The following is a 72,089-nucleotide window of genomic DNA, read 5'->3' as shown; positions in this document are numbered from 1 at the left end:
GAATCCCTAATCTGGGACGTTTGAAGTACGTGCTTCGAATACCGAGTCACGGTCGACGTTTCTCGAAACTCTTGTGGGGAATGATTAGTCTTGAAGATCTAGAATAGAATTTCGAAGAAACGGGGTGCTTCAAATCGAACCTTAATTCGGAATCCCTAATCTGGGACGTTTGAAGTACGTGCTTCGAAAACCGAGTCACGGTCGACGTTTCTTGAAACTCTGGTGGGGAATGATTAGTCTTGAAGATCTAGAATAGAATTTCGAAGAAACGGGGTGCTTCAAATCGAACCCTAATTCGGAATCCCTAATCTGGGACGTTTGAAGTACGTGCTACGAAAACTGAGTCACGGTCGACGTTTCTCGAAACTCTTTGGGGGAATGATTAGTCTTGAAGATCTAGAATAGAATTTCGAAGAAACGGGGTGCTTCAAATCGAACCTTAATTCGGAATCACTAATCTGGGACGTTTGAAGTACGTGCTTCGAAAACCGAGTCACGGTCGACGTTTTTCGAATTTCTTGTGGGGAATGATTAGTCTTGAAGATCTAGAATAGAATTTCGAAGAAACGGGGTGCTTCAAATCGAACCCTAATTCGGAATCCCTAATCTGGGACGTTTAAAGTACGTGCTTCGAAAACCGAGTCACGGTCGACGTTTCTCAAAACTCTTGTGGGGAATGATTAGTCTTGAAGATCTAGAATAGAATTTCGAAGAAACGGGGTGCTTTAAATCGAACCCTAATTCGGAATCCCTAATCTGGGACGTTTGAAGTACGTGCTTCGAAAACCGAGTCACGGTCGACGTTTCTCGAAACTCTTGTGGGGAATGATTAGTCTTGAAGATCTAGAATAGAATTTCGAAGAAACGGGGTGCTTCAAATCGAACCTTAATTCGGAATCCCTAATCTGGGACGTTTGAAGTACGTGCTTCGAAAACCGAGTCACGGTCGACGTTTCTTGAAACTCTGGTGGGGAATGATTAGTCTTGAAGATCTAGAATAGAATTTCGAAGAAACGGGGTGCTTCAAATCGAACCCTAATTCGGAATCCCTAATCTAGGACGTTTAAAGTACGTGCTTCGAAAACCGAGTCACGGTCGACGTTTCTCGAAACTCTTGTGGGGAATGATTAGTCTTGAAGATCTATAATAGAATTTCGAAGAAACGGGGTGCTTCAAATCGAACCCTAATTCGGAATCCCTAATCTGGGACGTTTGAAGTACGTGCTTCGAAAACCGAGTCACGGTCGACGTTTCTCGAAACTCTTGTGGGGAATGATTAGTCTTGAAGATCTAGAACAGAATTTCGAATAAACGGGGTGCTTCAAATCGAACCCTAATTCGGAATCCATAATCTGGGACGTTTGAAGTACGTGCTTCGAAAACTGAGTCACGGTCGACGTTGCTCGAAACTCTTGTGGGGAATGATTAGTCTTGAAGATCTAGAATAGAATTTCGAAGAAACGGGGTGCTTCAAATCGAACCGTAATTCGGAATCCCTAATCTGGGACGTTTGAAGTAAGTGCTTCGAAAACAGAGTCACGGTCGACGTTTCTCGAAACTCTTGTGGGGAATGATTAGTCTTGAAGATCTAGAATAGAATTTCGAAGAAACGGGGTGCTTCAAATCGAACCCTAATTCGGAATCCCTAATCTGGGACGTTTGTAGTACGTGCTTCGAAAACCGAGTCACGGTCGACGTTTCTTGAAACTCTTGTGGGGAATGATTAGTCTTGAAGATCTAGAATAGAATTTCGAAGAAACGGGGTGCTTTAAATCGAACCTTAATTCGGAATCCCTAATCTGGGACGTTTGAAGTACGTGCTTCGAAAACCGAGTCACGGTCGACGTTTCTCGAAACTCTTGTGGGGAATGATTAGTCTTGAAGATCTAGAATAGAATTTCGAAGAAACGGGGTGCTTCAAATCGAACCTTAATTCGGAATCCCTAATCTGGGACGTTTGAAGTACGTGCTTCGAAAACCGAGTCACGGTCGACGTTTCTTGAAACTCTTGTGGGGAATGATTAGTCTTGAAGATCTAGAATAGAATTTCGAAGAAACGGGGTGCTTCAAATCGAACCCTAATTCGGAATCCCTAATCTGGGACGTTTGAAGTACGTGCTTCGAAAACCAAGTCACGGTCGACGTTTCTCGAAACTCTTGTGGGGAATGATTAGTCTTGAAGATCTAGAATAGAATTTCGAAGAAACGGGGTGCTTCAAATCGAACCCTAATTCGGAATCCCTAATCTGGGACGTTTGAAGTACGTGCTTCGAAAACCGAGTCACGGTCGACGTTTCTCGAAACTCTTGTGGGGAATGATTAGTCTTGAAGATCTAGAACAGAATTTCGAATAAACGGGGTGCTTCAAATCGAACCCTAATTCGGAATCAATAATCTGGGACGTTTGAAGTACGTGCTTCGAAAACCGAGTCACGGCGACGTTTTTCGAATCTCTTGTGGGGAATGATTAGTCTTGAAGATCTAGAATAGAATTTCGAAGAAATGGGGTGCTTCAAATCGAACCCTAATTCGGAATCCCTAATCTGGGACGTTTGAAGTACGTGCTTCGAAAACCGAGTCACGGTCGACGTTTCTCGAAACTCTTGGAGGGAATGATTAGTCTTGAAGATCTAGAATAGAATTTCGAAGAAACGGGGTGCTTCAAATCGAACCCTAATTTGGAATCCCTAATCTGGGACGTTTGAAGTACGTGCTTCGAAAACCGAGTCACGGTCGACGTTTCTCGAAACTCTTGTGGGCAATGATTAGTCTTGAAGATCTAGAATAGAATTTCGAAGAAACGGGGTGCTTCAAATCGAACCCTAATTCGTAATCCCTAATCTGGGACGTTTGAAGTACGTGCTTCGAAAACCGAGTCACGGTCGATGTTTCTCGAAACTCTCGTGGGGAATGATTAGACTTGAAGATCTAGAATAGAATTTCGAAGAAACGGGGTGCTTCAAATCGAACCCTAATTTGGAATCCCTAATCTGGGACGTTTGAAGTACGTGCTTCGAAAACCGAGTCACGGTCGACGTTTCTCGAAACTCTTGTGGGGAATGATTAGTCTTGAAGATCTAGAATAGAATTTCGAAGAAACGGGGTGCTTCAAATCGAACCCTAATTTGGAATCCCTAATCTGGGACGTTTGAAGTACGTGCTTCGAAAACCGAGTCACGGTCGACGTTTCTCGAAACTCTTGTGGGGAATGATTAGTCTTGAAGATCTAGAATAGAATTTCGAAGAAACGGGGTGCTTCAAATCGAACCCTAATTTGGAATCCCTAATCTGGGACGTTTGAAGTACGTGCTTCGAAAACCCAGTCACGGTCGACGTTTCTCGAAACTCTTGTGGGGAATGATTAGTCTTGTAGATCTAGAATAGAATTTCGAAGAAACGGGGTGCTTCAAATCGAACCCTAATTTGGAATCCCTAATCTGGGACGTTTGAAGTACGTGCTTCGAAAACCGAGTCACGGTCGACGTTTCTCGAAACTCTTGTGGGGAATGATTAGTCTTGAAGATCTAGAATAGAATTTCGAAGAAACGAGGTGCTTCAAATAGAACCCTAATTCGGAATCCTTAATCTGGGACGTTTGAAGTACGTGCTTCGAAAACCGAGTCACGGCGACGTTTTTCGAATCTCTTGTGGGGAATGATTAGTCTTGAAGATCTAGAATAGAATTTCGAAGAAATGGGGTGCTTCAAATCGAACCCTAATTCGGAATCCCTAATCTGGGACGTTTGAAGTACGTGCTTCGAAAACCGAGTCACGGTCGACGTTTCTCGAAACTCTTGGGGGGAATGATTAGTCTTGAAGATCTAGAATAGAATTTCGAAGAAACGGGGTGCTTCAAATCGAACCTTAATTCGGAATCCCTAATCTGGGACGTTTGAAGTACGTGCTTCGAAAACCGAGTCACGGTCGACGTTTCTCGAAACTCTTGTGGGGAATGATTAGTCTTGAAGATCTAGAATAGAATTTCGAAGAAACGGGGTGCTTCAAATCGAACCTTAATTCGGAATCCCTAATCTGGGACGTTTGAAGTACGTGCTTCAAAAACCGAGTCACGGTCGACGTTTCTCGAAACTCTTGTGGGGAATGACTAGTCTTGAAGATCTAGAATAGAATTTCGAAGAAACGGGGTGCTTCAAATAGAACCCTAATTCGGAATCTCTAATCCGGGACGTTTGAAGTACGTGCTTCGAAAACCGAGTCACGGTCGACGTTTCTCGAAACTCTTGTGGGGAATGATTAGTCTTGAAGATCTAGAATAGAATTTCGAAGAAACGGGGTGCTTCAAATCGAACCGTAATTCGGAATCCCTAATCTGGGACGTTTGAAGTAAGTGCTTCGAAAACAGAGTCACGGTCGACGTTTCTCGAAACTCTTGTGGGGAATGATTAGTCTTGAAGATCTAGAATAGAATTTCGAAGAAACGGGGTGCTTCAAATCGAACCCTAATTCGGAATCCCTAATCTGGGACGTTTGTAGTACGCGCTTCGAAAACCGAGTCACGGTCGACGTTTCTTGAAACTCTTGTGGGGAATGATTAGTCTTGAAGATCTAGAATAGAATTTCGAAGAAACGGGGTGCTTTAAATCGAACCCTAATTCGGAATCCCTAATCTGGGACGTTTGAAGTACGTGCTTCGAAAACCGAGTCACGGTCGACGTTTCTCGAAACTCTTGTGGGGAATGATTAGTCTTGAAGATCTAGAATAGAATTTCGAAGAAACGGGGTGCTTCAAATCGAACCTTAATTCGGAATCCCTAATCTGGGACGTTTGAAGTACGTGCTTCGAAAACCGAGTCACGGTCGACGTTTCTTGAAACTCTGGTGGGGAATGATTAGTCTTGAAGATCTAGAATAGAATTTCGAAGAAACGGGGTGCTTCAAATCGAACCCTAATTCGGAATCCCTAATCTGGGACGTTTGAAGTACGTGCTTCGAAAACCGAGTCACGGTCGACGTTTCTCGAAACTCTTGTGGGGAATGATTAGTCTTGAAGATCTATAATAGAATTTCGAAGAAACGGGGTGCTTCAAATCGAACCCTAATTCGGAATCCCTAATCTGGGACGTTTGAAGTACGTGCTTCGAAAACCGAGTCACGGTCGACGTTTCTCGAAACTCTTGTGGGGAATGATTAGTCTTGAAGATCTAGAATAGAATTTCGAAGAAACGGGGTGCTTCAAATCGAACCCTAATTTGGAATCCCTAATCTGGGACGTTTGAAGTACGTGCTTCGAAAACCAAGTCACGGTCGACGTTTCTCGAAACTCTTGTGGGGAATGATTAGTCTTGTAGATCTAGAATAGAATTTCGAAGAAACGGGGTGCTTCAAATCGAACCCTAATTTGGAATCCCTAATCTGGGACGTTTGAAGTACGTGCTTCGAAAACCGAGTCACGGTCGACGTTTCTCGAAACTCTTGTGGGGAATGATTAGTCTTGAAGATCTAGAATAGAATTTCGAAGAAACGAGGTGCTTCAAATAGAACCCTAATTCGGAATCCTTAATCTGGGACGTTTGAAGTACGTGCTTCGAAAACCGAGTCACGGCGACGTTTTTCGAATCTCTTGTGGGGAATGATTAGTCTTGAAGATCTAGAATAGAATTTCGAAGAAATGGGGTGCTTCAAATCGAACCCTAATTCGGAATCCCTAATCTGGGACGTTTGAAGTACGTGCTTCGAAAACCGAGTCACGGTCGACGTTTCTCGAAACTCTTGGGGGGAATGATTAGTCTTGAAGATCTAGAATAGAATTTCGAAGAAACGGGGTGCTTCAAATCGAACCTTAATTCGGAATCCCTAATCTGGGACGTTTGAAGTACGTGCTTCGAAAACCGAGTCACGGTCGACGTTTCTCGAAACTCTTGTGGGGAATGATTAGTCTTGAAGATCTAGAATAGAATTTCGAAGAAACGGGGTGCTTCAAATCGAACCTTAATTCGGAATCCCTAATCTGGGACGTTTGAAGTACGTGCTTCGAAAACCGAGTCACAGTCGACGTTTCTCGAAACTCTTGTGGGGAATGATTAGTCTTGAAGATCTAGAATAGAATTTCGAAGAAACGGGGTGCTTCAAATAGAACCCTAATTCGGAATCTCTAATCCGGGACGTTTGAAGTACGTGCTTCGAAAACCGAGTCACGGTCGACGTTTCTCGAAACTCTTGTGGGGAATGATTAGTCTTGAAGATCTAGAATAGAATTTCGAAGAAACGGGGTGCTTCAAATCGAACCGTAATTCGGAATCCCTAATCTGGGACGTTTGAAGTAAGTGCTTCGAAAACAGAGTCACGGTCGACGTTTCTCGAAACTCTTGTGGGGAATGATTAGTCTTGAAGATCTAGAATAGAATTTCGAAGAAACGGGGTGCTTCAAATCGAACCCTAATTCGGAATCCCTAATCTGGGACGTTTGTAGTACGTGCTTCGAAAACCGAGTCACGGTCGACGTTTCTTGAAACTCTTGTGGGGAATGATTAGTCTTGAAGATCTAGAATAGAATTTCGAAGAAACGGGGTGCTTTAAATCGAACCCTAATTCGGAATCCCTAATCTGGGACGTTTGAAGTACGTGCTTCGAAAACCGAATCACGGTCGACGTTTCTCGAAACTCTTGTGGGGAATGATTAGTCTTGAAGATCTAGAATAGAATTTCGAAGAAACGGGGTGCTTCAAATCGAACCTTAATTCGGAATCCCTAATCTGGGACGTTTGAAGTACGTGCTTCGAAAACCGAGTCACGGTCGACGTTTCTTGAAACTCTGGTGGGGAATGATTAGTCTTGAAGATCTAGAATAGAATTTCGAAGAAACGGGGTGCTTCAAATCGAACCCTAATTCGGAATCCCTAATCTGGGACGTTTGAAGTACGTGCTTCGAAAACCGAGTCACGGTCGACGTTTCTCGAAACTCTTGTGGGGAATGATTAGTCTTGAAGATCTATAATAGAATTTCAAAGAAACGGGGTGCTTCAAATCGAACCCTAATTCGGAATCCCTAATCTGGGACGTTTGAAGTACGTGCTTCGAAAACCGAGTCACGGTCGACGTTTCTCGAAACTCTTGTGGGGAATGATTAGTCTTGAAGATCTAGAACAGAATTTCGAATAAACGGGGTGCTTCAAATCGAACCCTAATTCGGAATCCATAATCTGGGACGTTTGAAGTACGTGCTTCGATAACTGAGTCACGATCGACGTTGCTCGAAACTCTTGTGGGGAATGATTAGTCTTGAAGATCTAGAATAGAATTTCGAAGAAACGGGGTGCTTCAAATCGAACCGTAATTCGAAATCCCTAATCTGGGACGTTTGAAGTACGTGCTTCGAAAACCGAGTCACGGTCGATGTTTCTCGAAACTCTTGTGGGGAATGACTAGTCTTGAAGATCTAGAATAGAATTTCGAAGAAACGGGGTGCTTCAAATCGAACCCTAATTTGGAATCCCTAATCTGGGACGTTTGAAGTACGTGCTTCGAAAACCGAGTCACGGTCGACGTTTCTCGAAACTCTTGTGGGGAATGATTAGTCTTGAAGATCTAGAATAGAATTTCGAAGAAACGGGGTGCTTCAAATAGAACCCTAATTCGGAATCTCTAATCCGGGACGTTTGAAGTACGTGCTTCGAAAACCGAGTCACGGTCGACGTTTCTCGAAACTCTTGTGGGGAATGATTAGTCTTGAAGATCTAGAATAGAATTTCGAAGAAACGGGGTGCTTCAAATCGAACCTTAATTCGGAATCCCTAATCTGGGACGTTTGAAGTACGTGCTTCGAAAACCGAGTCACGGTCGACGTTTCTCGAAACTCTTGTGGGGAATGATTAGTCTTGAAGATCTAGAATAGAATTTCGAAGAAACGGGGTGCTTCAAATCGAACCTTAATTCTGAATCCCTAATCTGGGACGTTTGAAGTACGTGCTTCGAAAACCGAGTCACGGTCGACGTTTCTCGAAACTCTTGTGGGGAATGATTAGTCTTGAAGATCTAGAATAAAATTTCGAAGAAACGGGGTGCTTCAAATCGAACCCTAATTCGGAATCCCTACTCTGGGACGTTTCAAGTACGTGCTTCAAAAACCGAGTCACGGTCGACGTTTCTCGAAACTCTTGTGGGGAATGATTAGTCTTGAAGATCTAGAATAGAATTTCGAAGAATTGGGGTGCTTCAAATCGAACCCTAATTTGGAATCCCTAATCTGGGACGTTTGAAGTACGTGCTTCGAAAACCGAGTCACGGTCGACGTTTCTCGAAACTCTTGTGGGGAATGATTAGTCTTGAAGATCTAGAATAGAATTTCGAAGAAACGGGGTGCTTCAAATCGAACCTTAATTCGGAATCCCTAATCTGGGACGTTTGAAGTACGTGCTTCGAAAACCGAGTCACAGTCGACGTTTCTCGAAACTCTTGTGGGGAATGATTAGTCTTGAAGATCTAGAATAGAATTTCGAAGAAACGGGGTGCTTCAAATAGAACCCTAATTCGGAATCTCTAATCCGGGACGTTTGAAGTACGTGCTTCGAAAACCGAGTCACGGTCGACGTTTCTCGAAACTCTTGTGGGGAATGATTAGTCTTGAAGATCTAGAATAGAATTTCGAAGAAACGGGGTGCTTCAAATCGAACCGTAATTCGGAATCCCTAATCTGGGACGTTTGAAGTAAGTGCTTCGAAAACAGAGTCACGGTCGACGTTTCTCGAAACTCTTGTGGGGAATGATTAGTCTTGAAGATCTAGAATAGAATTTCGAAGAAACGGGGTGCTTCAAATCGAACCCTAATTCGGAATCCCTAATCTGGGACGTTTGTAGTACGTGCTTCGAAAACCGAGTCACGGTCGACGTTTCTTGAAACTCTTGTGGGGAATGATTAGTCTTGAAGATCTAGAATAGAATTTCGAAGAAACGGGGTGCTTTAAATCGAACCCTAATTCGGAATCCCTAATCTGGGACGTTTGAAGTACGTGCTTCGAAAACCGAATCACGGTCGACGTTTCTCGAAACTCTTGTGGGGAATGATTAGTCTTGAAGATCTAGAATAGAATTTCGAAGAAACGGGGTGCTTCAAATCGAACCTTAATTCGGAATCCCTAATCTGGGACGTTTGAAGTACGTGCTTCGAAAACCGAGTCACGGTCGACGTTTCTTGAAACTCTGGTGGGGAATGATTAGTCTTGAAGATCTAGAATAGAATTTCGAAGAAACGGGGTGCTTCAAATCGAACCCTAATTCGGAATCCCTAATCTGGGACGTTTGAAGTACGTGCTTCGAAAACCGAGTCACGGTCGACGTTTCTCGAAACTCTTGTGGGGAATGATTAGTCTTGAAGATCTATAATAGAATTTCAAAGAAACGGGGTGCTTCAAATCGAACCCTAATTCGGAATCCCTAATCTGGGACGTTTGAAGTACGTGCTTCGAAAACCGAGTCACGGTCGACGTTTCTCGAAACTCTTGTGGGGAATGATTAGTCTTGAAGATCTAGAACAGAATTTCGAATAAACGGGGTGCTTCAAATCGAACCCTAATTCGGAATCCATAATCTGGGACGTTTGAAGTACGTGCTTCGATAACTGAGTCACGATCGACGTTGCTCGAAACTCTTGTGGGGAATGATTAGTCTTGAAGATCTAGAATAGAATTTCGAAGAAACGGGGTGCTTCAAATCGAACCGTAATTCGAAATCCCTAATCTGGGACGTTTGAAGTACGTGCTTCGAAAACCGAGTCACGGTCGATGTTTCTCGAAACTCTTGTGGGGAATGACTAGTCTTGAAGATCTAGAATAGAATTTCGAAGAAACGGGGTGCTTCAAATCGAACCCTAATTTGGAATCCCTAATCTGGGACGTTTGAAGTACGTGCTTCGAAAACCGAGTCACGGTCGACGTTTCTCGAAACTCTTGTGGGGAATGATTAGTCTTGAAGATCTAGAATAGAATTTCGAAGAAACGGGGTGCTTCAAATAGAACCCTAATTCGGAATCTCTAATCCGGGACGTTTGAAGTACGTGCTTCGAAAACCGAGTCACGGTCGACGTTTCTCGAAACTCTTGTGGGGAATGATTAGTCTTGAAGATCTAGAATAGAATTTCGAAGAAACGGGGTGCTTCAAATCGAACCTTAATTCGGAATCCCTAATCTGGGACGTTTGAAGTACGTGCTTCGAAAACCGAGTCACGGTCGACGTTTCTCGAAACTCTTGTGGGGAATGATTAGTCTTGAAGATCTAGAATAGAATTTCGAAGAAACGGGGTGCTTCAAATCGAACCTTAATTCTGAATCCCTAATCTGGGACGTTTGAAGTACGTGCTTCGAAAACCGAGTCACGGTCGACGTTTCTCGAAACTCTTGTGGGGAATGATTAGTCTTGAAGATCTAGAATAAAATTTCGAAGAAACGGGGTGCTTCAAATCGAACCCTAATTCGGAATCCCTACTCTGGGACGTTTCAAGTACGTGCTTCAAAAACCGAGTCACGGTCGACGTTTCTCGAAACTCTTGTGGGGAATGATTAGTCTTGAAGATCTAGAATAGAATTTCGAAGAATTGGGGTGCTTCAAATCGAACCCTAATTTGGAATCCCTAATCTGGGACGTTTGAAGTACGTGCTTCGAAAACCGAGTCACGGTCGACGTTTCTCGAAACTCTTGTGGGGAATGATTAGTCTTGAAGATCTAGAATAGAATTTCGAAGAAACGGGGTGCTTCAAATCGAACCCTAATTCTGAATCCCTAATCTGGGACGTTTGAAGTACGTGCTTCGAAAACCGAGTCACGGTCGACGTTTCTCGAAACTCTTGTGGGGAATGATTAGTCTTGAAGATCTAGAATAGAATTTCGAAGAAACGGGGTGCTTCAAATAGAACCCTAATTCGGAATCCCTAATCCGGGACGTTTGAAGTACGTGCTTCGAAAACCGAGTCACGGTCGACGTTTCTCGAAACTCTTGTGGGGAATGATTAGTCTTGAAGATCTAGAATAGAATTTCGAAGAAACGGGGTGCTTCAAATCGAACCTTAATTCGGAATCCCTAATCTGGGACGTTTGAAGTACGTGCTTCGAAAACCGAGTCACGGTCGACGTTTCTCGAAACTCTTGTGGGGAATGACTAGTCTTGAAGATCTAGAATAGAATTTCGAAGAAACGGGGTGCTTCAAATCGAACCCTAATTTGGAATCCCTAATCTGGGACGTTTGAAGTACGTGCTTCGAAAACCGAGTCACGGTCGACGTTTCTCGAAACTCTTGTGGGGAATGATTAGTCTTGAAGATCTAGAATAGAATTTCGAAGAAACGGGGTGCTTCAAATCGAACCCTAATTCTGAATCCCTAATCTGGGACGTTTGAAGTACGTGCTTCGAAAACCGAGTCACGGTCGACGTTTCTCGAAACTCTTGTGGGGAATGATTAGTCTTGAAGATCTAGAATAGAATTTCGAAGAAACGGGGTGCTTCAAATCGAACCGTAATTCGAAATCCCTAATCTGGGACGTTTGAAGTAAGTGCTTCGAAAACAGAGTCACGGTCGACGTTTCTCGAAACTCTTGTGGGGAATGATTAGTCTTGAAGATCTAGAATAGAATTTCGAAGAAACGGGGTGCTTCAAATCGAACCCTAATTTGGAATCCCTAATCTGGGACGTTTGAAGTACGTGCTTCGAAAACCGAGTCACGGTCGACGTTTCTCGAAACTCTTGTGGGGAATGATTAGTCTTGAAGATCTAGAATAGAATTTCGAAGAAACGGGGTGCTTCAAATCGAACCCTAATTCGGAATCCCTAATCTGGGACGTTTGAAGTACGTGCTTCGAAAACCGAGTCACGGTCGACGTTTCTCGAAACTCTTGTGGGGAATGATTAGTCTTGAAGATCTATAATAGAATTTCGAAGAAACGGGGTGCTTCAAATCGAACCCTAATTCGGAATCCCTAATCTGGGACGTTTGAAGTACGTGCTTCGAAAACTGAGTCACGGTCGACGTTTCTCGAAACTCTTGTGGGGAATGATTAGTCTTGAAGATCTAGAACAGAATTTCGAATAAACGGGGTGCTTCAAATCGAACCCTAATTCGGAATCCATAATCTGGGACGTTTGAAGTACGTGCTTCGAAAACTGAGTCACGGTCGACGTTGCTCGAAACTCTTGTGGGGAATGATTAGTCTTGAAGATCTAGAATAGAATTTCGAAGAAACGGGGTGCTTCAAATCGAACCGTAATTCGAAATCCCTAATCTGGGACGTTTGAAGTAAGTGCTTCGAAAACAGAGTCACGGTCGACGTTTCTCGAAACTCTTGTGGGGAATGATTAGTCTTGAAGATCTAGAATAGAATTTCGAAGAAACGGGGTGCTTCAAATCGAACCCTAATTTGGAATCCCTAATCTGGGACGTTTGAAGTACGTGCTTCGAAAACCGAGTCACGGTCGACGTTTCTCGAAACTCTTGTGGGGAATGATTAGTCTTGAAGATCTAGAATAGAATTTCGAAGAAACGGGGTGCTTCAAATCGAACCCTAATTCGGAATCCCTAATCTGGGACGTTTGAAGTACGTGCTTCGAAAACCGAGTCACGGTCGACGTTTCTCGAAACTCTTGTGGGGAATGATTAGTCTTGAAGATCTAGAATAGAATTTTGAAGAAACGGGGTGCTTCAAATCGAACCCTAATTCGGAATCCATAATCTGGGACGTTTGAAATACGTGCTTCAAAAACCGAGTCACGGTCGACGTTTCTCGAAACTCTTGTGGGGAATGATTAGTCTTGAAGATCTAGGATAGAATTTCGAAGAAACGGGGTGCTTCAAATCGAACCTTAATTCGGAATCCCTAATCTGGGACGTTTGAAGTACGTGCTTCGAAAACCGAGTCACGGTCGACGTTTCTCGAAACTCTTGTGGGGAATGACTAGTCTTGAAGATCTAGAATAGAATTTCGAAGAAACGGGGTGCTTCAAATCGAACCCTAATTTGGAATCCCTAATCTGGGACGTTTGAAGTACGTGCTTCGAAAACCGAGTCACGGTCGACGTTTCTCGAAACTCTTGTGGGGAATGATTAGTCTTGAAGATCTAAAATAGAATTTCGAAGAAACGGGGTGCTTCAAATCGAACCCTAATTCGGAATCCCTAATCTGGGACGTTTGAAGTACGTGCTTCGAAAACCGAGTCACGGTCGACGTTTCTCGAAACTCTTGTGGGGAATGATTAGTCTTGAAGATCTAGAATAGAATTTTGAAGAAACGGGGTGCTTCAAGTCGAACCCTAATTCGGAATCCATAATCTGGGACGTTTGAAGTACGTGCTTCAAAAACCGAGTCACGGTCGACGTTTCTCGAAACTCTTGTGGGGAATGATTAGTCTTGAAGATCTAGAATAGAATTTCGAAGAAACGGGGTGCTTCAAATCGAACCTTAATTCGGAATCCCTAATCTGGGACGTTTGAAGTACGTGCTTCGAAAACCGAGTCACGGTCGACGTTTCTCGAAACTCTTGTGGGGAATGACTAGTCTTGAAGATCTAGAATAGAATTTAGAAGAAACAGGGTGCTTCAAATCGAACCCTAATTTGGAATCCCTAATCTGGGACGTTTGAAGTACGTGCTTCGAAAACCGAGTCACGGTCGACGTTTCTCGAAACTCTTGTGGGGAATGATTAGTCTTGAAGATCTAGAATAGAATTTCGAAGAAACGGGGTGCTTCAAATAGAACCCTAATTCGGAATCCCTAATCCGGGACGTTTGAAGTACGTGCTTCGAAAACCGAGTCACGGTCGACGTTTCTCGAAACTCTTGTGGGGAATGATTAGTCTTGAAGATCTAGAATAGAATTTCGAAGAAACGGGGTGCTTCAAATCGAACCCTAATTTGGAATCCTTAATCTGGGACGTTTGAAGTACGTGCTTCGAAAACCGAGTCACGGTCGACGTTTCTCGAAACTCTTGTGGGGAATGATTAGTCTTGAAGATCTAGAATAGTATTTCGAAGAAACGGGGTGCTACAAATAGAACCCTAATTCGGAATCCCTAATCTGGGACGTTTGAAGTACGTGCTTCGAAAACCGAGTCACGGTCGACGTTTCTCGAAACTCTTGTGGGGAATGATTAGTCGTGAAGATCTAGAATAGAATTTCGAAGAAACGGGGTGCTTTAAATCGAACCCTAATTCGGAATCCATAATCAGGGACGTTTGAAGTACGTGCTTTAAAAACCGAGTCACGGTCGACGTTTCTCGAAACTCTTGTGGGGAATGATTAGTCTTGAAGATCTATAATAGAATTTCGAAGAAACGGGGTGCTTCAAATCGAACCCTAATTTGGAATCCCTAATCTGGGACGTTTGAAGTACGTGCTTCGAAAACCGAGTCACGGTCGACGTTTCTCGAAACTCTTGTGGGGAATGATTAGTCTTGAAGATCTAGAATAGTATTTCGAAGAAACGGGGTGCTTCAAATAGAACCCTAATTCGGAATCCCTAATCTGGGACGTTTGAAGTACGTGCTTCGAAAACCGAGTCACGGCGACGTTTCTTGAAACTCTTGTGGGGAATGATTAGTCTTGAAGATCTAGAATAGAATTTCGAAGAAACGGGGTGCATCAAATCGAACCCTAATTCGGAATCCCTAATCTGGGACGTTTGAAGTACGTGCTTCGAAAACCGAGTCACGGTCGACGTTTCTCGAAACTCTTGTGGGGAATGATTAGTCTTGAAGATCTAGAATAGAATTTCGAAGAAACGGGGTGCTTCAAATCGAACCCTAATTCTGAATCCCTAATCTGGGACGTTTGAAGTACGTGCTTCGAAAACCGAGTTACGGTCGACGTTTCTCGAAACTCTTTTGGGGAATGATTAGTCTTGAAGATCTAGAATAGAATTTCGAAGAAACGGGGTGCTTCAAATCGAACCCTAATTCTGAATCCCTAATCTGGGACGTTTGAAGTACGTGCTTCAAAAACCGAGTCACAGTCGACGTTTCTCGAAACTCTTGTGGGGAATGATTAGTCTTGAAGATCTAGAATAGAATTTCGAAGAAACGGGGTGCTTCAAATCGAACCCTAATTCGGAATCCCTAATCTGGGACGTTTAAAGTACGTGCTTCGAAAACCGAGTCACGGTCGACGTTTCTCGAAACTCTTGTGGGGAATGATTAGTCTTGAAGATCTAGAATAGAATTTCGATGAAACGGGGTGCTTCAAATCGAACCCTAATTTGGAATCCTTAATCTGGGACGTTTGAAGTACGTGCTTCGAAAACCGAGTCACGGTCGACGTTTCTCGAAACTCTTGTGGGGAATGATTAGTCTTGAAGATCTAGAATAGTATTTCGAAGAAACGGGGTGCTTCAAATAGAACCCTAATTCGGAATCCCTAATCTGGGACGTTTGAAGTACGTGCTTCGAAAACCGAGTCACGGTCGACGTTTCTCGAAACTCTTGTGGGGAATGATTAGTCTTGAAGATCTAGAATAGAATTTTGAAGAAACGGGGTGCTTCAAATCGAACCCTAATTCGGAATCCCTAATCTGGGACGTTTGAAGTACGTGCTTCAAAAACCGAGTCACGGTCGACGTTTCTCGAAACTCTTGTGGGGAATGATTAGTCTTGAAGATCTAGAATAGAATTTCGAAGAAACGGGGTGCTTCAAATCGAACCTTAATTCGGAATCCCTAATCTGGGACGTTTAAAGTACGTGCTTCGAAAACTGAGTCACGGTCGACGTTTCTCGAAATTCTTGTGGGGAATGATTAGTCTTGTAGATCTAGAATAGAATTTCGAAGAAACGGGGTGCTTCAAATCGAACCCTAATTCTGAATCCCTAATCTGGGACGTTTGAAGTACGTGCTTCGAAAACCGAGTCACGGTCGACGTTTCTCGAAACCCTTGTGGGGAATGATTAGTTGTGAAGATCTAGAATAGAATTTCGAAGAAACGGGGTGCTTCAAATCGAACCCTAATTTGGAATCCCTAATCTGGGACGTTTGAAGTACGTGCTTCGAAAACCGAGTCACGGTCGACGTTTCTCGAAACTCTTGTGGGGAATGATTAGTTGTGAAGATCTAGAATAGAATTTCGAAGAAACGGGGTGCTTCAAATCGAACCCTAATTTGGAATCCCTAATCTGGGACGTTTGAAGTACGTGCTTCGAAAACCGAGTCACGGTCGACGTTTCTCGAAACTCTTGTGGGGAATGATTAGTCTTGAAGATCTAGAATAGTATTTCGAAGAAACGGGGTGCTTCAAATAGAACCCTAATTCGGAATCCCTAATCTGGGACGTTTGAAGTACGTGCTTCGAAAACCGAGTCACGGTCGACGTTTCTCGAAACTCATGTGGGGAATGATTAGTCGTGAAGATCTAGAATAGAATTTCGAAGAAACGGGGTGCTTCAAATCGAACCCTAATTTGGAATCCCTAATCTGGGACGTTTGAAGTACGTGCTTCGAAAACCGAGTCACGGTCGACGTTAATCGAAACTCTAGTGGGGAATGATTAGTCTTGAAGATCTAGAATAATATTTTGATGAAACGGGGTGCTTTAAATCGAACCCTAATTCGGAATCCATAATCTGGGACGTTTGAAGTACGTGCTTTAAAAACCGAGTCACGGTCGACATTTCTCGAAACTCTTGTGGGGAATGATTAGTCTTGAAGATCTAGAATAGAATTTCGAAGAAACGGGGTGCTTCAAATCGAACCCTAATTTGGAATCCCTAATCTGGGACGTTTGAAGTACGTGCTTCGAAAACCGAGTCACGGTCGACGTTTCTCGAAACTCTTGTGGGGAATGACTAGTCTTGAAGATCTAGAATAGAATTTAGAAGAAACAGGGTGCTTCAAATCGAACCCTAATTTGGAATCCCTAATCTGGGACGTTTGAAGTACGTGCTTCGAAAACGGAGTCACGGTCGACGTTTCTCGAAACTCTTGTGGGGAATGATTAGTCTTGAAGATCTAGAATAGAATTTCGAAGAAACGGGGTGCTTCAAATCGAACCCTAATTCGGAATCCCTAATCTGGGACGTTTGAAGTACGTGCTTCGAAAACCGAGTCACGGTCGACGTTTCTCGAAACTCTTGTGGGGAATGATTAGTCTTGAAGATCTAGAATAGAATTTCGAAGAAACGGGGTGCTTCAAATCGAACCCTAATTCGGAATCCGTAATCTGGGACGTTTGAAGTACGTGCTTCGAAAACCGAGTCACGGTCGACGTTTCTCGAAACTCTTGTGGGGAATGATTAGTCTTGAAGATCTAGAATAGAATTTTGAAGAAACGGGGTGCTTCAAATCGAACCCTAATTCGGAATCCCTAATAGGGGACGTTTGAAGTACGTGCTTCAAAAACCGAGTCACGGTCGACGTTTCTCGAAACTCTTGTGGGGAATGATTAGTCTTGAAGATCTAGAATAGAATTTCGAAGAAACGGGGTGCTTCAAATCGAACCCTAATTTGGAATCCCTAATCTGGGACGTTTGAAGTACGTGCTTCGAAAACCGAGTCACGGTCGACGTTTCTCGAAACTCATGAGGGGAATGATTAGTCTTGTAGATCTAGAATAGTATTTCGAAGAAACGTGGTGCTTCAAATAGAACCCTAATTCGGAATCCCTAATCTGGGACGTTTGAAGTACGTGCTTCGAAAACCGAGTCACGGTCGACGTTTCTCGAAACTCTTGTGGGGGAATGATTAGTCTTGAAGATCTAGAATAGAATTTCGAAGAAACGGGGTGCTTCAAATCGAACCCTAATTCTGAATCCCTAATCTGGGACGTTTGAAGTACGTGCTTCGAAAACCGAGTCATGGTCGACGTTTCTCGAAACTCTTGTGGGGAATGATTAGTCTTGAAGATCTAGAATAGAATTTCGAAGAAACGGGGTGCTTCAAATCGAACCCTAATTCTGAATCCCTAATCTGGGACGTTTGAAGTACGTGCTTCAAAAACCGAGTCACGGTCGACGTTTCTCGAAACTCTTGTGGGGAATGATTAGTCTTGAAGATCTAGAATAGAATTTCGAAGAAACGGGGTGCTTCAAATCGAACCCTAATTCGGAATCCCTAATCTGGGACGTTTGAAGTACGTGCTTCGAAAACCGAGTCACGGTCGACGTTTCTCGAAACCCCTGTGGGGAATGATTAGTCTTGTAGATCTAGAATAGAATTTCGAAGAAACAGGGTGCTTCAAATCGAACCCTAATTCGGAATCCCTAATCTGGGACGTTTGAAGTACGTGCTTCAAAAACCGAGTCACGGTCGACGTTTCTTGAAACTCTTGTGGGGAATGATTAGTCTTGTAGATCTAGAATGGAATTTCGAAGAAACGGGGTGCTTCAAATCGAACCCTAATTCGGAATCCCTAATCTGGGACGTTTGAAGTACGTGCTTCGAAAACCGAGTCACGGTCGACGTTTCTCGAAACTCTTGTGGGGAATGATTAGTCTTGAAGATCTAGAATAGAATTTTGAAGAAACGGGGTGCTTCAAATCGAACCCTAATTCGGAATCCCTAATCTGGGACGTTTGAAGTACGTGCTTCAAAAACCGAGTCACGGTCGACGTTTCTCGAAACTCTTGTGGGGAATGATTAGTCTTGAAGATCTAGAAAAGAATTTCGAAGAAACGGGGTGCTTCAAATCGAACCTTAATTCGGAATCCCTAATCTGGGACGTTTAAAGTACGTGCTTCGAAAACTGAGTCACGGTCGACGTTTCTCGAAACTCTTGTGGGGAATGATTAGTCTTGAAGATCTAGAATAGAATTTCGAAGAAACGGGGTGCTTCAAATCGAACCCTAATTCGGAATCCCTAATCTGGGACGTTTGAAGTACGTGCTTCGAAAACCGAGTCACGGTCGACGTTTCTCGAAACTCTTGTGGGGAATAATTAGTCTTGAAGATCTAGAATAGAATTTTGAAGAAACGGGGTGCTTTAAATCGAACCCTAATTCGGAATCCATAATCTGGGACGTTTGAAGTACGTGCTTTAAAAACCGAGTCACGGTCGACGTTTCTCGAAACTCTTGTGGGGAATGATTAGTCTTGAATATCTAGAATAGAATTTCGAAGAAACGGGGTGCTTCAAATCGAACCTTAATTCGGAATCCCTAATCTGGGACGTTTGAAGTAAGTGCTTCGAAAACCGAGTCACGGTCGACGTTTCTCGAAACTCTTGTGGGGAATGATTAGTCTTGAAGATCTAGAATAGAATTTCGAAGAAACGGGGTGCTTCAAATCGAACCCTAATTTGGAATCCCTAATCTGGGACGTTTGAAGTACGTGCTTCGAAAACCGAGTCACGGTCGACGTTTCTCGAAACTCTTGAGGGGAATGATTAGTCTTGTAGATCTAGAATAGTATTTCGAAGAAACGTGGTGCTTCAAATAGAACCCTAATTCGGAATCCCTAATCTGGGACGTTTGAAGTACGTGCTTCGAAAACCGAGTCACGGTCGACGTTTCTCGAAACTCTTGTGGGGGAATGATTAGTCTTGAAGATCTAGAATAGAATTTCGAAGAAACGGGGTGCTTCAAATCGAACCCTAATTCGGAATCCCTAATCTGGGACGTTTGAAGTACGTGCTTCGAAAACCGAGTCACGGTCGACGTTTCTCTAAACTCTTGAGGTGAATGATTAGTCTTGAAGATCTAGAATAGAATTTCGAAGAAACGGGGTGCTTCAAATCGAACCCTAATTCCGAATCCCTAATCTGGGACGTTTGAAGTACGTGCTTCGAAAACCGAGTCACGGTCGACGTTTCTCGAAACTCTTGTGGGGAATGATTAGTCTTGAAGATCTAGAATAGAATTTCGAAGAAACGGGGTGCTTCAAATCGAACCCTAATTCTGAATCCCTAATCTGGGACGTTTGAAGTATGTGCTTCAAAAACCGAGTCACGGTCGACGTTTCTCGAAACTCTTGTGGGGAATGATTAGTCTTGAAGATCTAGAATAGAATTTCGAAGAAACGGGGTGCTTCAAATCGAACCCTAATTCGGAATCCCTAATCTGGGACGTTTGAAGTACGTGCTTCGAAAACCGAGTCACGGTCGACGTTTCTCGAAACTCCTGTGAGGAATGATTAGTCTTGTAGATCTAGAATAGAATTTCGAAGAAACAGGGTGCTTCAAATCGAACCCTAATTCGGAATCCCTAATCTGGGACGTTTGAAGTACGTGCTTCAAAAACCGAGTCACGGTCGACGTTTCTTGAAACTCTTGTGGTGAATGATTAGTCTTGTAGATCTAGAATAGAATTTCGAAGAAACGGGGTGCTTCAAATCGAACCCTAATTCAGAATCCCTAATCTGGGACGTTTAAAGTACGTGCTTCGAAAACCAAGTCACGGTCGACGTTTCTCGAAACTCTTGTGGGGAATGATTAGTCTTGAAGATCTAGAATAGAATTTCCAAGAAACGGGGTGCTTCAAATCGATAATCTTGGACGTTTGAAGTACGTGCTTCGAAAACCGAGTCACGGTCGACGTTTCTCGAAACTCTTGTGGGGAATGATTAGTCTTGAAGATCTAAAACAGAATTTTGAAGAAACGGGGTGCTTCAAATCGAACCTTAATTCGGAATCCCTAATCTGGGACGTTTGAAGTACGTTCTTCGAAAACCGAGTCACGGTCGACGTTTTTTGAAACTCTTGTGGGGAATGATTAGTCTTGAAGATCTAGAATAGAATTTCGAAGAAACGGGGTGCTTCAAATAGAACCCTAATTCGGAATCCCTAATCTGGGACGTTTGAAGTACGTGCTTCGAAAACTGAGTCACGGCGACGTTTCTTGAAACTCTTGTGGGGAATGATTAGTCTTGAAGATCTAGAATAGAATTTCGAAGAAACGGGGTGCTTCAAATCGAACCCTAATTCTGAATCCCTAATCTGGGACGTTTGAAGTACGTGCTTCGAAAACCGAGTCACGGTCGACGTTTCTCGAAACTCTTGTGGGGAATGATTAGTCTTGAAGATCTAGAATAGAATTTCGAAGAAACGGGGTGCTTCAAATCGAACCCTAATTCGGAATCCCTAATCTGGGACGTTTGAAGTACGTGCTTCGAAAACCGAGTCACGGTCGACGTTTCTCGAAACTCTTGTGGGGAATGATTAGTCTTGAAGATCTAGAATAGAATTTTGAAGAAACGGGGTGCTTCAAATCGAACCCTAATTCGGAATCCCCAATCTGGGACGTTTGAAGTACGTGCTTCAAAAACCGAGTCACGGTCGACGTTTCTCGAAACTCTTGTGGGGAATGATTAGTCTTGAAGATCTAGAAAAGAATTTCGAAGAAACGGGGTGCTTCAAATCGAACCTTAATTCGGAATCCCTAATCTGGGACGTTTAAAGTACGTGCTTCGAAAACTGAGTCACGGTCGACGTTTCTCGAAACTCTTGTGGGGAATGATTAGTCTTGAAGATCTAGAATAGAATTTCGAAGAAACGGGGTGCTTCAAATCGAACCCTAATTCGGAATCCCTAATCTGGGACGTTTGAAGTACGTGCTTCGAAAACCGAGTCACGGTCGACGTTTCTCGAAACTCTTGTTGGGAATGATTAGTCTTGAAGATCTAGAATAGAATTTTGAAGAAACGGGGTGCTTTAAATCGAACCCTAATTCGGAATCCATAATCTGGGACGTTTGAAGTACGTACTTTAAAAACCGAGTCACGGTCGACGTTTCTCGAAACTCTTGTGGGGAATGATTAGTCTTGAAGATCTAGAATAGAATTTCGAAGAAACGGGGTGCTTCAAATCGAACCTTAATTCGGAATCCCTAATCTGGGACGTTTGAAGTAAGTGCTTCGAAAACCGAGTCACGGTCGACGTTTCTCGAAACTCTTGTGGGGAATGATTAGTCTTGAAGATCTAGAATAGAATTTCGAAGAAACGGGGTGCTTCAAATCGAACCCTAATTTGGAATCCCTAATCTGGGACGTTTGAAGTACGTGCTTCGAAAACCGAGTCACGGTCGACGTTTCTCGAAACTCATGAGGGGAATGATTAGTCTTGTAGATCTAGAATAGTATTTCGAAGAAACGTGGTGCTTCAAATAGAACCCTAATTCGGAATCCCTAATCTGGGACGTTTGAAGTACGTGCTTCGAAAACCGAGTCACGGTCGACGTTTCTCGAAACTCTTGTGGGGGAATGATTAGTCTTGAAGATCTAGAATAGAATTTCGAAGAAACGGGGTGCTTCAAATCGAACCCTAATTCGGAATCCCTAATCTGGGACGTTTGAAGTACGTGCTTCGAAAACCGAGTCACGGTCGACGTTTCTCGAAACTCTTGAGGGGAATGATTAGTCTTGAAGATCTAGAATAGAATTTCGAAGAAACGGGGTGCTTCAAATCGAACCCTAATTCCGAATCCCTAATCTGGGACGTTTGAAGTACGTGCTTCGAAAACCGAGTCACGGTCGACGTTTCTCGAAACTCTTGTGGGGAATGATTAGTCTTGAAGATCTAGAATAGAATTTCGAAGAAACGGGGTGCTTCAAATCGAACCCTAATTCTGAATCCCTAATCTGGGACGTTTGAAGTACGTGCTTCAAAAACCGAGTCACGGTCGACGTTTCTCGAAACTCTTGTGGGGAATGATTAGTCTTGAAGATCTAGAATAGAATTTCGAAGAAACGGGGTGCTTCAAATCGAACCCTAATTCGGAATCCCTAATCTGGGACGTTTGAAGTACGTGCTTCGAAAACCGAGTCACGGTCGACGTTTCTCGAAACTCCTGTGGGGAATGATTAGTCTTGTAGATCTAGAATAGAATTTCGAAGAAACAGGGTGCTTCAAATCGAACCCTAATTCGGAATCCCTAATCTGGGACGTTTGAAGTACGTGCTTCAAAAACCGAGTCACGGTCGACGTTTCTTGAAACTCTTGTGGGGAATGATTAGTCTTGTAGATCTAGAATAGAATTTCGAAGAAACGGGGTGCTTCAAATCGAACCCTAATTCGGAATCCCTAATCTGGGACGTTTAAAGTACGTGCTTCGAAAACCAAGTCACGGTCGACGTTTCTCGAAACTCTTGTGGGGAATGATTAGTCTTGAAGATCTAGAATAGAATTTCGAAGAAACGGGGTGCTTCAAATCGAACCTTAATTCGGAATCCCTAATCTTGGACGTTTGAAGTACGTGCTTCGAAAACCGAGTCACGGTCGACGTTTCTCGAAACTCTTGTGGGGAATGATTAGTCTTGAAGATCTAAAACAGAATTTTGAAGAAACGGGGTGCTTCAAATCGAACCTTAATTCGGAATCCCTAATCTGGAACGTTTGAAGTACGTTCTTCAAAAACCGAGTCACGGTCGACGTTTTTCGAAACTCTTGTGGGGAATGAATAGTCTTGAAGATCTAGAATAGAATTTCGAAGAAACGGGGTGCTTCAAATAGAACCCTAATTCGGAATCCCTAATCTGGGACGTTTGAAGTACGTGCTTCGAAAACCGAGTCACGGCGACGTTTCTTGAAACTCTTGTGGGGAATGATTAGTCTTGAAGATCTAGAATAGAATTTCGAAGAAACGGGGTGCTTCAAATCGAACCCTAATTCTGAATCCCTAATCTGGGACGTTTGAAGTACGTGCTTCGAAAACCGAGTCACGGTCGACGTTTCTCGAAACTCTTGTGGGGAATGATTAGTCTTGAAGATCTAGAATAGAATTTCGAAGAAACGGGGTGCTTCAAATCGAACCCTAATTTGGAATCCCTAGTCTGGGACGTTTGAAGTACGTGCTTCGAAAACCGAGTCACGGTCGACGTTTCTCGAAACTCTTGTGGGGAATGATTAGTCTTGTAGATCTAGAATAGAATTTCGAAGAAACGGGGTGCTTCAAATCGAACCCTAATTCGGAATCCCTAATCTGGGACGTTTGAAGTACGTGCTTCGAAAACCGAGTCACGGTCGACGTTTCTCGAAACTCTCGTGGGGAATGATTAGACATGAAGATCTAGAATAGAATTTCGAAGAAACGGGGTGCTTCAAATCGAACCCTAATTCGGAATCCCTAATCTGGGACGTTTAAAGTACGTGCTTCGAAAATCGAGTCACGGTCGACGTTTCTCGAAACTTTTGTGGGGAATGATTAGTCTTGAAGATCTAGAATAGAATTTCGAAGAAACGGGGTGCTTCAAATCGAACCCTAATTCGGAATCCCTAATCTGGGACGTTTGAAGTACGTGCTTCGAAAACCGAGTCACGGTCGACGTTTCTCGAAACTCTTGTGGGGAATGATTAGTCTTGAAGATCTAGAATAGAATTTTGAAGAAACGGGGTGCTTCAAATCGAACCTTAATTCGGAATCCCTAATCTGCGACGTTTGAAGTACGTGCTTTGAAAACCGAGTCACGGTCGACGTTTCTCGAAACTCTTGTGGGGAATGATTAGTCTTGAAGATCTAAAACAGAATTTCGAAGAAACGGGGTGCTTCAAATCGAACCCTAATTCGGAATCCCTAATCTGGGACGTTTGAAGTACGTGCTTCGAAAACCTAGTCACGATCGACGTTTCTCGAAACTCTTGTGGTGAATGATTAGTCTTGTAGATCTAGAATAGAATTTCGAAGAAACGGGGTGCTTCAAATCGAACCCTAATTCAGAATCCCTAATCTGGGACGTTTAAAGTACGTGCTTCGAAAACCAAGTCACGGTCGACGTTTCTCGAAACTCTTGTGGGGAATGATTAGTCTTGAAGATCTAGAATAGAATTTCCAAGAAACGGGGTGCTTCAAATCGAACCTTAATTCGGAATCCCTAATCTTGGACGTTTGAAGTACGTGCTTCGAAAACCGAGTCACGGTCGACGTTTCTCGAAACTCTTGTGGGGAATGATTAGTCTTGAAGATCTAAAACAGAATTTTGAAGAAACGGGGTGCTTCAAATCGAACCTTAATTCGGAATCCCTAATCTGGGACGTTTGAAGTACGTTCTTCGAAAACCGAGTCACGGTCGACGTTTTTTGAAACTCTTGTGGGGAATGATTAGTCTTGAAGATCTAGAATAGAATTTCGAAGAAACGGGGTGCTTCAAATAGAACCCTAATTCGGAATCCCTAATCTGGGACGTTTGAAGTACGTGCTTCGAAAACCGAGTCACGGCGACGTTTCTTGAAACTCTTGTGGGGAATGATTAGTCTTGAAGATCTAGAATAGAATTTCGAAGAAACGGGGTGCTTCAAATCGAACCCTAATTCTGAATCCCTAATCTGGGACGTTTGAAGTACGTGCTTCGAAAACCGAGTCACGGTCGACGTTTCTCGAAACTCTTGTGGGGAATGATTAGTCTTGAAGATCTAGAATAGAATTTCGAAGAAACGGGGTGCTTCAAATCGAACCCTAATTCGGAATCCCTAATCTGGGACGTTTGAAGTACGTGCTTCGAAAACCGAGTCACGGTCGACGTTTCTCGAAACTCTTGTGGGGAATGATTAGTCTTGAAGATCTAGAATAGAATTTTGAAGAAACGGGGTGCTTCAAATCGAACCCTAATTCGGAATCCCTAATCTGGGACGTTTGAAGTACGTGCTTCAAAAACCGAGTCACGGTCGACGTTTCTCGAAACTCTTGTGGGGAATGATTAGTCTTGAAGATCTAGAAAAGAATTTCGAAGAAACGGGGTGCTTCAAATCGAACCTTAATTCGGAATCCCTAATCTGGGACGTTTAAAGTACGTGCTTCGAAAACTGAGTCACGGTCGACGTTTCTCGAAACTCTTGTGGGGAATGATTAGTCTTGAAGATCTAGAATAGAATTTCGAAGAAACGGGGTGCTTCAAATCGAACCCTAATTCGGAATCCCTAATCTGGGACGTTTGAAGTACGTGCTTCGAAAACCGAGTCACGGTCGACGTTTCTCGAAACTCTTGTTGGGAATGATTAGTCTTGAAGATCTAGAATAGAATTTTGAAGAAACGGGGTGCTTTAAATCGAACCCTAATTCGGAATCCATAATCTGGGACGTTTGAAGTACGTGCTTTAAAAACCGAGTCACGGTCGACGTTTCTCGAAACTCTTGTGGGGAATGATTAGTCTTGAAGATCTAGAATAGAATTTCGAAGAAACGGGGTGCTTCAAATCGAACCTTAATTCGGAATCCCTAATCTGGGACGTTTGAAGTAAGTGCTTCGAAAACCGAGTCACGGTCGACGTTTCTCGAAACTCTTGTGGGGAATGATTAGTCTTGAAGATCTAGAATAGAATTTCGAAGAAACGGGGTGCTTCAAATCGAACCCTAATTTGGAATCCCTAATCTGGGACGTTTGAAGTACGTGCTTCGAAAACCGAGTCACGGTCGACGTTTCTCGAAACTCATGAGGGGAATGATTAGTCTTGTAGATCTAGAATAGTATTTCGAAGAAACGTGGTGCTTCAAATAGAACCCTAATTCGGAATCCCTAATCTGGGACGTTTGAAGTACGTGCTTCGAAAACCGAGTCACGGTCGACGTTTCTCGAAACTCCTGTGGGGAATGATTAGTCTTGTAGATCTAGAATAGAATTTCGAAGAAACAGGGTGCTTCAAATCGAACCCTAATTCGGAATCCCTAATCTGGGACGTTTGAAGTACGTGCTTCAAAAACCGAGTCACGGTCGACGTTTCTTGAAACTCTTGTGGGGAATGATTAGTCTTGTAGATCTAGAATAGAATTTCGAAGAAACGGGGTGCTTCAAATCGAACCCTAATTCGGAATCCCTTATCTGGGACGTTTAAAGTACGTGCTTCGAAAACCAAGTCACGGTCGACGTTTCTCGAAACTCTTGTGGGGAATGATTAGTCTTGAAGATCTAGAATAGAATTTCGAAGAAACGGGGTGCTTCAAATCGAACCTTAATTCGGAATCCCTAATCTTGGACGTTTGAAGTACGTGCTTCGAAAACCGAGTCACGGTCGACGTTTCTCGAAACTCTTGTGGGGAATGATTAGTCTTGAAGATCTAAAACAGAATTTTGAAGAAACGGGGTGCTTCAAATCGAACCTTAATTCGGAATCCCTAATCTGGAACGTTTGAAGTACGTTCTTCAAAAACCGAGTCACGGTCGACGTTTTTCGAAACTCTTGTGGGGAATGAATAGTCTTGAAGATCTAGAATAGAATTTCGAAGAAACGGGGTGCTTCAAATAGAACCCTAATTCGGAATCCCTAATCTGGGACGTTTGAAGTACGTGCTTCGAAAACCGAGTCACGGCGACGTTTCTTGAAACTCTTGTGGGGAATGATTAGTCTTGAAGATCTAGAATAGAATTTCGAAGAAACGGGGTGCTTCAAATCGAACCCTAATTCTGAATCCCTAATCTGGGACGTTTGAAGTACGTGCTTCGAAAACCGAGTCACGGTCGACGTTTCTCGAAACTCTCGTGGGGAATGATTAGACATTTAGATCTAGAATAGAATTTCGAAGAAACGGGGTGCTTCAAATCGAACCCTAATTCGGAATCCCTAATCTGGGACGTTTAAAGTACGTGCTTCGAAAATCGAGTCACGGTCGACGTTTCTCGAAACTCTTGTGGGGAATGATTAGTCTTGAAGATCTAGAATAGAATTTCGAAGAAACGGGGTGCTTCAAATCGAACCCTAATTCGGAATCCCTAATCTGGGACGTTTGAAGTACGTGCTTCGAAAACCGAGTCACGGTCGACGTTTCTCGAAACTCTTGTGGGGAATGATTAGTCTTGAAGATCTAGAATAGAATTTTGAAGAAACGGGGTGCTTCAAATCGAACCTTAATTCGGAATCCCTAATCTGCGACGTTTGAAGTACGTGCTTTGAAAACCGAGTCACGGTCGACGTTTCTCGAAACTCTTGTGGGGAATGATTAGTCTTGAAGATCTAAAACAGAATTTCGAAGAAACGGGGTGCTTCAAATCGAACCCTAATTCGGAATCCCTAATCTGGGACGTTTGAAGTACGTGCTTCGAAAACCTAGTCACGATCGACGTTTCTCGAAACTCTTGTGGGGAATGATTAGTCTTGAAGATCTAGAATAGAATTTCGAAGAAACGGGGTGCTTCAAATCGAACCCTAATTCGGAATCCATAATCTGGGACGTTTGAAGTACGTGCTTTAAAAACTGAGTCACGGTCGACGTTTCTCGAAACTCTTGTGGGGAATGATTAGTCTTGAAGATCTAGAATAGAATTTCGAAGAAATGGGGTGCTTCAAATCGAACCCTAATTCGGAATCCCTAATCTGGGACGTTTGAAGTACGTGCTTCGAAAACCGAGTCACGGTCGACGTTTCTCGAAAATCTTGTGGGGAATGATTAGTCTTGAAGATCTAGAATAGAATTTCGAAGAAACGGGGTGCTTCAAATCGAACCCTAATTCGGAATCCCTAATCTGGGACGTTTGAAGTACGTGCTTCGAAAACCGAGTCACGGTCGACGTTTCTCGAAACTCTTGTGGGGAATGATTAGTCTTGTAGATCTAGAATAGAATTTCGAAGAAACGGGGTGCTTCAAATCGAACCCTAATTCGGAATCCCTAATCTGAGACGTTTGAAGTACGTGCTTCAAAAACCGAGTCACGGTCGACGTTTCTCGAAACTCTTGTGGGGAATGATTAGTCTTGAAGATCTAAAACAGAATTTCGAAGAAACGGGGTGCTTCAAATCGAACCCTAATTCGGAATCCATAATCTGGGACGTTTGAAGTACATGCTTCGAAAACCGAGTCACGATCGACGTTTCTCGAAACTCTTGTGGGGAATGATTAGTCTTGAAGATCTAAAACAGAATTTCGAAGAAACGGGGTGCTTCAAATCGAACCCTAATTCGGAATCCCTAATCTGGGACGTTTGAAGTACGTGCTTCGAAAACCGAGTCACGATCGACGTTTCTCGAATCTCTTGTGGGGAATGATTAGTCTTGAAGATCTAGAATATAATTTCGAAGAAACGGGGTGCTTCAAATCGAACCCTAATTCGGAATCCCTAATTCGGGACGTTTGAAGTACGTGCTTCGAAAACCTAGTCACGGTCGACGTTTCTCGAAACTCTTGTGGGGAATGATTAGTCTTGAAGATCTAGAATAGAATTTTGAAGAAACGGGGTGCTTCAAATCGAACCCTAATTCGGAATCCCTAATCTGGGACGTTTGAAGTACGTGCTTCGAAAACCGAGTCACGGCCGACGTTTCTCAAAACTCTTGTGGGGAATGATTAGTCTTGAAGATCTAGAATAGAATTTCGAAGAAACGGGGTGCTTCAAATCGAACCCTAATTCGGAATCCATAATCTGGGACGTTTGAAGTACGTGCTTCGAAAACCAAGTCACAGTCGACGTTTCTCGAAACTCTTGTGGGGAATGATTAGTCTTGAAGATCTAGAATAGAATTTCGAAGAAACGGGGTGCTTCAAATCGAACCCTAATTCGGAATCCCTAATCTGGGACGTTTGAAGTACGTGCTTCGAAAACCGAGTCACGGTCGACGTTTCTCGAAACTCCTGTGGGGAATGATTAGTCTTGTAGATCTAGAATAGAATTTCGAAGAAACAGGGTGCTTCAAATCGAACCCTAATTCGGAATCCCTAATCTGGGACGTTTGAAGTACGTGCTTCAAAAACCGAGTCACGGTCGACGTTTCTTTAAACTCTTGTGGGGAATGATTAGTCTTGTAGATCTAGAATAGAATTTCGAAGAAACGGGGTGCTTCAAATCGAACCCTAATTCGGAATCCCTAATCTGGGACGTTTGAAGTACGTGCTTCGAAAACCGAGTCACGGTCGACGTTTCTCGAAACTCTCGTGGGGAATGATTAGACATGAAGATCTAGAATAGAATTTCGAAGAAACGGGGTGCTTCAAATCGAACCCTAATTCGGAATCCCTAATCTGGGACGTTTAAAGTACGTGCTTCGAAAATCGAGTCACGGTCGACGTTTCTCGAAACTCTTGTGGGGAATGATTAGTCTTGAAGATCTAGAATAGAATTTCGAAGAAACGGGGTGCTTCAAATCGAACCCTAATTCGGAATCCCTAATCTGGGACGTTTGAAGTACGTGCTTCGAAAACCGAGTCACGGTCGACGTTTCTCGAAACTCTTGTGGGGAATGATTAGTCTTGAAGATCTAGAATAGAATTTTGAAGAAACGGGGTGCTTCAAATCGAACCTTAATTCGGAATCCCTAATCTGCGACGTTTGAAGTACGTGCTTTGAAAACCGAGTCACGGTCGACGTTTCTCGAAACTCTTGTGGGGAATGATTAGTCTTGAAGATCTAAAACAGAATTTCGAAGAAACGGGGTGCTTCAAATCGAACCCTAATTCGGAATCCCTAATCTGGGACGTTTGAAGTACGTGCTTCGAAAACCTAGTCACGATCGACGTTTCTCGAAACTCTTGTGGGGAATGATTAGTCTTGAAGATCTAGAATAGAATTTCGAAGAAACGGGGTGCTTCAAATCGAACCCTAATTCGGAATCCATAATCTGGGACGTTTGAAGTACGTGCTTTAAAAACTGAGTCACGGTCGACGTTTCTCGAAACTCTTGTGGGGAATGATTAGTCTTGAAGATCTAGAATAGAATTTCGAAGAAATGGGGTGCTTCAAATCGAACCCTAATTCGGAATCCCTAATCTGGGACGTTTGAAGTACGTGCTTCGAAAACCGAGTCACGGTCGACGTTTCTCGAAAATCTTGTGGGGAATGATTAGTCTTGAAGATCTAGAATAGAATTTCGAAGAAACGGGGTGCTTCAAATCGAACCCTAATTCGGAATCTCTAATCTGGGACGTTTGAAGTACGTGCTTCGAAAACCAAGTCACGGTCGACGTTTCTCGAAACTCTTGTGGGGAATGATTAGTCTTGTAGATCTAGAATAGAATTTCGAAGAAACGGGGTGCTTCAAATCGAACCCTAATTCGGAATCCCTAATCTGAGACGTTTGAAGTACGTGCTTCAAAAACCGAGTCACGGTCGACGTTTCTCGAAACTCTTGTGGGGAATGATTAGTCTTGAAGATCTAAAACAGAATTTCGAAGAAACGGGGTGCTTCAAATCGAACCCTAATTCGGAATCCATAATCTGGGACGTTTGAAGTACGTGCTTCGAAAACCGAGTCACGATCGACGTTTCTCGAAACTCTTGTGGGGAATGATTAGTCTTGAAGATCTAAAACAGAATTTCGAAGAAACGGGGTGCTTCAAATCGAACCCTAATTCGGAATCCCTAATCTGGGACGTTTGAAGTACGTGCTTCGAAAACCGAGTCACGATCGACGTTTCTCGAATCTCTTGTGGGGAATGATTAGTCTTGAAGATCTAGAATATAATTTCGAAGAAACGGGGTGCTTCAAATCGAACCCTAATTCGGAATCCCTAATTCGGGACGTTTGAAGTACGTGCTTCGAAAATCGAGTCACGGTCGACGTTTCTCGAAACTCTTGTGGGGAATGATTAGTCTTGAAGATCTAGAATAGAATTTTGAAGAAACGGGGTGCTTCAAATCGAACCCTAATTCGGAATCCCTAATCTGGGACGTTTGAAGTACGTGCTTCGAAAACCGAGTCACGGCCGACGTTTCTCAAAACTCTTGTGGGGAATGATTAGTCTTGAAGATCTAGAATAGAATTTCGAAGAAACGGGGTGCTTCAAATCGAACCCTAATTCGGAATCCATAATCTGGGACGTTTGAAGTACGTGCTTCGAAAACCGAGTCACAGTCGACGTTTCTCGAAACTCTTGTGGGGAATGATTAGTCTTGAAGATCTAGAATAGAATTTCGAAGAAACGGGGTGCTTCAAATCGAACCCTAATTCGGAATCCCTAATCTGGGACGTTTGAAGTACGTGCTTCGAAAACCGAGTCACGGTCGACGTTTCTCGAAACTCTTGTGGGGAATGATTAGTCTTGAAGATCTAGAATAGAATTTCGAAGAAACGGGGTGCTTCAAATCGAACCCTAATTTGGAATCCCTAATCTGGGACGTTTAAAGTACGTGCTTCGAAAATCGAGTCACGGTCGACGTTTCTCGAAACGCTTGTGGGGAATGATTAGTCTTGAAGATCTAGAATAGAATTTCGAAGAAACGGGATGCTTCAAATCGAACCCTAATTCGGAATCCCTAATCTGGGACGTTTGAAGTACGTGCTTCGAAAACCGAGTCACGGTCGACGTTTCTCGAAAATCTTGTGGGGAATGATTAGTCTTGAAGATCTAGAATAGAATTTCGAAGAAACGGGGTGCTTCAAATCGAACCCTAATTCGGAATCCCTAATCTGGGACGTTTGAAGTACGTGCTTCGAAAACCGAGTCACGGTCGACGTTTCTCGAAACTCTTGTGGGGAATGATTAGTCTTGTAGATCTAGAATAGAATTTCGAAGAAACGGGGTGCTTCAAATCGAACCCTAATTCGGAATCCCTAATCTGAGACGTTTGAAGTACGTGCTTCAAAAACCGAGTCACGGTCGACGTTTCTCGAAACTCTTGTGGGGAATGATTAGTCTTGAAGATCTAAAACAGAATTTCGAAGAAACGGGGTGCTTCAAATCGAACCCTAATTCGGAATCCATAATCTGGGACGTTTGAAGTACGTGCTTCGAAAACCGAGTCACGATCGACGTTTCTCGAAACTCTTGTGGGGAATGATTAGTCTTGAAGATCTAAAACAGAATTTCGAAGAAACGGGGTGCTTCAAATCGAACCCTAATTCGGAATCCCTAATCTGGGACGTTTGAAGTACGTGCTTCGAAAACCGAGTCACGATCGACGTTTCTCGAATCTCTTGTGGGGAATGATTAGTCTTGAAGATCTAGAATATAATTTCGAAGAAACGGGGTGCTTCAAATCGAACCCTAATTCGGAATCCCTAATTCGGGACGTTTGAAGTACGTGCTTCGAAAACCTAGTCACGGTCGACGTTTCTCGAAACTCTTGTGGGGAATGATTAGTCTTGAAGATCTAGAATAGAATTTTGAAGAAACGGGGTGCTTCAAATCGAACCCTAATTCGGAATCCCTAATCTGGGACGTTTGAAGTACGTGCTTCGAAAACCGAGTCACGGCCGACGTTTCTCAAAACTCTTGTGGGGAATGATTAGTCTTGAAGATCTAGAATAGAATTTCGAAGAAACGGGGTGCTTCAAATCGAACCCTAATTCGGAATCCATAATCTGGGACGTTTGAAGTACGTGCTTCGAAAACTGAGTCACAGTCGACGTTTCTCGAAACTCTTGTGGGGAATGATTAGTCTTGAAGATCTAGAATAGAATTTCGAAGAAACGGGGTGCTTCAAATCGAACCCTAATTCGGAATCCCTAATCTGGGACGTTTGAAGTACGTGCTTCGAAAACCGAGTCACGGTCGACGTTTCTCGAAACTCTTGTGGGGAATGATTAGTCTTGAAGATCTAGAATAGAATTTCGAAGAAACGGGGTGCTTCAAATCGAACCCTAATTTGGAATCCCTAATCTGGGACGTTTAAAGTACGTGCTTCGAAAATCGAGTCACGGTCGACGTTTCTCGAAACGCTTGTGGGGAATGATTAGTCTTGAAGATCTAGAATAGAATTTCGAAGAAACGGGATGCTTCAAATCGAACCCTAATTCGGAATCCCTAATCTGGGACGTTTGAAGTACGTGCTTCGAAAACCGAGTCACGGTCGACGTTTCTCGAAAATCTTGTGGGGAATGATTAGTCTTGAAGATCTAGAATAGAATTTCGAAGAAACGGGGTGCTTCAAATCGAACCCTAATTCGGAATCCCTAATCTGGGACGTTTGAAGTACGTGCTTCGAAAACCGAGTCACGGTCGACGTTTCTCGAAACTCTTGTGGGGAATGATTAGTCTTGTAGATCTAGAATAGAATTTCGAAGAAACGGGGTGCTTCAAATCGAACCCTAATTCGGAATCCCTAATCTGAGACGTTTGAAGTACGTGCTTCAAAAACCGAGTCATGGTCGACGTTTCTCGAAACTCTTGTGGGGAATGATTAGTCTTGAAGATCTAAAACAGAATTTTGAAGAAACGGGGTGCTTCAAATCGAACCCTAATTCGGAATCCATAATCTGGGACGTTTGAAGTACGTGCTTCGAAAACCGAGTCACGGTCGACGTTTCTCGAAACTCTTGTGGGGAATGATTAGTCTTGTAGATCTAGAATAGAATTTCGAAGAAACGAAGTGCTTCAAATCGAACCCTAATTCGGAATCCCTAATCTGAGACGTTTGAAGTACGTGCTTCGAAAACCGAGTCACGGTCGACGTTTCTCGAAACTCTTGTGGGGAATGATTAGTCTTGTAGATCTAGAATAGAATTTCGAAGAAACGAAGTGCTTCAAATCGAACCCTAATTCGGAATTCCTAATCTGAGACGTTTGAAGTACGTGCTTCGAAAACCGAGTCACGGTCGACGTTTCTTGAAACTCTTGTGGGGAATGATTAGTCTTGTAGATCTAGAATAGAATTTCGAAGAAACGGGGTGCTTCAAATCGAACCCTAATTCGGAATCCCTAATCTGGGACGTTTGAAGTACGTGCTTCGAAAACCGAGTCACGGTCGACGTTTCTCGAAACTCTTGTGGGGAATGATTAGTCTTGAAGATCTAGAATAGAATTTCGAAGAAACACGGTGCTTCAAATCGAACCCTAATTCGGAATCCCTAATCTGGGACGTTTGAAGTACGTGCTTCGAAAACCGAGTCACGGTCGATGTTTCTCGAAACTCTTGTGGGGAATGATTAGTCTTGTAGATCTAGAATAGAATTTCGAAGAAACGGGGTGCTTCAAATCGAACCCTAATTCGGAATCCCTAATCTGAGACGTTTGAAGTACGTGCTTCAAAAACCGAGTCACGGTCGACGTTTCTCGAAACTCTTGTGGGGAATGATTAGTCTTGAAGATCTAGAATAGAATTTTGAAGAAACGGGGTGCTTCAAATCGAACCCTAATTCGGAATCCCTAATCTGGGACGTTTGAAGTACGTGCTTCGAAAACCGAGTCACGGTCGACGTTTCTCGAAACTCTTGTGGGGAATGATTAGTCTTGAAGATCTAGAATAGAATTTCGAAGAAACGGGGTGCTTCAAATCGAACCCTAATTCGGAATCCCTAATCTGGGACGTTTAAAGTACGTGCTTCGAAAATCGAGTCACGGTCGACGTTTCTCGAAACTCTTGTGGGGAATGATTAGTCTTGAAGATCTAGAATAGAATTTCGAAGAAACGGGGTGCTTCAAATCGAACCCTAATTCGGAATCCCTAATCTGGGACGTTTGAAGTACGTGCTTCGAAAACCGAGTCACGGTCGACGTTTCTCGAAACTCTTGTGGGGAATGATTAGTCTTGTAGATCTAGAATAGAATTTCGAAGAAACGGGGTGCTTCAAATCAAACCCTAATTCGGAATCCCTAATCTGAGACGTTTGAAGTATGTGCTTCAAAAACCGAGTCACGGTCGACGTTTCTCGAAACTCTTGTGGGGAATGATTAGTCTTGAAGATCTAGAATAGAATTTCGAAGAAACGGGGTGCTTCAAATCGAACCCTAATTCGAAATCCATAATCTGGGACGTTTGAAGTACGTGCTTCGAAAATCGAGTCACGGTCGACGTTTCTCGAAACTCTCGTGGGGAATGATTAGTCTTGAAGATCTAGAATAGAATTTCGAAGAAACGGGGTGCTTCAAATCGAACCCTAATTCGGAATCCCTAATCTGGGACGTTTGAAGTACGTGCTTCGAAAACCGAGTCACGGTCGACGTTTCTCGAAAATCTTGTGGGGAATGATTAGTCTTGAAGATCTAGAATAGAATTTCGAAGAAACGGGGTGCTTCAAATCGAACCCTAATTCGGAATCCCTAATCTGGGACGTTTGAAGTACGTGCTTCGAAAACCGAGTCACGGTCGACGTTTCTCGAAACTCTTGTGGGGAATGATTAGTCTTGAAGATCTAGAATAGAATTTTGAAGAAACGGGGTGCTTCAAATCGAACCCTAATTCGGAATCCCTAATCTGGGACGTTTGAAGTACGTGCTTCGAAAACCGAGTCACGGTCGACGTTTCTCGAAACTCTTGTGGGGAATGATTAGTCTTGAAGATCTAGAATAGAATTTCGAAGAAACGGGGTGCTTCAAATCGAACCCTAATTCGGAATCCCTTATCTGGGACGTTTGAAGTACGTTCTTTGAAAACTGCGTCACGGTCGACGTTTCTCGAAACTCTTGTGGGGAATGATTAGTCTTGAAGATCTAGAATAGAATTTCGAATAAACGGGGTGCTTCAAATCGAACCCTAATTCGGAATCCCTAATCTGGGACGTTTGAAGTACGTGCTTCGAAAACCGAGTCACCATCGACGTTTCTCGAAACTCTTGTGGGGAATGATTAGTCTTGAAGATCTAGAATAGAATTTCGAATAAATGGGGTGCTTCAAATCGAACCCTAATTCGGAATCCATAATCTGGGACGTTTGAAGTACGTGCTTCGCAAACCGAGTCACGATCGATGTTTCTCGAAACTCATGTGGGGAATGATTAGTCTCGAAGATCTAGAATAGAATTTCGAAGAAACGGGGTGCTTCAAATCGAACCCTAATTCGGAATCCCTAATCTGGGACGTTTGAAGTACGTGCTTCGAAAACCGAGTCACAGTCGACGTTTCTCGAAACTCTTGTTTAATGATTAGTCTTGAAGATCTAGAATAGAATTTCGAAGAAACGGGGTGCTTCAAATCGAACCTTAATTCGGAATCCCTAATCTGGGACGTTTGAAGTACGTGCTTCGAAAACCGAGTCACGGTCGACGTTTTTCGAATTTCTTGTGGGGAATGATTAGTCTTGAAGATCTAGAATAGAATTTCGAAGAAACGGGGTGCTTCAAATCGAACCCTAATTCGGAATCCCTAATCTGGGACGTTTAAAGTACGTGCTTCGAAAACCGAGTCACGGTCGACGTTTCTCTAAACTCTTGTGGGGAATGATTAGTCTTGAAGATCTAGAACAGAATTTCGAATAAATGGGGCGCTTCAAATCGATCCCTAATTCAGAATCCATAATCTGGGACGTTTGAAGTACGTGCTTCGAAAATTGAGTCACGGTCGACGTTTCTCGAAACTCTTGTGGGGAATGATTAGTCTTGAAGATCTAGAATAGAATTTCGAAGAAACGGGGTGCTTCAAATCGAACCCCACCGAGACTATTTAGCTTTTCGAAGATCTAGAATAGAATTTCGAAGAAACGGGGTGCTTCAATGAATTCCACCCATTTAGCATGTCTCCTATTTAGCTTTGTTTGGCTTTTGAGGTGCTTCAAACTTTCATGGTCCGTATGAATAACAAACTCTTTTGGCCACAAATAATGTTGCCAAACTTGCAAAGCCCTCACAAGTGCATATAACTCTTTGTCATAAGTCGGATAGTTGAATTGTGCTCCATTAAGCTTTTCACTAAAGAACATGATTGACCTTTTTTCCTGCATTAAAACAGCCCCTATGCCTATCCCACTTGCATCACATTCAATTTCAAAAGATTTATCAAAGTTAGGTAAAGCAAGACAAGGTGCATTGGTTAATTTATCTTTCAGTTCATTGAATGCATTCTCTTGTTTTTCCTTCCATTCAAATTTCACATGCTTTTTAACAAGTTCATTCAATGGTGATGCTATACTACTGAAATCCTTAATGAATCTCCTATAGAAACTAGCCAAACCATAAAAAGATCTTACCTCGGTTGCATTTGTGGGTGTTGGCCATTCTCTAATAGCTTTTACCTTTTCTTCATCAACTTGTACTCCCTTCTTTCCAACTAAGAACCCTAGGAAGTTGACTTGGTCTAGACAAAAACTGCACTTTTTGAAGTTGGCATAAAGCTTCTCTTCTCTAAGTATAAACAAAATTTTCTTAACGTGCAAAATATGATCATTCAAGCTTTTTGAGTAAACAAGGATATCATCAAAGTATACAACAACAAATTTTCCAATATAGTCTCTCAAAACATGATTCATTAGCCTCATAAAAGTACTTGGTGCATTTGTAAGGCCAAATGGCATAACGAGCCACTCATAAAGCCCAAACTTTGTTTTGAAAGCCGTTTTCCACTCATCTCCCACATTCATTCGAATTTGATGATAACCACTTTTAAGATCTATTTTTGAAAACAGATTAGCATCATATAATTCATCCAACATGTCATCCAATCTAGGAATAGGGTGTCGATACTTTACCGTGATCTTGTTGATGGCTCGACAATCAACACACATCCTCCACGTGCCATCTTTCTTGGGTACCAAAATCACAGGAACTGAACAAGGACTCATGCTTTCTCTAACATATCCTTTATCCATGAGTTCTTCCACTTGTCTCTGAATCTCCTTAGTCTCGGTGGGATTGGTCCTATAGGCAGCCATATTTGGAAGAGTTGCCCCAGGTACGAAGTCAATTTGGTGTTCAATCCCTCTTAGAGGGGGTAACCCCGTACATGCATCTTCATGTGGAAATATGTCATTGAATTCCTGCAAAAGAGACTTAAAAGCACTTGGCAAAGCATCATAAGTTTTTGGTTCCATTGCTAAACACATTCCTTTGCACATAAGTACAAATTTTGGTTCTTGGGCTAACATATTCCTCATTTTTCCCATTCTTATAACCAAACTCACATTTTCTCTCTTTTCTTCAAAATCATTTTTTTTTTCTCTCTTGGTTTTCACTGATCCTTTGCCCCTCACTTTTCTCTTTTTTTTCACTCTTATCTCTCTCTTTTACCTTAGTTTCTTCTCTCCACTGTTGTTCTTCGTATTCTTTTCTTTTCTTCTCTAATTTCAATTGGTCACAATGTACTTCATATGGAGACAATGGAAGTAAAGTAAATTTTTTCCCACACAAAGTAAAAGTATACTTGTTCATCAAACCATCAAATGTTACCTTTCTATCATATTGCCAGGGTCGGCCGAATAAGATGTCCCCCGCATGCATTGGTACGACATCACAAAGAACTTCATCTTTATATCTTCCAAGAGTAAAAGAAATAAGAGCTTGGGAATTCACCTTAATTTCTTCTTTGTTTGTTAACCAATGAAGTTTGTATGGTTTTGGATGGGGATGGACAGAAAGTTGAAGTCTTTTTACAAGGAAGCTGCTTACCACATTTGTGCAACTTCCACTATCAATCACCAAGCTGCATGGATTTCCTTTGACCAAACATCTTGTGTGGAACAAGTTTTCCCTTTGATCTTCAAATTTCTCTTCCTTGATTTGAACATTGAGTACCCTTCTTGTGATCAAAGATATGGAATTGCCTTCTTCAACATACTCATCATCATATGCTGCGATTTCTTCCACAAGCTGTGAGTCATGATCCTCACATTCATCATCTGAATCAAGTATACCATTCCTTATCACCATAACTTTTTTATTAACACACTCTTTGCTCATGTGTCCAAACCCTTTGCACTTCCAACATTGAATAGAACTAGACTTCTCCTTTACCGTCTTTGAAGCTTCATTCTTTTTACCAATGGAACTCTCAGCCTCCACTCTTTTAGCAGCCACAAACTTTTCTTTTGGTGACATTGATTCATTTCTATTCACAAAACTATCCTTGTTCCAAGTTTTAGAATTTGAAAAGGTGTTAGTTCGTGATGTGTACCTTTTTGAATGCTCTTTTTCTTCCTTCAATTGGTCTTCAATTTTGAGAGCATAATGATACATGTCTTCCAGATATGGTGGTGGATTTCTGTCAACAAGATGAGCAATTTCTCGATTCAAACCTCCAAGGAATCTAGACATGGTATCTTTTTCTTCTTCTCTAACATTTGCTCTTTCCATCATAGTTTCCATCTCTTGATAATATTCCGCCACACTTTTTGTTCCTTGCCTCAAACCTTGCAATTTAGTTTTCAAATTTCTTTCATAATGTTTTGGAACATACCTTTTTCTCATGGCTTCTTTAAGTTCTTCCCATGTCTCTATTGGATCCTCCTCTTTTCTTCTTCTCTCAGATTTGAGATGTTGGTACCAATCACCAGCATGATTGGTAAATTCGGCAATAGCAAGTCTCATCTTCTTATTTTCACTATAGGTGTTGCAATCAAACACATGCTCTATCTTTCTTTCCCACTGCAAGTATGCCTCAGAATCTGCCGTTCTACAAAATGGTGGGATTTTGAGTTTAACTCCTCCATCTCTATCTTCATGTACTCTTTCCATCCTTCTAGGTTGCATAATAGTTGCATGGTTATTTCTTCCTCTCCATCTACCATCAACTTGTCTTTCTTGTACTACTATACCTTCACCTTCTTGTAATGTTCGTTCTTGTCTTTGTTGTTGCGCTCTTCTTTCTTGTCTATCTTCCATCATCATTTCCATCATACCTTGAATTGCTTGAAGAATGGTTGTATTAAGATCTGGTACTGGTGGTACTGCTTCTCCATTATGTGACATTTTTTTTATCAAGGGACCTCTCCACACTTCTCACAAAAATTTCACTCAGGGACACTCGTGTTTAACACTCAAAGGTAGGCTTTTGGTACTAGGTCAAGAATGTAAAGGCTGGCTTTTTTTTTTTTTTTTGGTGCAATCTTGCTCTAAGCTTGATTATAACCAATTCAACGATCAATTCTAACAAGCTAAGACTAGTATCTCAAGGATCAAGAGCTTGAAAATAAATGATAAGAACTGAATATATATATATTTTTTTTCTCTCAGAATTGATTTTTTTTTTCTACTGATTTTTTTTTCTTTTTTTTTTTTCGATAATCTGAGAGAGAAAAAAAATTGATACAAAAAAAAATAACAATAAAAATATTTCACCTCTAGAGCGGCCAAAGAACGTCGACCAAATGCTCTGATACCAAATGATAAGCGCCAACAATGCTGGAATTTGCAAAGCTAGAGGTCCTTCTAGAATCCTTGCAAAACGCTCACAGAGAAAGCTAACTTAACGGATTGATTCCAACCAAGAGCTGGTTAGAAGATGAATGACTCTTAGATCGAACTTGGAATCTATGATGGTCACTCTTAGATACCAAGACAATTCACTCCAGAATTAGCTTGATCAAAACTAATTCAATGAATCGGTTTAAACATCAAACCTAAAGCAAGATTTGAAAAAAGAATAACACCAAAAGGGTATCAAGAAAACACAAAGGTTTTTTCTGTATTCAACCAAAATCCCCCAAACATGAGTATTACATGCCTTTAAATAGGTCTAAAAGGTAACCCTAACATAATAAAGTTCAGCCACCAACTACAAATGCTATTAAATAAAAATTGAAGCAAATAAGGCATTAATAAATTTCCTTAATTGGTAATTCAACTACCAAAGGCAAGTCTTCTAATTACTTTCCATCCTTAATTGGTAATTCAACTACCAAAGGCAAGTCTTCTAATTACTTTCCAATATCAGCCACTCCATTATCTTCTTGATTTGATATGCTAATGCTATAAAGATTTTTGGGCTCAAAAGACTTTGTTTCAACCTGTACACTAGCTAGCTTTTGAAGATGCAATGTATAGGCCTCTTGAATCTTCTTAACCTTGCTTCTTGTAATCGGTCCTTCGGGTACATGCAAAGGGTCAGCAGTTGAATTCATATCAGTTCTAGAACAGGGAAAGAAAAAGTAGAAAAGTCTAATGTTCGAAATAGGGATTTAAAGTGTTGGAGATGTCAAGGGGTAGGACACTATAGTAGAGATTACCCAAATGCAAGAATTATGACCATCAAGGAGGGAGAAATTCTTACGGATGACGAGGCACATGACGACATAAATGAGGAAACTGATGAGAGTGAGGAGTTTAGCGAAGAGGACCCTACACATATATCTTTGGTTACTCGACGAGCTCTAAACACCCACATTAAGGAGGACGGCCTAGACCAAAGAGAGAACTTGTTTCAAACTCGTTGTCTTGTTCAATCTGTACCTTGTAGTTGCACCAATGTTGTGAGTTCCATTCTGGTCAAAAGACTTAATTTGAAGACACAACCACATCCAAGACCCTACAAGCTTCAATGGTTGAATGATTGTGGGGAAGTACGGGTAACTCAACAAACTCTTGTTTCATTTACTATTGGAAAATATTATTAAAGAAGCATTTGTGCTCTTTTTTAGCCAATGGCTAAGTTTCTTTGCAATTCTATGTAGTTTAGATTGCATATAGAATCATTCAAGCTCGACATGATCAATCTTGCTTGTGGAGTGATTCGAATCTCAAACAAGTGTTTGAGATATTTGATCAACAAGAGTCATTCAAGCTAGACATGATCGATCTTGCTTGTGGAGTGATTCGAATCTCAATCAAGTGTTCTTGCCTTGAGATATTCGATCAACAAGGTAATCCGAATCTTATTCCCCTTGTATTGATTCCTTATCTTATCATTTGGTATCAGAGCTTCAGGCTCAAGATCGGATATATGTTTCCTTTGCGTTTCTTCTCAATTTGATTTTTATTTATCTTTATCTTTTTTAGTTTTTAATCGACCCAGAGTTCAAAATTCAATCTTTGCTCTATTTAAAATTTTGAGAGGTGAGAATGATAGCTTAATTTGTGTAAATGAGTGCAAACAGAGTGGCCTAAAAAAATTCAACTACCAAAGGCAAGTCTTCTAATTACTTTCCAATATCAGCCACTTCATTATTTTCTTGATTTGATTCTTGAATCTTCTTTGTATTGCTTTTTGTAATTGCTCGTTCGGGTACATGGAAGTGAACAGTTGTTGGATTCATATCAGAAGGGCTGAAGAAGACGAAGACAAGATGAATGAGAGGAAAGAGACTAAACGAATCGATATGACCTTGCCTGAACTTTACAGTCGAGTAAATGAATTAGCTATTTCACCCTCACCTCTATAACCTGACCGGAAGGAAGGAGGTAAAGCCGCTGGATGAGAAGCTTCACTACTTGTTCCGTTATTGTCCCTATTTATGAATGAACTGTAAAGCAATTATGATCCGGACTGAGCCTGCCCCTGAACCGGGTATGGTTTCGGTTTTCAAGACCGACTCTTTGAACCGCTCAGACATCCATCCCCTTCGCGCTTCGCCCGCCCTATCGTCTATGCGCTGGCAGGTAGGGGCTTATCCATGTGATTCGCTACGCTTGCTTGTGGCTATCGACGGACTGACTCTATTGCCTACCGGTTCACTTTTCCGGTAGTACGAATCGCTACGCTTCGCTTGTTTCTATTCTACTCTATATGGGAATATGCACCTTGGTTGGTTGCTGCGCTCCATGCAGGTTAGGAACAAGAGAGTGAAGAACGAATGATCCTCCAAATGGAGTGATTTCGTCCGACTCAAGCGAGTGAGTGAAAAGTGTGGCAAGAGAGCGAGTTCGACTCGCGAACGATCAGCAAGTGAAGGACCGATCCTTTTGCGCCAGTACTGTACTGTTGCGAGATTGGTATACTATACTTTTCCGCTCACAAGCAAGATATAGACTGCCGGTTGCCCATCACTTACTCGCTCTCTTTTTCAGGCCCTTTCTATTCTCTTTCTTGTATGGTTCCCCTATAATCACACTGAACGCCCAGCTTCGCAGAGCTTCTCTCTCCCCAGCCCACAGCATAGTGTGAAGGATCCTTTCATCGAGCACCATTTTCTTTGATCTCTCAATCTGACTCTATTTATTGGATTAAGTCATAACCTTCGCCTGAGACTAGTATACTACTATGGAGAGACTAAGCTCTATTTCAGAGATTGGACTCTCTTCCCCTACTATTAAGTAAGGACCCTACTATTAAGAAAGAGTTCCCGAGCCTGGTTCCCTGGATCCACGTGTTCCTAGTCAAATGGATTAATAAGGGGGCGGGCAGCACCACTATAAAGAAAGAAGCCCGGCCACACACACCTCTCCTCTTTTTAACCGACTAAAGCCAGATCCATTACACGGCAAGAATCAGAGAAAGATTGAGAAAGAAACCCCAACCACCTTGTTTGTGTACTGTAACCCTATCTGACTCATAATAAGAATTAGTAGCGGGGAAGGTATGTATATAACTCAGCGGTAGAGTCTCGCGTGGTTCCCAATACGAACGAGTCGCTTCTAGCCCTCTCCTGTTCCTTGCCAATATGCCTATTTCTTTTCCGATTGATGTAATATGGACTTAGCTTCTTATTCCGAAGAAAGATGGAGACTGACTGCCTCAAAATCGTTTCGAGTGACCAAACAAAACGAAAGACCCCTCATTTCTTTAGATCAAAAGGTAACCTTCTCTTCTTCTTCTTAGTCATTGTCAATTAGTCTTAAGGGATTGACTGATTTTATCCGTAAATTGGATTTTAATTCAATTCGTGACGAGCATAAGTATAAAGTTCATATTCTTCAGTCATTAGTCATTGAGAAACAATTTGTTGGACAATATTCAACGCAGTTACCACAAAATATACAGATCCCTAAATCCATTCCATACTGTAATTAAGCAATCGTTTCTTTCGAATATCTGTTTCCAATTTCCAATCAACAACGGGGAGATCTATAGGACATAGACGAACACATACTTCACAAGCAATGCATTTCTCATCAAATTCAAAATAGATTCGACTGCGGCTCCGATGCGATTCATTTTGCGTGAGGATATGGAATAGTTAGAGGCAAACGATTTGCATGGGATAAAGTAATCATGAAACCCTGACCAATGTACACCTTGCAGCTCGTACTCTTTGTTGACCATACCATAATGAATGAACCCAGTTACCATAGGGAACATATTGTAATATCTCTAAAGAATTGGTTCTTTCTTTCTTTCTCTTGTTTCAGCAAGTCTATAATATCTACTAATATAGTATTCCTTTACCGTGAAAAGAGTTGAAAGGAAGTTGTTTGTTTGTTTTGTTAATAATGGATTAACGAGAGATATAGGTAAAAGAAATTTCCATCCGAGGGGGTATTGAATAGTTGGTCTATTCTTAGTCGGGGTAAAGTCCATCTTCTTGCTATAGAAATGAACAAGAACAAAGAAGTTTTAGCCTAATCTAATAAAGAGACTAATTGTCATTCCAAAGACTGCCTGAATACGCTTTATTTATTTATTTCAATTCATAAGATGGAGATATCCCACCCACCGAAGTAAAGAACCGTTACAAATAACGAAGAAACTAATTTAGATAGGAAGCAAGCAAGAGAAAATCAACCAAATTTGATACCCGAAGGAAGACTCGGTTTGATAACCCGCTACTAATTCTTCTTCTGCTTCTGGTAAATCAAAAGGTAATCTCTCGCATTCTGCTAAGGAAGAAAGACGCAAAATAACAAACCCTATAGGTATAGCCGCCAGAAATTCCCCTCCCTCCACTACCTTTGATTGAGCCTCAACTATATCAACTATACTCGAACTCTTCTATAATCATAGTCGGTAATACCATCACTGTTCTCATCACTATTACAGAACCGTACATGAGATTTTCCCCTCATCCGGGGCCATAAATCAATCTAAGGAGCGTGTCGGTTTATCTTGCTGGATATGTCTTTGTTTGTGGAATAGTATAGGAGGATCAAAATCTATCGTGTGGCGGCAAATGCACCCAATATCATTCTGTCTGTTCTAATAATCAAGAATAAAGGGTACTTCTTCATTGATCTCATCCTTTAATAAAAGGAAATTGGCTATTCCATCATTCATTCGGACACGAATTCTATCTCTATGAATAGGGAGATAGGAAAGAAATGAATATAGGAATAGATGGAGATTAAGTAAGAAAGAATAAGAAATCTCTCTTTTTTTTATTGGATTCTTTCCATTTGACTTTTTCGTTCCTATTCTTCTTTCTGAAAAAAAGGGGACTTACTAAATCAGGGATTATTGAGTTTACGCTAGTTATTTATTTAATGGGTGGATAGGCGCATACTCTGGATCGGAATCGTGGGGAGCCTGATCATTTCTCTACAAACTTCAAGCCCCAATTCCTATTCTTTTGATATTATGCATGTCCTCTCTCTTTTGGATAATTTGGAAAATGTCCATAGAAGTTTCTGTCTCAACGAATCACACGTACAGATATTGATAATACACATAGAGTGTAATGGAATGGTATTTCATAACGAATTGATTGAGCAGCAGCTCGTAGACCACCTAAAAAGGAAGGAATCTTTCTTATTGGATCCATATCAAGTCCCATGGGAGCAAGACTTGAAATGGCAATCCATAAAAAAGCACCTATATGCGGATCTGCTAAAACAAGGAGATAACCAAAAGGAATTACTGAATAGCTTAGTCAAATGGATATGACTGCTATGGATGGATGGTCCGATACTGAATAAACGCGTATCACCTTTAGATGGAAGGAAGCAGATTTTCTTTCAAAAGTGGTTTTGTACCGCTTGAAGAACTCGCACAACAACGCACAACAACGCACACGCTCGATACCAGTTGTTAGGATCGCACAACAACGCACACGCTCGATCTAGATGAACACAAAGAGAAGGATAGAGAGAAGTTGCAAGGAGAACTCTGGCTAAAAGGATTTTTTATTGATGACTTCAGGCATGTACAACAAGAGAGTACAGAGAATAGAAAAGTACATTTAAGAGCTTTACTGGACGGGATATATATATGGTTCAGTCTACTAAATATAGCTTTACCAGATTTAACCATCTACTATATATAGCTATGTACCATATATAGCTTTACCGGATATAGCCATTGACCAAGCTATAAATACAGGGAGCAGACTCCATAACTCAACAATTCTCCCACTTGGAGACTGATCCTACACCATACCAATTAGGGCTTTGCATAGCTTTAATTTTCCAACATCAACACATTTTGTCAACATGTCTGCTGGATTCTTTGCACCCTCTATCTTCTCCAAACACATATCGCCTTCTTCCACTAACCTGCGAGTGAAATGGTACCGTCTTCTAATGTGTTTTGTTCTTGAATGATAGACTGGGTTTTTCACCAACTGTATGGCACTCTGACTATCTGTATAAAGGATCTTCTTGCACTGCTTCCGGCCTAATTCTTCTAGATAGTCTGTCATCCATATCATCTCCTTTCCAGCTTCAGCTATGGCCACGTACTCAGCTTCAGTAGATGAAAGAGCAACGCATTTCTGAAGCTTAGACATCCAACTCACTGCTGTTCCATCTATAGTGTAGATATACCCAGATGTGCTCTTGCTGGAGTCTACATCTCCACTCAGATCAGCATCCACAAAACCTTGCAGAACTACTTTGCCATTGCCATAACAAAGTGTAGTATTGGATGTACCTCTCAGATATCTTAGAAGCCACTTCACAGCTTCCCAATGTTCCTTCCCTGGATTTGCCATGTACTTGCTAACAACTCCCACTGCATGTGTTATGTCAGGTCTAGTGCAGACCATAGCATACATCAAACTCCCAACTGCAGAAGCGTACGGAACTGATGCCATGTGCTCACGTTCCTCAACTGTCTTGGGAGATTGCCCCTTTGACAATTTAATATGATTTGCCAAGGGGGTAGTCCTGGGTTTAGCGTTATTCATCTTGAATTTGGACAACACCTTCTCAATGTACTGCTCTTGGGATAGATTTAATGTGCCAGCAGATCTATCTCGAGAAATCCTCATCCCAAGGATCTGCTTCGCTGCACCTAAATCTTTCATCTCAAATACTGAAGACAAGCTTGCCTTCAGGTGGTTTATCTCCCTCATACTTGATCCAGCAATTAGTATATCATCCACATACAGGAGTAGAAACACATAAGAATCAGTGTATTTCTTGAGGTAGCAACACTGATCCTTTTCACTTCTGTGGAAACCACTCTTGCTCATGAAGGAGTCAAACTTCTTGTACCATTGTCTCGGTGCTTGTTTCAGTCCATACAAGCTCTTATTGAGCTTACACACCATGTGCTCCTTGCTTGGAGCTGCAAATCCTTCGGGTTGTTGCATATAGATCTCCTCGTCTAGATCTCCATGTAAAAATGCCGTTTTTACATCCATTTGCTCAAGGTGCAAATTCTCCGATGCAACAATACTCAGTAGAATTCGGATAGTAGTTAATTTCACAACTGGAGAAAAGATCTCAGCATAATCAATGCCTTTTCTTTGTGAATATCCTTTAACTACTAACCGAGCCTTAAACCTCCTTCTGCCATCTGGTTCAACCTTGATTTTGAACACCCATTTGTTCAACAGAGCTCTCTTTCCTGTAGGCAACTCAGTCAGCACCCACGTATTATTCCTTTCAAGTGAGCTCATCTCATCATCCATGGCTTGCTCCCACTTAGTTGAATCTTCCACTTGTAGGGCCTCATCAAAGGACTCTGGTTCTCCTTCGTCAGTCAGCAACAGATAGTGTAATGAGGTTGAATATCTGTCTGGTGCTCTGGTAGTTCTGGATGATCTTCTCAACACCTGTTCAGGTGCAACTTGCTCCACGTCTGGTTCTTCAGCAATAGGATCAGCCACGTCTGGTTCTTCAGCAATAGGATCAGGAGTTTCTTGAGCTTCTGTTGTACCATCACTGTGTGAATTTTCTTGCCACTCAAATTCAACTCCCACTTGCTTCGTAGTCTCAGAGTTTATCTTCTCTCTGTCCTTGTACATGACATTTTCATCAAAGGTCACATCACAGTGTCTTAGGATCTTCATATTTTTCTCATCCCAAAACCTATACCCGAACATGTCAGAGCCATAGCCTATGAAGTAGCATTTCACAGCCTTAGCATCAAGCTTATCTCTCTTCTCTGGATCAACATGAACATATGCAGTACAGCCAAAGGTTCTCAAGTGAGAGTACTTGAGTTCTTTTCCTGTCCATACTTCTTCGGGCAATTTGAACTTCAAGGGTACTGACGGCCCTCTATTAATCAAATATGCTGCTGTGTTCACAGCATCAGCCCAGAATGCCTTTGGCAATCCAGAATGAATCCTCATGCTTCTTGCTCGCTCATTCAAGGTTCTGTTCATCCTTTCTGCAATACCATTTTGTCTTGCCTTACCGGGAATTGTTCTTATTAATCTAATTCCCTCAGCTGCACAAAATGTTATAAACTCTGATTTGTTGTACTCTCCTCCATTGTCAGACCTCAGGCATTTGATCTTCAAGCCGGTCTGATTTTCAACTTCAGCTTTCCACTTCTTGAAGGTGGTAAACACATCTGACTTATGTTTCAGAAAGTAAACCCATACCTTCCTGCTGAAGTCATCGATGAAGGTGACGTAGTACCTTGATCCACCAAGTGATGAAACTGGAGATGGTCCCCAGACGTCTGTATGGACCATTTCCAACCGCACTTTCTTCGGTTCTCTGGCAGCCTTTGTGAAACTAACTCGTTTCTGTTTGCCCATAACGCAGCTCTCACAAAGACCCATATCAACAGATTTTAAGCCTTCTAAAGCTCCTTTCGCAGTGAGCATCTTCATTCCTTTGACGCTCATATGTCCAAGTCTATTGTGCCATAGACTTGAATTGGAAGCACTCTCAGCAGCAGCAGTCATGTTTATACACTCTGCAGTAGTGTATAAGGTTCCAGATTTTGTGCCACGCGCAACAACCATGGCGCCCTTCACAATCTTCCAGGAACTCTTTCCAAACTCTGCTGCATAGCCTGTGCTATCCAACTGACCAATAGAGATCAGGTTCTTCTTGAGACCAGGAATGTATCTGACATCTTGTAATGTCCATTGATTTCCTGCTGGAGTTTGTATGGAGACATCTCCCTTTCCTTCAATCTCCAAGGTTTTATTGTCGGCAAGATACACCTTCCCGAAATTTCCTGATTTGAAATTTCGAAGCAATTCCTTACTTGGAGACGAATGGAACGATGCACCTGAATCCAAAATCCAGGATTCAGCTGGGCTATCCACACTAAGGATTAAAACGTCCTCAGCATCTTCTGTTGTGTATATAGAATCATCATCATCTTCAGATTTATGATTCTGCTTCTTCTTTAGCTTTGTACAATCTGTCCGAAAGTGTCCTTTTCCCCCACAGCTCCAACACGTTACGTTGGGTTTGTTTGGAGATTTTCCCCGGTTCTTTGATTTTGAACGCCCATGTTTGTTTGAGCTCTTTGATTTGCTTCTTCCCCTTCGATCAACACTGAGAGCATTGCCTGATGAATCTCCAGTTTCCCGTTTGCGAATACTTTCGCTGAGAACTACATCTCGAATTTCATCAAACTTCAGTTTATCAGATCCTCGGGAACTGCTGATTGCGGCAACAACAGTATCCCATGACTCGGGTAAGGATGACATCAAAATCAACGCTTTAATTTCATCTTCGAAATTAATTTCCACCGAACCCAGTTGACTTATGATCATATTGAATTCATTTATATGATCCGCAACACGTCCACCTTCAGACATCTGTAGATTGAACAATCTACGCATCAAATACACCTTGTTCATAGCCGACGGTTTTTCATACATATTTGACAGCGCCTTCATCAGATCTGACGTTGTCTTCTCCTTGATGATGTTAAACGCCACGTTTCTGGATAGCGTCAACCGGATCATCCCTAAGGCTTGTCGATCCTTGAGCTTCCACTGTTCCGTGGTCATGGTATCCGGCTTCACCCCCAACAGAGGTTCGTGAAGATCTTTCTGGTACAGATAATCTTCAATCTGCATCTTCCAGAAACCGAAATCGGATCCATCGAACTTCTCAATTCCAATCTTTGAACTTTCCATCTTCACAGATCGTGGTGAATTTTGCCTTGCTCTGATACCAGTTGTTAGGATCGATACCAGTTGTTAGGATCGCACAACAACGCACACGCTCGATCTAGATGAACACAAAGAGAAGGATAGAGAGAAGTTGCAAGGAGAACTCTGGCTAAAAGGATTTTTTATTGATGACTTCAGGCATGTACAACAAGAGAGTACAGAGAATAGAAAAGTACATTTAAGAGCTTTACTGGACGGGATATATATATGGTTCAATCTACTAAATATAGCTTTACCAGATTTAACCATCTACTATATATAGCTATGTACCATATATAGCTTTACCGGATATAGCCATTGACCAAGCTATAAATACAGGGAGCAGACTCCATAACTCAACATTTCATTCGCCCCATGGTTTGGAATGATTGGTTCTGTCTACAAAGATTTTTGGTTTATTCTGATCAAATTATATCAGGTCTTGTTTCCACTTTTCCAGTTATTCTCGATACTATTTGCAAATCTTGGATTTTCCATTATTTAAATCGTCTATCTCCGACACTTGTAGCTTGTAGTTATTATTCATTCAATTCATGATTGATAAATGATCCATCTACCGATATTATGAAAAGAAAGAATGTTTCAGACTTTTGAGTTCTACATAAACTAAAATCCTATACGGAGGATTTGCATCGTTTTCATCCGTCAGAAGCGACTGGGCATATTGTATGTGCCAATTGCCATTTAGTTAGTAAGCCCGGTGGGATATTGAGGTTCCACAAGCTTCATGATACTGTATTTTCTGTGTTCGAATTCCTCTTATGATAAGCAGCAAGTGAAACAAGTTCTTGCTAATGGTAAGAAAGGGGGGTTTGAATGTGTGGGCTGTTCTTATTGTACCGGAGGGGTTTGAATTAGCTCTTTGCGATCGTATTTCTCCCGAGATGAAAGAATAGGCAATTTGTCTTTATAGTTCAATCGCCTTTCCTTTCTATTTTCATTCCCTTCGCTTCATCTTTCCCTTACCCTGACCTTCACATGAATGGATTGATTGGGGAAGGCCGTCCGAGAGTCTGATTCTGCTTTCACTCTTCTCAAGGAAGGAGGCCACCAAACAAAGGGGAGTGCTTGCTTTTCCTGTTAGAGATGCTTAATAACATAACAGCTCTGCAGATCTTTTCATGATAGAGGAAGGGTCCGAAGGAGATTGCAAATCCGGACCTAGCATCGAATGAAACAACTTGCTGACAAAGACAGAATTGAGAGAGAGTGAAACTGATGATTGGGTTTATCTCAGGCTAAGGCCAACTAAGCTGCATTCAATCAAGGTTCAAGCCCTTCTTACTTGACTTAAATACTGAAACAACTCTCCTTTTCGTTAGCTCACTTAATAGCTCATCGGACGAGGAGATTGGTAAGCCAAGAGCAGAGAGTTTTTGATAGGCTTAGGGCTGATAGGCTTAGAGCTCCTACCTTCACAAGGGTTATTCCAACAAGACCAGAGAACAGCTGGACTAGGCCCGCCCGTTTACTGATTCAACAAGGCTTACTGATATGCCATCATTATGTATACGATCACTCTAAGAACGGTTCCTCCTCGGTTCGAAGAACGTAACGTCTTGAAATTCAGGCAGATGATATAACTAGCAAGTTCCTCCTCACGGCAACATATTTTCTTGTGACGGAGGAATTACGCTTACTTGTTTTTTAGTACAAGTTGCTAGGGGGTTTGCTATGACTTTTGACTATCGTCCGACCGTTACTGAGGCTTTTCCTTCTGTTCAATATATAATGACGGAAGCTCCCTTTCTTTGGTTGGTTAATCCTTCATAGATGGTCGGCAAGATGGTCTTAATGTAATGATACTCCTGCACATATTTCGCGTGTATCTTACTTACTGGCTGGGGGATTTCAAAAACCTCGTGAATTGACTTGGGTTACAGGTGTGGTTCTGGCTGTATTGATCGCATCCTTTGGTGTAACTGGTTATTCCTTACCTCGGGACCGGTTATTGGGCAGGCAGTCAAAATTGTAACAGGTGTACCGGAAGCTTTTCCAGTACACAGGGTCTTGCTAGAGTTATTACGCGGAAGTGCTAGTGGGGGACAATCTACCTTGACTCGTTTTTCTAGTTTACACACTTTGACCTCTTCTTACTGCCTTATGTTAATGCACTTCCCAATGATACGTAAGCAAGGCATTTATGGTCCTTTCTAGAGAATAGAAAGAATATATTTCGTCTTAGTTAGTTATGATTACTCGGGGGAGGAAGAAGAGTATTAAATTGCTGCAAATATGTCTGATTGAAAAATCATAGTTTCAGGGAATTCTTCGAAGAGAAAATAGATTATGGGAGGGAGTGTGTGACTTGAACTATTGATTGGGCCATGTGGATATATATATGTCTCTTTATCTGCTGGGATTCACAACCAAATGTGTTTTATTCCAACAACCGAGAAAGCTCCATACAGAGGGTAGGCTGGTTCGCTTGAAGAGAATCTTTTCTATCTATGATCAGACTTGACCATGTCGTGCATGACCAGGCTCCGTAAGATCCAGTAGAATAGGTGATGTTAGGATCGATACCAGTTGTTAGGATCGCACAACAACGCACACGCTCGATCTAGATGAACACAAAGAGAAGGATAGAGAGAAGTTGCAAGGAGAACTCTGGCTAAAAGGATTTTTTATTGATGACTTCAGGCATGTACAACAAGAGAGTACAGAGAATAGAAAAGTACATTTAAGAGCTTTACTGGACGGGATATATATATGGTTCAGTCTACTAAATATAGCTTTACCAGATTTAACCATCTACTATATATAGCTATGTACCATATATAGCTTTACCGGATATAGCCATTGACCAAGCTATAAATACAGGGAGCAGACTCCATAACTCAACAATTCTCCCACTTGGAGACTGATCCTACACCATACCAATTAGGGCTTTGCATAGCTTTAATTTTCCAACATCAACACATTTTGTCAACATGTCTGCTGGATTCTTTGCACCCTCTATCTTCTCCAAACACATATCGCCTTCTTCCACTAACCTGCGAGTGAAATGGTACCGTCTTCTAATGTGTTTTGTTCTTGAATGATAGACTGGGTTTTTCACCAACTGTATGGCACTCTGACTATCTGTATAAAGGATCTTCTTGCACTGCTTCCGGCCTAATTCTTCTAGATAGTCTGTCATCCATATCATCTCCTTTCCAGCTTCAGCTATGGCCACGTACTCAGCTTCAGTAGATGAAAGAGCAACGCATTTCTGAAGCTTAGACATCCAACTCACTGCTGTTCCATCTATAGTGTAGATATACCTAGATGTGCTCTTGCTGGAGTCTACATCTCCACTCAGATCAGCATCCACAAAACCTTGCAGAACTACTTTGCCATTGCCATAACAAAGTGTAGTATTGGATGTACCTCTCAGATATCTTAGAAGCCACTTCACAGCTTCCCAATGTTCCTTCCCTGGATTTGCCATGTACTTGCTAACAACTCCCACTGCATGTGTTATGTCAGGTCTAGTGCAGACCATAGCATACATCAAACTCCCAACTGCAGAAGCGTACGGAACTGATGCCATGTGCTCACGTTCCTCAACTGTCTTGGGAGATTGCCCCTTTGACAATTTAATATGATTTGCCAAGGGGGTAGTCCTGGGTTTAGCGTTATTCATCTTGAATTTGGACAACACCTTCTCAATGTACTGCTCTTGGGATAGATTTAATGTGCCAGCAGATCTATCTCGAGAAATCCTCATCCCAAGGATCTGCTTCGCTGCACCTAAATCTTTCATCTCAAATACTGAAGACAAGCTTGCCTTCAGGTGGTTTATCTCCCTCATACTTGATCCAGCAATTAGTATATCATCCACATACAGGAGTAGAAACACATAAGAATCAGTGTATTTCTTGAGGTAGCAACACTGATCCTTTTCACTTCTGTGGAAACCACTCTTGCTCATGAAGGAGTCAAACTTCTTGTACCATTGTCTCGGTGCTTGTTTCAGTCCATACAAGCTCTTATTGAGCTTACACACCATGTGCTCCTTGCTTGGAGCTGCAAATCCTTCGGGTTGTTGCATATAGATCTCCTCGTCTAGATCTCCATGTAAAAATGCCGTTTTTACATCCATTTGCTCAAGGTGCAAATTCTCCGATGCAACAATACTCAGTAGAATTCGGATAGTAGTTAATTTCACAACTGGAGAAAAGATCTCAGCATAATCAATGCCTTTTCTTTGTGAATATCCTTTAACTACTAACCGAGCCTTAAACCTCCTTCTGCCATCTGGTTCAACCTTGATTTTGAACACCCATTTGTTCAACAGAGCTCTCTTTCCTGTAGGCAACTCAGTCAGCACCCACGTATTATTCCTTTCAAGTGAGCTCATCTCATCATCCATGGCTTGCTCCCACTTAGTTGAATCTTCCACTTGTAGGGCCTCATCAAAGGACTCTGGTTCTCCTTCGTCAGTCAGCAACAGATAGTGTAATGAGGTTGAATATCTGTCTGGTGCTCTGGTAGTTCTGGATGATCTTCTCAACACCTGTTCAGGTGCAACTTGCTCCACGTCTGGTTCTTCAGCAATAGGATCAGCCACGTCTGGTTCTTCAGCAATAGGATCAGGAGTTTCTTGAGCTTCTGTTGTACCATCACTGTGTGAATTTTCTTGCCACTCAAATTCAACTCCCACTTGCTTCGTAGTCTCAGAGTTTATCTTCTCTCTGTCCTTGTACATGACATTTTCATCAAAGGTCACATCACAGTGTCTTAGGATCTTCATATTTTTCTCATCCCAAAACCTATACCCGAACATGTCAGAGCCATAGCCTATGAAGTAGCATTTCACAGCCTTAGCATCAAGCTTATCTCTCTTCTCTGGATCAACATGAACATATGCAGTACAGCCAAAGGTTCTCAAGTGAGAGTACTTGAGTTCTTTTCCTGTCCATACTTCTTCGGGCAATTTGAACTTCAAGGGTACTGACGGCCCTCTATTAATCAAATATGCTGCTGTGTTCACAGCATCAGCCCAGAATGCCTTTGGCAATCCAGAATGAATCCTCATGCTTCTTGCTCGCTCATTCAAGGTTCTGTTCATCCTTTCTGCAATACCATTTTGTCTTGCCTTACCGGGAATTGTTCTTATTAATCTAATTCCCTCAGCTGCACAAAATGTTATAAACTCTGATTTGTTGTACTCTCCTCCATTGTCAGACCTCAGGCATTTGATCTTCAAGCCGGTCTGATTTTCAACTTCAGCTTTCCACTTCTTGAAGGTGGTAAACACATCTGACTTATGTTTCAGAAAGTAAACCCATACCTTCCTGCTGAAGTCATCGATGAAGGTGACGTAGTACCTTGATCCACCAAGTGATGAAACTGGAGATTGATCTCCTTATTCATCAAGTAAAGACTCAACTCAAGATGAGAGAGAGTTTGTTTCCGAACTGAACTACTTAACCGATAGAGAATGAAATCCGGGAGAGGAAAGAAAAGACAAAGACGAGACTCCTTATTCTTTTTCCTGTAAGTACCATAAATAAAGAAATTCTATCCTCTCCCTACCGGTCGAGCTCTTTCACTCCTCTCCCTATTTTGTGGACTATTTTAGTCCATTTTCCCTGATGATTTCACTGTAAGAAAGGAAGCCTCAACCTTAACCCAAACCCCTTTTCCTATCCTGACAAGTGAATGAAGAAAGGGAAAGAAAGCTTAATTCGAGAGTTAGTAGAGTTTACCTTTCTCAAAGAAAAGACTAATCTGGCTGTAAGAAAAGAGGAAGAACCCGAAAAAGAGCTACTGAACCTGAACCTCTATGTACCTGACCGTAACCTGATTGAACTACTGAGCCGGCGGAACCTTCTTACTTACTTACTCATGAACCTCTCTCTATTTATTCTGTCTGTCATTGAACTCAACTACAAGGGAAAGCATATGAAATTCATTGCCTGTCCCTGAACTGTACTAATGAATTTAGTCTCCCTGAACCTTTAATGAGACTTCCTTCACCTTTGAAGCCCTATTAAAGTAAAGAGGTCATTTCACTAGGGAAAGCAGCTAGATGAGAAAGTGTTGAAAGACTTCTTATGCATTCCCCCTCTACTGAGCTAACTTATTTCTTCTTGATCCTGAAACTGAAAGGAAAGACTCTTCAAATGAAAGAGAAGCTCATTCACCTTCCCCTGAACCTCGTAAACTGAAACTCGGTTTCATTTCACAATTTCATTGCCTGCCCCGCTATTACCTGTCAGTTATGGTTCTTTCCCTTCAAAGACAGTAAAGAAAGACGAAAGAGTTGTAGAACTTCCCTCCTCTCCCTATGGGTCTGTCTCAAAATTCCTTCTCCTCTTCCTATTTATTCACTGTAAAGACTGAACTCAAGATGAATGAGAGATAGTTTACGAACTTCCCTCCTCTACCTATTTATTCTTGAAGGAGGTAAAGTGATAAGCGCCAACAATGTTCCAAAGCTAGAGGTCCTTCTAGAATCCTTGCAAAACGTTCACAGAGAAAGCTAACATAACGGATTGATTCCAACCAAGAGCTGGTTAGAAGATGAATGACTCTTAGATCGAACTTGGAATCTATGATGGTCACTCTTAGATACCAAGACAATTCACTCCAGAATTAGCTTGATCAAAACTAATTCAATGAATCGATTTAAACATCAAACCTAAAACAAGGTTTGAAAAAGAATAACACCAAAAAGGTAACAAGAAAACACAAAGGTTTTTTTCTGTATTCAACCAAAATCCCTCAAACATGAGTATTACATGCCTTTAAATAGGTCTAAAAGGTAACCCTAACATAATATGGTTCAGCCACCAATCACTAATAAATGCTAATAAATGCTATTAAATACAAATTGAAGAATATAAGGCAATTCATACAAACTTTTAATAAATGCTATTAAATATAAATTGAAGAAAATAAGGCATTAATAATTTCCTTAATTGGTAATTCAACTACCAAAGACAAGTTTTCTAATTACTTTCCAATATCAGCCACTCCATTATCTTCTTGATTTGATATGCTAATGCTATAAAGATTTTTGGGCTCAAAAGTCTTTGTTTCAACCGCTACACTAGCTAGCTTTTGAAGATGCAATGTATAGGCCTCTTGAATCTTCTTAACCTTGCTTCTTGTAATCGGTCCTTCGGGTACATGCACGTGATCAGTTGTTGGATTCATATCATAAAGCATATGAAATTCTTCTTTCCCCTATTTTTTCTGTCACTGTAAACTAAGACTCAAGCTCAAACAAGGACTAACTATTCTTCTTCTAGCTTTCCCGAGTCTTTGAAGAACCTGACCCGGATTGAACAAGGTAAGATAAGACAAAGAGAATGAATTAGCTGCTTTACAGTCTTTGTCAATGAATGAAAGAAGGGAGAGTCTGAACTCCGTAACCTCTTGGTCGAGCAGCCGGAGCTCACAATTCCTTCTCCTCTTCCTATTCTCTCGTTCACCTTCTTTCACTCTGTCTCGTGGCTTCGCCCCATATTACTTACTTACTATTATTTCTTGAACAGTAAACGATGAATGAGAGCATATGAAATGTTGTCCCTTCTGTTCTTTCTTGTTCGTCTTATTCTTTCACTAACTATTCTTGAACTAGTAGGTAAAGCGCCTTCTTTCACCTATGGATTCTTTCCCTCGGGTTTCACTATATCTGATCCTTTCTTGCTTTCATTCTTTTTCTTACTCTCTGGTAAAACAGCTAATTAATTCATTTACTCGACTGTAAGGGTTGAACTAACTATTTTTGAGTCTCTTCTCTGTTCTTTCCTGAACCAGATTGAAGGAGGTAAATGGGATAGTAGTCTTTCCTTTCTCCTTCAAAAGAAAGTGTTGAAAGACTGAACTCAAGATGAATTAGACTCTCAACCTTATTTGACTGATTGATTGAACTCGGTCTCGTTGCTCCCCTTTATTCTTGCTTGACCTCGGTAAATATAAATAGGTGTTTGGTTGATTCTTGTTCACCTCTCGCTACTTACTCATTCACCTTTTCTTTCCTTCCTTCTTTCCCTCGGGTTTTGAAGAACTATGTTATGAACTGTAAAGCCGCTAATGAATTGACTTTCTTTCTTTCTTTCCTGTAAACTCCTTCCCCTCTATTCCCTTCCCTTCCCGGATCGGATTGAAGGGGGTAACCTCTCTCTATTCCTTTCCCCTTTCTTTTCTTGCTTGATTGAACTCAAAGACTCTACTATTCTCTATTTATTCTTTTACGAGGTCTATAGAATAGGTGTTGAACTCAGCAACTTAGCTTCTTTCTCTCCTTCAATCCTTCTAGTAACCAAGGTAAGTAAAGCCGAACGGACCCGACACCCTTTTCCCGATGGCAACTCAATCACTACTTCACCTTTGACTGATGGAACTACTCGGTCTCGTGGCTTCGCCTTCACCCCTCTCCCTATCGTTCTCATGCCTTCGCCTCTTCGCCTGTCGGTCTCAGGCCTTCGCCCCTCTCCCTCGCACCTCGTAAACAAGTCTAAACTCCTTATTCATTCTCTTCTCCTGACCCAGATGTAACAGTAAGAAAAGCAAATGAAAGAGAAGCGCAATCACCTTTATTCCCTGACCTTTTAGTTCTTGTTGGTTATTCTTGAACTGTAAACGACTAGACTATTACTTCTCCGGAACCCTCTTTCACTCAATCACCTGTCGGTTTCACAATTCCATTGCCTGCCCCTGTATTCCCGGAACCTATTGATTGAGGTAAGTCAAGCCGCTAATTCATGGACTATTACTTCTTTCACTGGGTAAATAAACTAGGTTAAAGCTAAAGCATCTTCTACAGTCTCGTCGAGCTACTGACTCACCCTTCTCTCAGGGGATTACCTCCTTCACTTATGGTATGGGTCTCATTCTCTGATTCCTTCTTTCTCTCCTCCTCCTTTGGGGACTGATGGAACTGGGTAAAGCTGCTGAGGATTTCATTGACTCTCTTGCTTGTAAACTCTTTCTCCTTCTTGACCCTATTGATTCTTTAACAGTAAACTAACTTTCTTTCACTCTTTCACAATTCCCTTCCCTGAGCTACTTCCTTCAACCCTTCCCCGAACAATATAGAACAATATTTCTTTATCTTCCCATACCTTATACTCTATTTCTTGATTGAAAAAAGACTTAACGATTGATATCATAAGAGGAGAGTTTATAGTTCAATCCGATATAGGAAAGAAACCCAAACCAAAAGGAAAGACTGAAGATTCATTCTCCTTTACCTTTCCAGTGTAAGACTAAATGAATTAGCAGCTGCTTTGAAAGACTCAACAACTAAAGACGAAACTCAACAAGATTCATCTCCGATTCCTTCTTTCTCTCTCTCTTTTACTTACTCGACTGTAAACACTAAAGATTCATTCTGCTTCACGCTATTCCCTGACCTGATTGAACAAGGGGTAAAGCTGCTAATGAATTTCCTCTCCCTGATGGAACTCTTGAACAAGGTAGTAAAGCTTACGGTCTCGTTGCTTCGCTCCTCTCCTTTCTTTCACACAGTAAACTAAGACGAAAGAGTTGTAGAACTTAACTATTGAACGAACCACCTTCTTGCTTGAACTCGGCTCAGTAAAAGAAAAAGAGAAATACTCTTCTTCACCTCTTCTTCTTGACTTCTGCTTGAAAGACTCAAAGATAGAACTCCGTAACCTGTCCCTTCTTTCATTGAACGAGATAAACTGAGGATTGAATGGACTCTCTTGTAAACTCATGAACCTTTGACTGATGGAAGGCGGTAATAATAGGTAGGTGTTTGATTTCACTCTTGATCTTCTCCTTTGTTTAAATCATAAGGATCAAGACTGAAGCCAGATGAATGAGACGGAACGAACTGAACTCTTGAACCTATCCTAGTTTACAATTCTATAATCAATGGAATTAGCAGCAAAGATTCAACCAACCTTAAACACAACCTTTACAGGAAAGACAAAGAATAAGAAAGAAATCAAACTAAGACTGTACATACTCAACGAAAGATTCGTCAGACGTAACAGGCAGGAAGGAAAGCCGAAACCGACACCCTCTCCTCCCTTTTCCTGATTGAACTGAACTTGGGTCGGGTTGAACTATTCGAGAAGGAGGTAAAGCCGCTAATGTACTCTTCCTTGAACTATAAAAGAGAAAGACTCATTTCCTTATTCATAAGAGTGAACGAACTGAACTCGGGAACCAGAACTTCTATGCCCTGAGCTACTTCATAGGCTTCCTAATCTTACCTCCTTCACACCTCTCCAACTCGTTCTCACTGCTTGCTTCGCTCCTCTCCCTCTGGGTTTCGTTGCTTCGCTCCTCTCCAACTATTGGTCTGTCTCACAGCCAGCTTAGCTCCTTCGGCTCTATATATTACCTGAGCTACTTCCTTCATAGGCTTCCTGATCTTACCTCCTTCACCTCGTGTAACCTATCAGTCTGCTTCCCTCCTCTCCAACTATTGGTCTGTTCTCTTTGCTCCTTCGGCTCTATCCCCTGCTGAGCTACTTCATGGGCTTCCTAAGATTACTTCCTTCACCTATAGGTCTGTCTCATTGCGCTTCGTCTTTATTCAATCGGTAAACTCAATAACTCAATCACCATTCGTCTTCGCTCCTTGGGCTCTAACTAAACGGCTTGGTTCTTTACGATTCCTTGCTTAACTGCCTGCTCCGGGGACGGGGAACCTTTTCTTTTCTGATATTCCCTTCCCTTCTTTCTTGAACGAGGTAAACTCATTCACCTGTCTGTCGGTTTCACCCATTCATTGCCTGAACTACTGAACGAACTAACACTCTTTCACTCGGGGTAAATAGGCAGGATGAGAATCAGGGAGTAGGTTGGCAAAAGGAGACTCAACATTCTTGATCCTTAGCTACTGAACCTCGGCTTCGCCCCTTTCCTCTTCATTATCCTGAACCAGATAGAACTGTAAACTAATACTCCACGAAAGATTCATTCTAGTTAGTTTACGAACTTCACTCCTTCAGCGGAACCTTTATTATATTACTTGACCCTGAACCTATTTCTTCTTTCTCTGATCTTTCTGCTTCTGCTTATTCATCAAGTGTGTTTGAAGTCAAGACTCAGGAAGGATTCAAGTGAGACGGAACTACTCTCGCTATCGGTCTGTTCTCTTTGCTTTCCTTCACCTGATCGAACAAGGTCAAATAAAATGAAAGAAAGATCAGCTCCTACACCTGGAAAAAAAAGTCTAAACTCCTTATTCATGAGACTTTACAGTGAAAGAAGAAATGAAGGAGTTAGCAGCTTTGCAAGACTCAACTCAAGAAGAATGAAACTGTAAACACTATCGATGAATGAGAGTGAACTACTGAACCTGAAAGAAAGTGTTGAAAGTCAATCCTCAACAAGATTCATTCTCCGTAACCTATTGATTGATTCTTTCTCCTGAACAGTCAGTCAAGACTCAACCTTAATTAAACCTTTGACTGATTGAACAAGGTAATTCGGAACAGGAAGGAAAGACTCCTTACCTTACTTATGAATGAGAGCATATTCAATCCTTCTTTCTTTCACCTATTGATTTCTTCTTTCTCCTGAACTACTGAACTTGTCCGTCCCTTTGACTATCCCCGAGACTATCCGAGTTTACTGTGAGCAAAGAATCAGACTAAGATTTCCTTCCCTGTAACCGAATCAAGAGAAGCGACTGAACCTTATCCCTTCCCTCTTCCCCTATTTCCTTTCCCGGATTGAACTTTAAACAAGATGCTTCATTCTCGCATATTCTCTCCTGTCCTTGATTGAACCTATTCTATGGGTCTCTCTCTTTTCCTCGGGGTAAATAGACTGGATGGATGAGAGGCTCCTTATTCCTTCTCCTTTTCCTATCTATACTTTAGGTCTCTTTTCAATCCTGTCCCTGATTTAAGCTATTCATTCTATATTGGTCTCTTTTCTTTCTTGAACTGTACTAAGGAAAGACGAAGAAAGATGAATTCTCCTGAACCTTTAATTAGAAAGAACAGTCAGTCACGACTCAAGCAAGAATGAGAGTTTTTCCCTCTCTCCTATTTATTCTTGAACAGTAAAGAAAGAAGGTAAAGCCGAAACTCAAGACTCAACTCAACAAGAAGTGATAAGCGCCTACACTGCTGGAATTTGCAAAGCTAGAGGTCCTTCTAGAATCCTTGCAAAACGTTCACAGAGAAAGCTAACTTAACGGATTGATTCCAACCAAGAGCTGGTTAGAAGATGAATGACTCTTAGATCGAACTTGGAATCTATGATGGTCACTCTTAGATACCAAGACAATTCACTCTAGAATTAGCTTGATCAAAACTAATTCAATGAATCGGTTTAAACATCAAACCTACAGCAAGGTTTGAAAAAGAATAACACCAAAAGGGTATCAAGAAAACACAAAGGTTTTTTCTGTATTCAACAAAATCCCTCAAACATGAGTATTACATGCCTTTAAATAGGCCCAAAAGATAACCCTAACAAAATAAAGTTCAGCCACCAACCACTAATAAATGCTAATAAATGCTATTAAATACAAATTGAAGAATATAAGGCAATTCATACAAACTTTTAATAAATGCTATTAAATATAAATTGAAGCAAATAAGGCATTAATAATTTCCTTAATTGGTAATTCAACTACCAAAGGCAAGTCTTCTAATTACTTTCCAACATCAGCCAATCTTCTTGATTTGATATGCTAATGCTATAAAGATTTTTGGGCTCAAAAGTCTTTGTTTCAACCGGTACACTAGCTAGCTTTTGAAGATGCAATGTATAGGCCTCTTGAATCTTCTTAACCTTGCTTCTTGTAATCGGCCCTTCGGGTACATGCACGTGATCAATTGTTGGATTCATATCAAGAAGAATTATCCTGAACCTCGTATCCAACTATTAGTCTGTTTGCTCCGTCACCTATTTATACACTGATCTTGATCCTTTCTTTAACTCAGTAAACCAACCCTTTTCCTTCTGGAACTCTTTGACTCTTGAACAAGGTAGGTAAACTCCGGAACTCCTGAACTCACTCTTTTACTCTCTGGTAAACAAAGCCGAAAGATGAATTCTTTAACTGATCTTGATCGTGAACCTATTCATTCTAATTTCATGGACTCTCTTGTAAGTAAACTCATGAACCTGATTGAACTGTAAACAAGGGGAAGGATATTACCTGATTTTTGTATGGATTCTTTCTCCTGAACCTTTCCCGTCGAGTAAAGAAAAGACTGAAGATTTATTCGACTTAACTCCTTTACCTTTTTTAATAAGTGTTTAAGGGAGACTAAGAATGAGACTTAACTCTGCTCTGGAACCTGACCCTGATTGAACTACGGAACCTGACCCTGAGTGAAAGAATCAATGAATTAGCTCTGCTTTTCAAGACTCAACTTCTGTCCTGTTCTTTTTTTTTCTCGTCTCGCGTCTTCGACCCTTCTCCTTCTGTTCGAGTTTGTTATTCTTTTACTGTAAACTGATGAACCTGATTTCATTCTGACATTAGAATTCATATTCAATCGAGTAAACGAAGAGAAAGATTGACTAATGTAGCTGAACCTATTTATTTACCGAGTTCAATCAATTGGTGATGGGTATATAACAGAGATAGTGAAGGGATATATTTATTCATTAGCTGCTTTACAGGGGAGGAGAGGAAAAGGAGCTCAGGCAGCTCGACCGATAGGGAGAGGAGCGAAGGCTGTGAGACCGAGTTTACGAGGCGAACGAGCTTCGGCAGTGAGACCGATAGGGAGAGGAGCGAAGGCTGTGAGACCAAGAGAAGAGGGAGAGGAGTGAAATCCGGAACCGAGAAAAGAGAATTGATTGAAGACGAAACCAGGACAAGATGAATCAGACTGAGCAGTGGTTGAAGGGAAAGAGTCTATTCATGAAAGAAGGAACCTGAACCTATTGACCCTATTTACCTTACTTATTCATTCAATCCTGAACTTGAAGGAAAGACTCTCTATTCATGAGACTTGACATTGTTTAAAGAAAGGGAGAGGAACCTGACGAGAATGAAATCTAGTAGAAGGGGGGAGATGACTGAGACTGAACCTTCTTTCCCTAGGTAAATAGGTTGTTAATCTTCTGTCCTTTACTTTACGGTCTCGAATCCGTTCTTTCACTCTTTCACTCGCGGTAAATAGGCTTCTCTCCTTCAATCCTTCTTTCCCGGTAAACTAAGCCGAAAGATTCCTTCTCCCTCCTCTGAACTTATTGATTCAAACACTGATCTTTCTCCTTCACTCAATCACTTGAAGAAGAGTAAACACTCAACTCAAGATGAGAGTCAATTCCTTGCAGCTTATCCTTCCTTTACATGAGAGGAATATTCATTCAATCCTGTAAACTCATTCGCCTATTCTATTGGTCTCACCCATTGCCTTTTCTTTCTTTCACTGAATAAAGAAGATGAGAGTCACCCACCCATTCTTCTTGAACTGTAAACAAAGCATATGAAATTCATTCTCCTTCACTCCGGCTCCTATTTAGTCTTTCTCCTCTCACTACTTACTGACTCATTCACCTTTTCCTTCTTTCTGTAGGTCCGTTCTCTTGATCCTACAAAAACTCATACGGTGTGTCTCCCTTCCCCTCTGCTGATCTCCTTCACCTATTGATTCAAACACTGATCTTTCTCCGTAACCTACTCTACCTACTTCCTCCTTCACCTTTGACTGATTGACCGAGGTAAATGGGCTGGCTTCCTTTTTTGATATTGCCTTCATTCAGTGATTGTTTGTTATTCTTTCACTATGTCTTGAACAAAGATGAATTCGACTTCACTCCTTGTTTGTTTATTCACTGTAAAGAAAGAGAAAGAGAAGCTCAATCTCCTTCACTGATATTACCTGACCTGATTGAAGAAAGATTTGCTCTGTCTGGTATAAAGAATGAAAGAAGAAGACAATTCTGTCACGGGGTAAATGGGCTGGCTGGCTATATGAGAAAGAAGAAGGGGTCAAGCTCCGGAACCTATTGAGTTATTCTTTCTCCTTCACCTATGTATTCTTATTCTTTAACTGATCTTGCTTGATCCTTGAACTGTAAACCCTGAGGACCTGATTGAACTCCTTTGTTACAGTTCTAGAAGAAATAAATTAATTAGCTGACAGGAGAGAAACGACGTGCGAGACCGGAAGGGAGAGTCAAAGTCAGAAGACTCAGACAGAGTTTACAAAGGTAGAATCAAATGAAAGATTAATGAGACTGAACTCCCTGATTGAACAAGGTAAAGCGCCAGCCCCTGTATTCCCCTTGCCTTCTTGAACTCGGTCTTACAATTCCATTGCCTTTTCTTTTCCTTTATTCTATTAGCGGATTGAACAGTAAACAAGGGGTAAAGCCGAAACGAAAGAAGAAGGAGCTGAAAAGCTTTTAGTGGAGGAGGCCGTAGTCCTCTTGATATATACGCATCGCATGGGACTCCCTCAGAACTACCTACCTCCGAAAGAATAGATGACGAAGTCAACTACCCCTCACTACAACATAGTTGCTACAAGATTCCATGGTAGTTGGTACTCGCGAAATGGTCCGGGCCTTCCTCTATTCGCTTTGCTCATAGCGTACCGGTATTGAACAAGTGAAAAACAAGGAAAGCCTCTTAGCAATACAGCGCAGCCCCTACTTGCTAACTAACAGCTTTCGGGCCTACTGTCCTACGTATGCTTCCCTCTCTCCTTTACAATTGAGTCAATGAAATCCTCTCCCGCTCTTCACTTCAAGCCTAAACTCTCGGAATTAAGTAAGCACCTTTCCAATGCCTAATGCAGCTCTAGCTGATGCGATAGTTGCTGCTCCTTAATGCACTACCCTGACACTTGGCACTTGACTTAACCTGCCTTCGAGAGAGACAGAGTGATGGTGCCCCCCCTCATGAGCAGCCCTTACCTGCCTTGAACAACAGGAGCGGTCTTGCTTGCATACAAACATATGTAAATCCGGCCTTTTCTTGAGAGTGATTCTAGGCCTTAGTTAAAGAATTGACTAAATACTAGAGTGCTGCTACAGGGAATGAATGCTACCTTGCTTGACCCTGCTACTGCTACTTCTAACGCTCTGTCCTCGCTCCTCTTGCCAATCCTTATCAATTCCGATTCTTTCTTTCTCCTTATCTGTTTTTCTATTGATTCTCAATTCTTCTTCTTTCAGTTTCGCCTTGACTTGAGATTTGGAAATGCAAATGAAAGAAAAACGAACTCCCAGCGAATATTTACTCTTTTTAAAGTGAGCTCCGGTTCCTATTCTCTCGTTCACCTTCTTTCACTCCTTCCCTTCAAAGACAAGGTCAAAGAAAATGAAAGGATGTTCGGCTCCTTAACCTATTTAGTCTTGAATTAAGGAAGTCAAGCCGAAACAAGAATGAGAGTCAATTCCTTGCAGCTCAATCAATCACCTATCCTTTCTTTCTAGTAGAGTCATCAATTCATATTCAATCCTGTAAACGGCTGAACCTGTCGGTTTTACAATTCCATTTATTCGCCTGTCCCTTCTTTCACAGTAACCGAGGTAAATAGGTGTTTAGCATCTTCCAGACTGCTATCCTTGAACTTATACAGGAAGAGAAGAGGTCGGTGTTTGTTTGGTTTGGGATTCTTCACCAGATTTGACGAGGTAAATAAATAAATAGGCTTGCTTTAAACAAATAGACTCAACGTAAATGGAAACTCATGAACCTAGCCAACTAGGTCTTACAATTCCATTCCCTTTTCCTATTCTATTGGTCTCACTGCTTATCTCTTATCCTCTTCTCCTCTCGCCGGCCGCTACTACTTACTCATGAACCTATCCAACTCTGATTCTCTGACCTCCTTCACCTATCAGCTCTTATCGACGGGGGGAGGACTTGCGGGTTCGTTCAGTAGCTCTTTTCTTTCAGGAGGTCAAGCTATTTGAGGAACCTTTACAGTCGAGTAAATGAATAGTGTTTAGAATCAAACTTAACTGCTTCGGAACCTTTGATTCTATGACCTTCCCTTAGTTCACTCGGTAAACTGATGAACCTGAACCTGATTGCCCGGGGTCTGTTCTCTTTGCTCCTTCCCCTCTCCCTATTTTGAGGGAGAAAATCGATGCTTTACCCTATTTCAACAGTAAAGACGAAAGAAGAATCAATGATCGTTCACTGTCAGTAAATCCTATCGAAGAATCAATGAGAGTTCACTGTCAGTCAATCCTCAAGATTCCTTCTCGATCTTTCTCTTCTCCTCAACTCTCTCTTCATTCTTTAACTGATCTTTCTCATTCACCTATTCATTCTCGCATATTCTCTCCTGTCCGTTTCTATTGGTCGAGCAGCTTGCTTCGCTCCTTTGACTTTATTACCTGACCTTCTTTTTCTTCTTCTTCTTTTGAGTCAGTATTGGCTCTTGTTAATCAAATGCGTAGATATGGTGAGAATTTGGAGGATGTTCGAGTAATTGAACAAAGAATCCTGCGATCCGAAATTCAATTATATTGTTGTTGCTATTGAGAAAGAGAAAGATTTTGATTCCATTACTATTGATCAACTCATGGGCTCTCTACAAGCTCGTGAAGAAAGAATGAATGAAAAGGAGCCACAACCAAGTTATTCTCTCTGTCCTTGAAAGAAAAAAGAAGAGGAAGTTGTGATCTCAAGATAGGCTGATATGAATCCAACAACTGATCACGTGCATGTACCCGAAGGACCGATTACAAGAAGCAAGGTTAAGAAGATTCAAGAGGCTTATACATTGCATCTTCAAAAGCTAGCTATTGTACCGGTTGAAACAAGGACTTTTGTGCCCAAAAATCTTTATAGCATTCGCATATCAAATCAAGAAGATAATGGAGTGGCTGATATTGGAAAGTAATTAGAAGACTTGCCTTTGGTAGTTGAATTACCAATTAAGGAAATTATTAATGCCTTATTTGCTTCATTTTATATTTAATAGCATTTATTAATAGTTTGTATGAATTGCCTTATATTCTTCAATTTGTATTTAATAGCATTTATTGGCATTTATTAGTGGTTGGTGGCTGAACTTTATTTTGTTAGGGTTATCTTCTAGGCCTATTTAAAGGCATGTAATATTCATGTTTGAAGGATTTTTGTTGAATACAGAAAAAACCTTGTGTTTTCTTGATACCCTTTTGGTGTCATTCTTTTTCAAATCTTGCTTTAGGTTTGATGTTTAAACCGATTCATTGAATTAGTTTTGATTAAGCTAATTCTGGAGTGAATTGTCTTGGTATCTAAGAGTGACCATCATAGATTCCAAGTTCGATCTAAGAGTCATTCATCTTCTAACCAGCTCTTGGTTGGAATCAATCCGTTAAGTTAGCTTTCTCTGTGAGCGTTTTGCAAGGATTCTAGAAGGACCTCTAGCTTTGCAAATTCCAGCATTGTAGGCGCTTATCATTTGGTATCAGAGCATTTGGTCGACGTTCTTTGGCCGCTCTAGAGGTGAAATATTTTTATTGTTATTTTTCTTGTATCAATTTTTTGTCTCTCTCAGATTCTCGAAAAAAAGAAAAAAAAAGTCAGCCTTTACATTCTTAACCTAGTACCAAAAGCTCACCTTTGAGTGTTAAACACGGTGTCCCTGAGTGAAATTTTTGTGAGAAGTGTGGAGAGGCCCCTTGATAACAAAATGTCACATAATGGAGAAGGAGTACCACCAGTACCAGATCTTAATACAACCATTCTTCAAGCAATTCAAGGTATGATGCAAATGATGATGGAAGATAGACAAGAAAGAAGGACGCAACAACAAAGACAAGAACGAACATTAGAAGAAGATGAAGATATAGTAGTACAAGAAAGACAAGTTGTCGAAGGAAGATGGAGAGGAAGAAATAACCATGCAACTATTATGCAACCTAGAAGGATGGAAAGAGTACATGAAGATAGAGATGGAGGAGTTAAACTCAAAATCCCACCATTTTGTGGAACGGCAGATTCTAAGGCATACTTGCAGTGGGAAAGAAAGATAGAGCATGTGTTTGATTGCAACACCTATAGTGAAAATAAGAAGATGAGACTTGCTATTGCCGAATTTACCAATCATGCTGGTGATTGGTACCAACATCTCAAATCCGAGAGAAGAAGAAAAGAGGAGGATCCAATAGAGACATGGGAAGAACTTAAAGAAGCCATGAGAAAAAGGTATGTTCCAAAACATTATGAAAGAAATTTGAAAACTAAATTGCAAGGTTTGAGGCAAGGAACAAAAAGTGTGGCGGAATATTATCAAGAGATGGAAACTATGATGGAAAGAGCAAATGTTAGAGAAGAAGAAGAAGATACCATGTCTAGATTCCTTGGAGGTTTGAATCGAGAAATTGCTCATCTTGTTGACAGAAATCCACCACCATATCTGGAAGACATGTATCATTATGCTCTCAAAATTGAAGACCAATTGAAAGAAGAAAAAGAGCATTCAAAAAGGTACACATCACGAACTAACACCTTTTCAAATTCTAACACTTGGAACAAGGATAGTTTTGTGAATAGAAATGAATCAATGTCACCAAAAGAAAAGTTTGTAGCTGCTAAAAGAGTGGAAGCTGAGAGTTCCATTGGTAAAAAGAATGAAGCTTCAAAGACGGTAAAGGAGAAGTCTAGTTCTATTCAATGTTCGAAGTGCAAAGGGTTTGGACACATGGGCAAAGAGTGTGCTAATAAAAAAGTTATGGTGATAAGGAATGGTATACTTGATTCAGATGATGAATGTGAAGATCATGATTCACAGCTTGTGGAAGAAATCGCAGCATATGATGATGAGTATGTTGAAGAAGGTAATTCCATATCTTTGATCAAAAGAAGGGTACTCAATGTTCAAATCAAGGAAGAGAAATTTGAAGATCAAAGGGAAAACTTGTTCCACACAAGATGTTTGGTCAAAGGACCATGCAACTTGGTGATTGATAGTGGAAGTTGCCCAAATGTGGTAAGCAGCTTCCTTGTAAAAATACTTCAACTCTCTGTCCATCCCCATCCAAAACCATACAAACTTCATTGGTTAACAAACAAAGAAGAAATTAAGGTGAACTCCCAAGCTCTTATTTCTTTTACTCTTGGAAGATATAGAGATGAAGTTCTTTATGATGTCGTACCAATGCATGCGGGGGACATCTTGATCGGCCGACCTTGGCAATATGATAGAAAGGTAACATTTGATGGTTTCATGAACAAGTATACTTTTACTTTGTGTGGGAAGAAATTTACTTTACTTCCATTGTCTCCATATGAAGTACATTGTGACCAATTGAAATTAGAGAAAAAAAGAAAAGAATCTGAAGAACAACAGTGGAGAGAGAAACTAAGGTAAAGGTGAGAAAAAAAAAGTGGAAAAAAAAAACAATATTCAATTCTTGTCCGGAAAGAACGAAGAATTTGATTTGAGGACAAATCCTTTTAAAGAAAGGGAGGATGATATGAATCCAACAACTGATCACGTGCATGTACCCGAAGGACCGATTACAAGAAACAAGGTTAAGAAGATTCAAGAGGCTTATACATTGCATCTTCAAAAGCTAGCTATTGTACCGGTTGAAACAAGGACTTTTGTGCCCAAAAATCTTTATAGCATTCGCATATCAAATCAAGAAGATAATGGAGTGGCTGATATTGGAAAGTAATTAGAAGACTTGCCTTTGGTAGTTGAATTACCAATTAAGGAAATTATTAATGCCTTATTTGCTTCATTTTATATTTAATAGCATTTATTAATAGTTTGTATGAATTGCCTTATATTCTTCAATTTGTATTTAATAGCATTTATTGGCATTTATTAGTGGTTGGTGGCTGAACTTTATTTTGTTAGGGTTATCTTCTAGGCCTATTTAAAGGCATGTAATATTCATGTTTGAGGGATTTTGGTTGAATACAGAAAAAACCTTGTGTTTTCTTGATACCCTTTTGGTGTTATTCTTTTTCAAATCTTGCTTTAGGTTTGATGTTTAAACCGATTCATTGAATTAGTTTTGATCAAGCTAATTCTGGAGTGAATTGTCTTGGTATCTAAGAGTGACCATCATAGATTCCAAGTTCGATCTAAGAGTCATTCATCTTCTAACCAGCTCTTGGTTGGAATCAATCCGTTAAGTTAGCTTTCTCTGTGAGCGTTTTGCAAGGATTCTAGAAGGACCTCTAGCTTTGCAAATTCCAGCATTGTAGGCGCTTATCATAGGCTTTGTTGGGATTCGGTAAGAGCTCAAAGAGGTTGCTTCTTGACAGGAGAGTCTATTCATGAAAGAAGGAACCTGAACCGATATTCCCTTATTTCAGGAGGTAAAGCGTCAAGAAGAACCTTTCTTTACATTAAAGTCGGTAAAAGAAAAAGAGAAAGGAAAGAAAGAGAAGCTCATGAACCTGCCCCTTTGACTCTATGATCTGAGCTACTGAACCTGATGGAACTCTTTTACTCTCTCCTGCCTGTAACAAAGATTCTTTCTCCTTCACTCCTGAACTACGGAACCTGAACCTATTTATTTATTCAAACACTGCTCCTTCCCCTAGTAAACAAGGGTATTTTACAGTCTCTTCTCTTTTCTTTAACTGTAAACGAAATCACTACTGAATTCACCTTCTTTCACTCTTTGACTCTCCCTCCTTCACTCGGATATTCTCTCCTTCTTTCACTGTGTAAACTCATGAACCTCTCCCTTCAA

The sequence above is a fragment of the Cucurbita pepo genome, chromosome 11 (genome assembly GCF_057944985.1).
Source record: "Cucurbita pepo subsp. pepo isolate OVF chromosome 11, ASM5794498v1, whole genome shotgun sequence".
In the NCBI taxonomy this organism is placed as follows: Eukaryota; Viridiplantae; Streptophyta; class Magnoliopsida; order Cucurbitales; family Cucurbitaceae; genus Cucurbita; species Cucurbita pepo.
The sequence above is the reverse complement of the archived record's forward strand: the minus strand, read 5'-3'. Positions refer to the sequence as shown.